At 47.2% G+C, this 70674-nt stretch overlaps 1 protein-coding gene across 1 annotated transcript; it reads right to left on the bottom strand.

The window, feature by feature from the left end:
* Window positions 1–42643: 42643 nt before the first annotated feature.
* ADAM28 (ADAM metallopeptidase domain 28) lies at window positions 42644–58001 on the bottom strand. The gene is made up of 24 exons (XM_026043257.1): window positions 57852–58001; window positions 56340–56443; window positions 55641–55717; window positions 54184–54262; window positions 52545–52621; window positions 51455–51647; window positions 50996–51058; window positions 50600–50671; window positions 50036–50205; window positions 49210–49294; window positions 48031–48161; window positions 47760–47937; window positions 47278–47367; window positions 46726–46921; window positions 46061–46163; window positions 45631–45787; window positions 45340–45420; window positions 44677–44755; window positions 44274–44361; window positions 43810–43903; window positions 43672–43737; window positions 43392–43469; window positions 42855–42917; window positions 42644–42754 (listed from the first exon to the last, which is right to left on the bottom strand). The coding sequence occupies exons 1-24, from the start codon at window positions 57901–57903 to the stop codon at window positions 42722–42724; spliced, it is 2409 nt and encodes an 802-aa protein (XP_025899042.1). The 5' UTR covers window positions 57904–58001; the 3' UTR covers window positions 42644–42721.
* Window positions 58002–70674: the final 12673 nt, after the last annotated feature.

The following is a 70674-nucleotide window of genomic DNA, read 5'->3' as shown; positions in this document are numbered from 1 at the left end:
TGTTTGTACAGATTGTTCTTGGACAAGCYTTATGATGTGGAAGTCAGTATTGTGCTATACCTCTGGTAGAAGAGCTCTCAGTACTGGAAAAAGCACTGAAATCTAACTGGTTTTGGTGCCTGTATGTGAAGCCAAGCTCTTAAAGCTGACTGGGYCCCTGACAAGCAGATTCTTTTATTTTAAAAAAAGGGGATTGCAGACACTAGTTTACCAAGGCCTTATTTGAAAGCTCTAGACCTTTTAATGACTAATGCTTTATTTCAGATTCTTTGTAAAATACTTAAGAGCCATCACCCAACTAAAGCAAAAATCAAGATGAGATGATGTTTTAGGGGAGCTTCAAATGAACGTACTTCTGTATCTCATTCTCTACTGAGTTTAGCTGCCAAAGAAACAAGCACGTAGACATCTGCACATCTGCCAGGCACAAAGCAAGGGTGAGCTTTCTGCTCACTCCTCTTAGAGCCAGCCCATCCAAAGAGAAATCCTGCATGTCCCGCCTCAGTACGTATTGCCTTGAATGCTCTAATCAAACCCAACAACCTGATAGCCCAAGTACCTGGCAAGTGTGTAATAAATACAGACGTGCAGAGCTAGAAACCCCTTTTTAGTGCATCTGACAAGTTGGCCTTTGACAAACTGTATTGTCCTTGGGGTGTGGAGTGATGTAAGTCATTGGAGTTGTCCTTGAATAATGCTGAAGCAGCCACCGTGCCCTAGTCGCTCACTGAGTATAAAAGCTTCTTGGCTTCTGAGTTGTACCCCTTGGAATACTTCAGTCTAGAGCTCCATTAAAAATGATTGGGCTGAGAGCTCAAGAAAATTACAGCAAAACAAATGAGGTAGCAAGTATAGGGTGAAGGATTCCTCAGTGAAGGAAAAACTGTGCTGAGGTATTCCTTAAAAAAAAATCAATATTAATTCCTATTTTGATTTGCCATCATTTGAGAGGTTTATCTGACCSTTTAAAGACTCCCTTGTGGGCCTGGGTGCTGTATTTCCATTTCCAATAGAGACCTGATTAGTTGGTTGAAGTTAAGGGGACCCAGTAGTTTTTAGAAGACCCCTAAGGAATCAACAAAAAGTTTAATTTGCTTCTCTCTRGGAAAAGGTAGCTGTGCAAGATGCTAAGGGGACCTGATTCTTCAGATGGATGTTCTGCACTCYTCAGAAATTGGGCTTTGAGGGGAGTCTAAGAATTTGTAGATGGATGGGTGAGGCATATCTTGCAGAATGGAAGTACTATGCTAGCACAGCCCCCCAAAAGAACTTGGTAGCTTATTCACTTCGGCAGTTATGAGACAGGTTATTTGAAGTCTGTGGTCTTTGCTACTGTCTCTGTTGTGGTGCAGCCCAGAGGGAGTCTGAAGATCACAGTCCTCATTGCAAAACTTGCTCATAGCTAATGTGAACTAGGAACATTCAGGAGACAAAAGGAATGGATGCAGCAGAACTGCACTTCCCCTTGCACAGAGGAAGGGAGATTATTAAAAATGATTATTCTTTGTCTTGCATAACTACAATATGAATGTTCAGGCTGAAGAAGCATAAAGAAATTCGTTTCATGGACTCTATACAAATTATGAGTTTTCTAACTAATGGCCTTTGACAGAGGGAAGGGATAATAAAAATGCAAGAGTATTTTCAAGCAACAAAATGAGTTTTTAAAAATGATAAATGCTGTCACACTGAAACTATCCATTTGTTTTGCAAAGAAAGCAGTTTGTGATTGAGCAGGAAGGGAACTGGGGAGGTCACTGGAACAAACTTCAAAGGGATAATGGGAGAAAATGTAGGGAAGCGAAGTTGCACAGGCTCTGTTAGGGTARGGAGAATAATCTCCGTTTAGAAATAGGCTCTCTGGAGCCTAGTGCTGTGTGGGCAGTGGGAAGGYTTTATGTGGAGCTGGTAGGAGGGGAGGACATGCAGATCCTGCAGCCTCTGCACCCTTTGGGGGTCTCTGCTCGGGTGGTTAGAAAGGGGGCTCTTTCCCTGGAGGGACAACCTGGCTAAAGGTGCCAGTGTCCAAAGTAAACAGTGCTGTCCCAGCTTAAASACAGATAAAACCCCTCAAATTGTGGGTGGGGGTGGGAGGGTTCAGCTGCCCCTTCACCTGCTCAGCTAYGAGCAAACCCATGGATGACTCCTGCCTGCAGTGGTGGCTGCCACCACGATCACCCCGGTTCAGAGGGGAGTGACCGAGTTTGACAACTGTTTTCTTGTGGATGCTGACTCGGAGCCTGGAGTTCTGCTTGAAGAGCTGCTGCTGAAGCGACACGCTGCCTGGACCACCCTTAACCCGAGCCTCTTTGCAGGGAGCACAGCAGCACCATGAGTGTTTAAGGGGTAGCTCAGACCCGATGCACTTCCTTGCACAGGATGTCATTTACAGGAAAGAAAAAGAAACCTTCTGAACCACAAGATAGAGGGGGAAAAAAAAAAAGGACTTACTAAATATAACTGTGGTTGTGAAAGCAGCAGAACTTGATTTGCAGGAGTGTTTGGCAGGCGTGAGACCTATTCCAAGTGCGTGCAGGGGATGTGAGGGATGTTACTCATGAGCRGGCAGGGATCCGGGCACCCACTGCCTGGACACAGCGGCTCCCGGAGCTGGAAGGCTCCGTGGGCCCCGTGCCCGAGCTTGGCTGCCCTACGGAGCGGCATCTGCAGAGATAACAAGCCTGTTGAGATGCACACGGCAGGATGGGGACATGCGAGAGAACTAATAAATCTTCTGAAAAACAATTTAACTCCTGGCATCCTGCCCTCGTTCCTGTAAACCCCCATGAAGTGTCTGTTTTCTAGCAGTCTTCCAAGTCCCGCTTCCACATGGGCAAGTGCCAGATTTCTTTGATGTGCCCTGCTTGCTGATGGCTGAATCTTTGGCAGAACTGAAGAAGCCCACTAGTGAGGAAGCGACTTCTATGTATTCTTTGAGATGGTTGAGATTCCCGGACACTGGGATTTTAGGCCCCAAAGTAAATGTTTGGGGTACAGCAATTCTAAGAGTAAGCGACAGTGGACTTGGGCATCGGCTCTGCTGGAAACTTGCTTTGTGTTTGAGCAGCGTAGGTGCAAATCCATAGCAGTGTCCCCAAGTGGGGCCTGTTCTCTGGCATTTGTGCTGTCCATAGAGTTTTGCATCTCTGGGCCTGAACCCTTCTTTCCCTAGGAATTAGGGAGATTCGTGGCAATTYGGACACTAAGGAGCTCTGCATCTCCAGGCACTAGTCTCTGTGCTGCCTTTAGCAAGTGGGGCTTGTGGTCTCCTGCTTCTCCCACCCTTCACACCTGCAGCTTCCTTGGAGCAGCTTTTCCTGCTATTTCCAGGCTCTCTTCACAGCACTTCAGAGCTGGGAGGACTGAGTTTATGGCCAGGTAGCACCTATGGATGAAGGAGGTGTCTGGATTGCTCCTCTAAAGGCCATGACACTGAATATGCTCATGTAGGAAGACTTGGAAGACTGGTGTAATTGGGAGGTAAGCGTTTCATGTCAGAGAAACAGTCTTTGGGTAAAAGTGAGTTTTAAAGAAGAGTTTTATGGGACTGTCTTACGTAATGCAATGTATTGCAGCAGCATGACTCTACAGCTGTTGGTTCTCTGCTGGTTACAACATTTTATTACTCCGTGGATGCCAGGATTAGGGGACAGGATTTATTGATTGCCATTACAGCAGGCTGATGTTCAGAGTGGAAAATGGTTTCCAAGGAAACTCATTTTGCTGATGTGGGGTTTTTGCCTTAAATCTGATCTCAGTCTGGGCTATTCATGCCGGGCTTGAACTCTGCAAGAGACCTTCATAGCGAGTTGGCTGTGTCAAGGAATTCACATAAATAACACTTAAACTTTTCTTTATGAGAGTAGATAAAGGAATTTGGCATGAAGTATTGCCCAGGCTGCTGGCAAAGGCGCCATAAAGGTTGAMGTTGCAATTTTTTAAAATTTTCAAAATGAGCTTGAGTTGGAACAYGGCTGAAGTTCAGAAGCAGGTTCCTGGTGCATGGAAATAATGCTGAAGAGTAGCACCTGAGTCCTGAAATTTCTAAGGAGTCAGGAATGCTGAGATCATTATTAATAATCTTCCCAGTCTGGCTTTGCACTTCAAGTCTGTGGATGCTCTGGGGTAATAGTTAAAAGGAAGTCCCTTCTAAGATTCTCAGTTTAGTTAGCAGCAGATTGTGGTGCTACGGATGCAATGCARAGTTAACTGCTGGAGATGGGTCTGGATTCAGAATTTAACAGCACAATTAGAAAACCTAGTTTTTTATTTGAGACAAAATATTTCCTCAAATCTGAGACTTTGCAGAACTACTATAATTTYGTATTTTATTCCTTGGCCAAGGGAACAATCATACTGAAAGTGTACGTGCACTATTAGAACACTAGCTATGGGGATAATATGAATGTGAAGCATTTCAGCATCCTTAGAATCCATTAACTACACCCAAAATTAAATCCAGAATTTTCATGGGCATTGCTTGTCTTTGAAAGTAATAGATTTGTGAATATTTGGATCCTTTGGGGGTTGCAAAGCTGGAGTGGAAATAATGCAGCGAAGCCCTTAAAATTAAATTTTCAAGCTCTACTCAGACCTAGATGTTAAGAGAGCAAAGTGCATTTAAAAAGACATTACTGGGAGCCAAAGCAGTGTGAATAAACTTGCTGGGCTCTGGTTAGTGACAGTGCGAGGGGGAGCTGGGGCGGTGGTGACGCTTGGGACGAGGAGCTGGAGGAAGTTGTCTCCATCCCACAAGCAGCACAGGAGAAATGAAATCTGGTTTTGCACTCATCGAGTGGCTTCGCTCTGGCTAGGAGGCAACGTGATCCAGAGACTATATGAAAAAGCTGGTGTGAATCCTGCTACCTGTGACCTTGCTCCTGTCGATACCAGCAGCTTTGGTCTCCAATTTCAGCCACAGCAGGGTCAGACTCCTGGACCTTGGAGGAGACTGTAGTCTTGTGTGGTGTGTCTTTATTTCCCTGTGCATGCCACAGGACTACAGAAAACCGTTATGCCCTGAAGCCTATGATTAGATGTTAAATAAAATTATAAATAATTATATAGGACAGTTGTCTAATTAAATGATTGCACATTTTCTAAAGACAGACTATTTAATACAAAGAAGGCTGGATCTGAATATAAAAACCAAGATTTGAGCCCTGTATCAGCTAGAGGCACTTGCATGCATGTACTCTCTAAAGCCAGTCCGTGTTATTTTAAGGAGTTCTGGCCACGTGGGCCYGGGAAGGGAGGTGAAGCGGGAACATATGTGTATCCACCCCAGAGACAGCCCTCCTGCTCCGCGCTCCGGCGGGGCTCCTGCCAMGGCGAGCCGCAGCTCGCGCTGTCTGCAATGCAACCCCAGTGAAGTGCAGCCCTTTGCTGGCGCTCTTCTTGCTGCCCGTGCAGAGCTGCAGCCTCTCCAGSCCCCTACAAAAATGCTGGTTCATCTGTAACTCTTGGGTTGCTCTGCTTAGCCCACCGGTGCTCTCCTGTGCTGCAATAGCTGCCTTCTAGAAAACCTCAAAAGCAGGTATCTTGGCACAAAAGGGCCTTCCCTGCTGAGCTTGTTGCAAAACTAGCATTGCTATGAGAAGAGACTCTATCTGTAGAAGTATTTTTGAGATGGAGCACCCAGTGAAGCGGGGGAAACTGCAGGTCAGTGCAATGACAAGTCCTTTGAGCTGCTCCTTAGTGTTCTAATAATCCTAGGTGAAGAAATCAAGGTTGAGAAGCCTTTTTTTAAGCTGCCTAGAAGTTCCAAATTAAAAACCTAGTAAGATTTGCCAGAAAAGGCTAGATATGTTGCCACAAGTCATTTTCAGATTGATGCTGGCAGCAAAGTATCATTTAGCCATGATTTGATGAAATGGAGCACATCTGAACAAGACGCGAAGCAGCTTTAATGCGAACTGGAAGAGGACGGTGTCTTCACGCACGGCTTCTGACGCCCTCTTCCACCAGCAGCAGTTCATGTTGGGACAAGATGTCCATTTTTGGCACTGTAGCTCATCACTGCTCGGAGTGCCTAACTGTTCATGACTAAACTGCTCCTCTGCTTGGTCCCTAAGTGGGAGCAGGGGAGGTGAAGTGAGGGGCCAGACTGTGCATGGGGTTATGCAAGCCCTGGCTGGTCTCAGAGCGCCAAAACGCTCCAGCCAGGAGCTGCACAACCSTCCTGGCTTGAGCTCTTAGCGTGACGGCTGCTCTGTGCTTGGTTTTGACGTGATGAACGTCTACAGGATGAGGGTATCGTTGAAGCCTCTGAAACCTTGTCCCAGGATGTATGGAAGTTGGGGCAAAYGTGTCACTACCTGTGTCACAGGCTTAGGCTTCTGAGGAAATATCTGCATCCTGATATGTATCATCACAGAGTGGAGTTTTCTGGTCTAAAAATGTCTTGTTCTTGTTCTGCTCAGGTCCTTTCCCACCTTGAACAGAAAGAGGTGATTAGAGAGGCAGTAAGGGCCAACAGGGCTGTCTGAGGAGGGACGGGTGACTTTTGGCAGCCCTGGGCTCTCTGCTTTGTTCTACTTTGCCTGATTTTAGTTTTTCTGCAGGGATTCCTCTAAGCTTGATCCCTTAAATTGTGGGAAAAGTTTAAATTGTGACAGTAGATGGCACTATATTAATCCTTCTCACAACACGCTCCCAGCTGCAGAAGTGTCTTTTGGATGTTAGTTGGAGGTGCAATAGGCAGTGAGGGCCTGTCCAGGGCTCTGCAGCCTCTTCTCCTCCCCTGCACGGCACGAGCTCGGGCTGTGACTTCGGCCAAGTGCCAGCAACAGCTAAGGATCAATATCCTCATACTAAAAATGCTCCRTCCTAATCTTGGAGTGCACTCAGTGCTCAGCCTGCTTGGCCGGCCAGGTCCCGCAGCACCGCTATAGGCGCGGGCTCCTCCAGGAGGCAGAACCAGGGCAGGATGGTGTCCCCAGCATCCACACAGGGAAGTTTCCAGAAGATTCCTGCTCTGCCTTTTTTCTTTTTTCATTTTCCCCMGGAATAAATAAAACCTGTCAGGCTGCAGACATGTTTTTGTTTTGTACCTATAAAATACAACCGATCTCCACTCTGTGCCATAGTCACTGCCCTTTCAGCCTGTTATTAACGGTTTCTCGCTTGTTTTTTGGTAGCAGTCCCAGGAATGAGTTTGCACTTTGTACGGGCTCTGTACGAGCCCTTCAGTGTGTGTTTTATATCTGTGCCTCTATCTGCAGAGGTTTTCTTGCTCTCAGCTGCATTTTGAGGGTGTGCAACAAACTTCATGGTGGAGCTAGGGGGGCTCATGAATTCAATTGCTTTGGTGCCTATTTGACATTAATAAAGTTCTCTAAGCAACACTAAATGCCACTGTATTGGCCTTAACCACTGGAAAAAAAGGAAAGCTGATTAAAGATGGGATGGTTGATTAGAGCGTGAATCTTGTTTAGCATCTTTTTGGATCTTTCCTTAGGGCTTTTCAGTATGTCTCTACCTTTAGCTTTCATTTGTATGCATAACAAAAGGAGCTCTTCAGGAAATCCTTAAAGTGTTGTTCGTTACAACAGCTTGCAGGTTGTCACTTTGTGAAAATGCTGCAAAACGAAGAAATCCCTTGTTCTAGCTAAATACTGGAGATGTCAGAAGCCCAYGTTCATGTTAGTGTTCTACCTTCCTGTTGCCAAGATGCTTTTAATACTGCAGTTCATTAAAACGCCTGTGGTTAGAGATTTCTTAAGGATTGAAATAGTAATTTGTAGATGTTTCCGACTGGAGGCAAATGGACAGCAGTGAGACATCTCACAGTGGGAAGTGAGGGAGTATCCTGGGTTTCTGCCACACGTTTGGGGACTTATTTGCACATTCTCAGSGGGTAGTTGGGAAAATTCCCCTGGGAGATTGAATAGCAGAAGAAAGTAGAAATCGAGCCAGAGGCTGCTCTGCAAGGTGATAATCTATAGTCATCTGGCCTGAAGAACAGAATTTAGCTAATGGGAACAGAAGCCTTGCTCATGAAYGAGTGACCTTCAAGGAAGGAAGAAYGAAAGYGRTGTTAGGTCCAGAGCATTTCATTAACATTGTTCAAAGCTGGTTTTTCCCTAACATTACCAGGAGGGTTGTTTAACAGTTATTAGACTGACTAGGAGCCTTTCATCCAGAGGTTATTAGAGGATTAAAATTTCCATTGATTTGTAGTTGAATTTAAGACTGACTTCAGTGACAACSCCTGGAATGTGGTGGAGATTCAGGTGGAGTTGTGTGCTCCAGTTAATGGACCCTTCTGGGTAGTTAGCAAGCCTCAGTCCTCACTGTGAAGATGAAAAGGCTGTATATGTAAAGCTTATAACTGGATAGCAAATCCAAGAGGATTTGAAGTGATATTTATTTTTCACCTGTGTGAAGAAAGATATGTTTCATATTCTATTGTGTTTTAATCTCTGATCTCATGCTGTTGTTTGGAGTCTCCTGTCTCCACTTATTGAATTTCTCTTCCTGAAGTGGCTAGAAAGAGCGTAGTCTTGAACTTCTCTGATTTATTTTTTCTGCTTTCATCTCTTCTGGGTCTGTCAAGACAATCTTAGACTCCTTTCCATCCAGTTATCTCCAGTGATTGAAATATAAACCTGACATGGTAAGGCATGTTAAATGCTGATGGTTGAGCCTGAGGGAGATGAGGAAGGGATGGGATGGTTCAAAAACAGATGTGGTCAAGAGTCCCCTGTGTTAATGAGTAGCTGAGAGTCTTCAGGAGCTTGAAGTTCTATACACACTAAAATGTACCATGGGGGTCTGTCTCTCAAATGACTTAGATAATGTACGTAGCCTTAAACCCAACGCGAAAAACAATAGCTGCCCTGAATGCGATAAGATTACATGAATAGCTCCCAAATAGAGATAGCCAAGCTAAATCGATGCAGACTTTCCAAGTCCTCATTCCCAGTTCACATTCCATTTTCTCCCTTCCCTTCAGAGAAGCATTTTCCAATAAAGTGACCAAATATGATGTTTATGTTCTGTAGTAGGTGGTCTTTGCTGCAGTTCCAACATGTTCTCTTGTGTGTATATGCATACATGCTTATGTATGGAAGATGATTGCTCAGTACTGCATTTAATTACAAAATATACGGTATCATTTCAATGGTAAATGAGTCATTTTCTTGAACACAAAATTGCTCAAGTTGGTATGAATTTGCGTGAAGATGTGTACATCATTATCCCTCTTCCTGCTCTGCCCTGTGTGTAAACTGTATAGTCTGTTCCATCTCCACTGAATCCATGCTAAGTATTTATTTTGATTTTTAATTAGCTTGTAACTCAGCCTCTTACAATTTCAGTAAAATATTGCAGCTCCATAATCACATGACTCTCCCTTAATTTCTCCAGTTGCATTGAAATTCTGTCTTTCAACGTGTTATGTTTATCAAGTTTAGGTATCAAATCTGTATCAGATCTGCACAAATGTCATTGTTGAAAAACATCTGTGAAAAGAGGTATCAAAATGAATCTAAGGTAGACTTCTGACTTTATTTCATGTGTTTTCCTGTTCTGCATTTAGATGGTTTCTTGACAGACGGTAGTTGCTTGTTTATTCTTTAAAGCACTTGTTTCACTGGCACTTCTGCTCAAATTACTGAATTGATGAGCCACAATAGCCATCGTTCCAAGGTATCTAAAAGTGCTGTGTGGACCCATTAGCGCTCACCTTGGGTAAAGTGAGTAGCCAGATAGGAATTAACTTATCGATCCACGTGGCGCTTCAGCCGGCCGGATACCCTTGCTCTGCATGTGGGCACCAGCAGCTGCTTCAGCACAAAGGGCTCTGGAGCAGCCATGCAAGGACTAACCAGACTTTTAGGTACCTTTTTGGTTCTGTGAAACATCTAAGTGTTCATCTGTTTTGCTTTTTTTGCTGCTGTCTGGTTTTAGTCCGGCTGACAGTGCTCYTAGCCCAGGGTTTGCTTCGTGCACRCGCTCGCTGCTTTATACTCTTTTTAAAGATATTTGTGCCTATTGCTGCACTGAGATAATGTCAAGAGGTGATACGTGAGTGTYGAGTGTAGTAAATCTGCAATTTAATATACCAGCTCAGGGCTGTTCTTGGCTGGCTCCTGCTCTGCTCCCACTTTTTGCRTTAAGATAATACAAGCTCAGCATTGCATATCAAAACCAGAAGATGGAGGAAGGCTTAACTCTGATAAGCTGAGTCAGCTGAAAATAAATATGTGCCTTTACAGCTCCATGTGGAAACTCCACCATCCTGCTACTCCAATCTGTCGCATCAGCTTTATCCAGTGTGAAAGGAGTGCAGGTTTTTGCCAGGAATCTGGAAGCAGAATACATAGAATCAGACCTGGAAGACAGGTATTTRAAGATTTTTAAAAAGAGCAAAATTCAGGAGCATTGGTATGATTTCATCAGTGCTAAATAACTGGTCTTGCCTGGAAGCACCAGGACTTGGCATTTTGCCTAGCTAAACCTCACACATTCTAAAACTGACAAAACAATACCTATTAACTACCCCAAATGAGTTTATTTTTCTGAAAACAAATTGGACTCTTCTAAATCCTGTAAAAACTGTCATGTGTAGGCTGGGAGTTAATTGGTGCAGGATACTCTTCCATGCTTAGCAATAAAAATGAAAACCTGATCTGACTGATCTAATACTGTGCTGCTGACCAAAACCTGGCTGAACAAAGTGCCTCAGGAGGATGGAATAGTTTCTTTGACTTAAGTCCCACTTAGTGGTCTTAYATGAGAGTCCTCTGACATTGCAGAAAAGCTCTCTTCATGAGGATGGGTATTCCCTCAGCTAATTAAGAAGTCAGATGTGAGAGAGCGGATTGGATGTAAGGCCACTTGACCTGTTACTGCTCCTCCAACATCTGTTAATTCAGCGGGRATGAGCAGTGCCTGGTTTCTGATGCCAAGGCGTGTGTAAATGTGGATCCCTATTGCCAGGCTGTGCCCAGGGTGCCAGCTGTGACAGCACCACTGCTCCCGGGGTGCAAAAGGGCAATAGGAGGCTGAAGGGAACTCCATAAACTTCTAGACAGCAATTTCACTGTCTTGGGAAGCCTGTTCCCTCGGGAAGGCCATAAATACGTTTTTCTAAATGGACTGATAAGAGCCAACTTGTCTAGCTGGGAGGAAAAAGGGGCAATATCTTAGAGATGAGCTGGTTTTACCACTGCCAGACTCGTCTGTCCCAAACGGGGATGTGATCCAAGATTGGGTTTCWCTGAGGCTGCTCATTTGCTTAAGGCTAACCTTGTGTTTAAAATCTTTACTATTTCAGGGCAAGTAGCTCTGTCTTATCCTCCTGCTGCGAGCCGTAAAGGACAACAGGCTGCCAAAGAGCACGTGTGTGACCCAGCGGACGCTAAATCAGATCCTAGCTTGATTTTTGCCAGCCCAAGGCAAGATTGTTGGCCACGACGGGTGGCTGTGCAGGTGCAGCCGCCCATACGCTGCGGCAGGGAGGGTTGAATTTGCTGCAATCGAGGCGAGCGCAGCTGGCTGCCCGGCCCCTGTAAATCAATAAGCAGGTTTTGCACCGCTGACCCTTGTGCGGGGCTGGCGAGCAGGGCGAAAGGCCAAGGGTTCCTGCTGCTGCTGTCAAACCAGCTGCCACTTTCGCAGGGAAATTCGGTTTTGCAGAGAGACAGCTAATTGGAAATAGATCTGGCCCCCAGTTGTGTGTTTAGGCGCCAGTAACATCTGACCTGTGAGCTGCGGGGAAGGGATTTTTTGTTATAAATCTTGGGAATCACTAGGACTGATTTTTACATGCTCTTGAATAAACTGTTCATTCATCTTCCTGTCTTGGGTGATCTAGGGCTGCTGCAGAGCGAAATCCATTAATGTTTGTCCTGTTCTTCGTGCAGCCCTTTGGAAAGCAAAGCCTAGCTGCGGATAGATCAGATGCTTTTAAATGCTGAATATGTACAGTGACAGGGTCTGCGTCTGAATGTTCTACTTATTTTGGTGCAGAAAAGACAAGGATTTTATTTATATGACTCATTCTCCAAGCGGTAATAGCYGCACAAGGAAGTTATCCAATTTTGAGAGCTGGCTGAACCAAACAAGCCTGTGCTTAACGCTGTCCCACTGCAAGCAAAAGGACGCTGGTTAAGCAGCTCAGGGGGTTCTTTACAATACACTGAGCTCAAACAGTGGGAGAGCACCTTAAATAATGTGAGAAGCTTCTAATAGCTGTAGCTGTACCCTGGCACTGAGGGGCCTTTTCACACCGGAGTCATTTCCAAGTGCCTGCAGAATTGCTTGGCCGAATCGGGATCTGAGCTGAACAAATGAAAGCTATTTTCCAATAATGATTAATCTTTTAGTGTCTGCACACTGCAACTTCTCCACTTCAGGACCTTAATTTTCTTTAGCAAGAAAGGTTTCCTGACTCAGAGGAAATTATCCCTGAAGGAAATGTCCATGGATATAGCAGGAAAATTGTCCCTGTTCGAGTCAATATAATAGCGACCCTTATGGTACATTCTTGGTCCTTTCTGGCCCTGGTACTGTAAATTAGGAGGAGGAATTAAGATCTCCAGCACTGTCAGCTATCTCAAGCAAGGTGAAGCAGCTCTTCAGCATGGGCTGACATTGGCTTAGGATAGACTGGAGTTTTTACTTTATTTCTTCTGCAGTGGCCAGTATGATCCGACACCATTGTGCTTGGAAACAGCCCCCCTGGTTATTCCATTCCCTGCACTTCATACTGTAAAATGAAAGCTAAAATGTAGGATAGTSCTTATGCCCCTTCTTCCCCTTGTTTCTCTAAGAGCAGGATCTTTGCATTCATTGCCACGGGTCAGCCAGATAATTAGATTCTGCCCTTCCTAATATGATGCTGAAAGGGAGTAGAGTAATATGTGCTGCCTGCCTTTGGATCAAAAGGAGAATGTTCTGCTCTTGTGTAGGAAAGTGGAGCTTTACCCTGTGCCTGGCATTCAAGTGCAGGGAAGCTGCTTTTCTTTTTTTATTTTTTCCCCTTTTTTTAAGAAAAGGAAGGAAAGAAAAGAACCAAACAAAACAGATCAAACTGGGACTCGGTTTCTGGGAAGGCTGCTGTTTTTTTAATACACTGCTGAGGTCAGAGCTCTGGCTGGCAGAAACGAGTGCAGTTTTGCCACGTTGGAGAACAGCACCAGCTTACACCTGCTAAAAATGAATCTTTGGCTCATGTTTAATGAAACTCAGGGAAGTGAAAGCAATGCAAAAAGACTAGAGGTGATTGCTCAGGGAACACAGGTGATATTTTTTTAAGCTTTGCATGCCTGGGCAAATACTTCAAAAACTGGTGTCTGAAGTCTTAACAGATTTAATTAATGCACTTGTTAATTGCATTTGGAAAGTATTTTTGGAGACATGTGGAGCACAGAAGGAGGATGGAAGCTTTTAAAAATGCATGAGGAGCCAAAGCTGCAGAAGCAGAATTGCTTATTAAGAGGAAAAGCAGAGTCACTCTATCCCTATGCTATTCTGAAGTAATGCATGTTGCTGTGTCCTTAAGAGGTGATTTGTTATATGATCTATAAATTGCTCTATTCCAACACAGTTGAAAGACAGGTTATTTGTGCATGAATTGTGCATTGCCTTTGCTAAACGTGTTTAACTAAATCTTGCTTTGGGATGCTAATGGTTTCATAGGACATCCTGCAGGAGGTTTGTTCTGCAGCACCTTTTAAATGAACTGGGTGACTACTAACACTCTCCCACAATAGTAATTAGAACCTGCAGTGTCCTAATGAATGTGGAGATTTGCTGACTTCTGAATAATAGAGTTCACGCAGTTTAATGTCACAGGCAATGTCCCTAAAGAAACATTTGGTCACAAGGGTCAGGATGGGATGGGGTTCTTGAAGTTCAGAAGATATGGGCTGGAACACAGTGGACAGATCACCAGCCAGGTTTATGTTCCAATTTCACCCTTACATGCGTGACTGAAAAGCAATGATAGGGCATTTTGCTCCCCCCAGAGCTCTAATGTATAGCTGCTGGAATAAATTGCCTTTCCAAAAGACATGTCATCATTAATACACAGCAAAGCTCCATTAGTAATTACTAGAGCCTCTCTTTTCCTGCCAAGGTCTGTTTCACTTAGTGTTCACAGCCGCACAACGCTGCGCTAAGTGTGGTGTAATTTTATTGTTCAGCAAAGTGAATGAAGCCGGACCYGCTGCCGTGGGCTGCCCATTCCGAGCACGGAGCGAGCTCTCCGGCTCTAAGGTTGTGGTGGCTCGAGGTGCCTGCAAGGTGACCCGGATGGTTTGGAACGGGAGTGTTTGGAAGCAAATCTTTCTTCTTGATTTYGAAATAGAACAACAGAAAAGTAATTTTGCTCCTCAAGAGAGGTTCTTCACTCCTTCATAAGGTTCTTCACTCAAGACCAGAAGGCAGTTCTAAACTGCTTACAAACAAAACCCGGATTATTATTTACGTTTCATGTTTAGTGCTTGTTTGAGATCAGAGGAGTATACGGGGTAAAGCTGGGAACTCGTGTGTGTCCTGCATCCTGGAATAACAACTCATGTCAAGACTGAGCTACTGCATTAAGGAAATGGTGCTCTTTGGCGGCATCCAAAGTCATTTGTTTTGTGTATCACTGAAGGGTCTGGCTGCCCTCTGTGAATAAGGATGAAGGATGCATGCAGCTACCCTGATTAACAGTCCTTTCTAATTGAAAGCTCTTCTGCTTGTTCTGCTCCACAAGGACTGTTGCCTTTAGTCTCAGCGATGGGAGATCATCACAAACCCAGTATCATCTAAAATAAACCTGTCAATGAAGAAAGCTTCCTGCATTAGCATCAGCCTAGCCTGGGGACAGTCATTTCTGGATCTTTAAAAGGTTTGCTTTTGTGTCTCTGCACATGATACAATTATACCCTCATTAACTCTACAAGGGATGTCTTATCTAGGTCAAGAAGTCAGAGATGATTTATAGCTGAGCTAGCTCCTAGGGCTTTTCCTTGGGATCTTGCCTTTCTGATCAAAAGATTTGTAGGCTTCCACTGGAAAAGTAATCTTTTGGGATGTCTGATTAAAGCGTGTGACTTTCTATAGCCGAAAGGGTAGCACATCTGGCTGCCTTTTGATTTCTCACCCTTAGGGCCCCAATACTCATTCATGGCAGAGCTCAGCACACCCTGTCCTACTGCAGTGAGATGCTGCTCGTCCTGTCTTTATCTCTTCTACCTCCTTCTGTGCTGACAGGCACTGCAGGGGACACAGCAAAGGTACCTGCCAAGTGCACGGGCAGGGAGAAACTCTCAGCCCTGCTGAGTTTATCTTCTGCAACTCAGGCAGGGAGGACACTGGGTTGGGTTCAAAAATAAACCTGACTAAACAGTTTTATGGTAATGCTGCCTCCTTGCTCACTCAGGGTTATCTATGGACTTCTTTGGATTCTATGGATTCAACTCAGGGTGGATTTAGTAAGGTTTGAGTGGAAAGAAAAAGGAGTTGATTAAATGCCCTCTCCTTTCCCATTGTTTCCCTTCACGATGAACTGGATCTGTGCCTGTCCTGGCAGAGATGGCAGCTCCTGTCACTTRACCATAGAGATCTGATCAGGAGCTTCTCCTCTGAGCTGCAGCTTTACAAGTGCGGTACACAGCCCTTTTAATTAAACACCCATCCTTGTAATCAAATGCTTGGCTTTGGAGATGTCACCTTGTGTAACTTGATTAGACTTTACTCTGCTAGAAGATGGAATCAATTTTTCTTCTACTTCTTTGCTAAGAGGTTTTTTATTAATAACGCAAATGGAAATTTAACTTGGAAGGTCTCGTCCTCATATAGATTTGGTTCCTCTTGCCAAGTCTATGCTCTTGACTCTAGCTGACTTGGTGATAACTTTGGCTTGTCCAGACCTTGATTTTCACTATATCTTTCCATTGTGCCAGTTCCTCACAGCTGGAATGCAGATTTTCCCTAAGCTGATGATCCTTAGTTAATGTCAAATATCCCAGGCAATTTAAGGCAACGACACTGCATGTGTAAATGCATACATCCTAATTCAGTTTGTCCTTTAAGGTGTGCATAACCTAAAAGCTCATATTGCTGATGTCAAGCTGAGAGATCATGAAAACACACTGAATAAACAGAGTTTGACACTTAAGCAAGTAGGTTTTCCTTGGGTAAAGGGAAGCCTGTCTGGATTAAGTGGCTCTCTGGCATATTGCGTGACTGCCTCTTTCTAGGCAGACTTTCTGACTTATTTATGCAGTAAAACATTTATGTTTTACAGCAGTAGGGAATGTTTGCATAGGTGAAGCAAAATCACTCAGATAACACTGCTTTGGGCTTCTGTCCCCAGTCGACAGCAAATCTGTGTGCAGATGCTCAGCACAGGCACTTGAGAACCCTCTGCATTTGGTGCTGGCCCCGTGCTGTGGATGTATAATTGATATGGCCTTGTATCCTTGCTGCAAGTTCCTAACGGACGCACATACATTAATGCATTATTTTCCCAGGCCTCGGGGGCTTACGGTTTACGTGCTCATGCGGGTTATGTGGGGTAAAGCAGTGTGGAAATCTGTAATGTCAGCTCTCGAGCACTAACTTCTGCAGGTGTGCTCGTGGCTTGCTTTCTGCCACCACACTGTGCTCGCCGATAGGAAAGACAAACCCAGAGGGCTGGCTAAGCGTATATGGGACCACTGAAAAGACAAGCTAGCTGATGCTCATCCAGCTAATTCTGGCCCCTCTAGTGGAGTCGGGCCACCTYTGAGAAATCTCCTTGCTACTAGTGCAGCGGTAGTTGGAAATATTTAATGGAGTTTACTAATTCAATCAGCAAAAGAGAGTGTGCCCCAGTGGAGGAAGAAAATGCACTCCCCCCTGGATTGGAGTGCAGTGATACATAATTATCTCATTCTAGTTGTGCCCTCTGTGCCCACAGGTACTCAATCATTCTCACTTAGTTTTGGCACCATAAGGATCTGTCACATAATAACTCGTTTTATTCAAGTCCATTTCCTTCTGATAGAGCAACTGTCAGCTGGCTGTTCTTGGATGTTCTTGTGGATGATTTGATCATTTAAAAAACTGTTTAAATAAGTATTTCTGTATTGATTACGTTAGCATGGAGTTGCATATGCTGCCATAAATTAGCTGATTTATTTTGTGTGTGCTTACTACTGCTTTAGAGATCTGAGAGCCCATTGTTTAATTATCACTGATAACCATGTTATTTCTAAATGAAGATATTTCTCAAATGCAGTTGTATATTTACATTGGTAAAAGCTATAATTCTAGTGAAAGATGGGCATAGATTTAAAATTGGAGAATCCCACAAGAAAGCGCTCTCGCGCTCACGTGAATGCAGTCAGAAAGCAGTATCTGACAGTAATCCCCATACATTCAAGAAACAGCTTCTGCTGCTCCCATCTATTTTGAGAAGAAATAATTGTTGCTCTTTATTGTAGTTGGATGTGGGGGTTTGCAGTGCTTTGAATGTTAATTCTATGTCAACCTCTGTGTGCATATTCAAAGCCTGACATGGTTTTGTGTGTACAGAGCACATGGGTATGCTAGGTATGAGTTATAGCTGTTTGGTTAAGGTTTTTAAATCTTTTTATAAGATCTGAGAGCTTGTTAAAGCAAGTGCAATCAATCAAATCTCCTGGTAAAATGTTGACAGGCAGCTACACTGAGGGATTAAAATGATAGATTCTTGGAGTGCTCTGAAACAGAATGATGCTAGGTTTTCTGTTAAAAAGCATTGCTGTGAGGGTTCATGTTAGATGGCAAATGCAACATCATGTGTAGTAGCATCTCACAGCAAGCTGATGGCTTTTAGGTCAAATGGTGTTTTAAAGAAAAAAAATGTCAATCTGGTTTTAGCTTGTATTTGAAACTTATAATCTAGTGTCTATTTTTTCCAAATACTATGCAAGATTAAATTCTGATGAACTTAGCCTACCAAAGACAAACAATGTAGATGATAAGCTACGTAACAACATTGTATAACAAAGCAACATGGTTCTGTATAGAAACCTGTTTTATTAAAAAGGCAAATGGTCAAGGAAATACATTAACCTTTGTAATCAGCTAGGCTTTGTGTGGCTTAGGCAGTGCGGGATCATGTCTGAATTGTACTATGTAAGGTAGAGTCTAAATAATGGGAGGATAAGTCCAAATGCAACTTTGCATTCTGTTCAGCGCTCTGGGCTTGTCCAGGATATAAATCATTAGCCTAGATTTTTTTTTCCCTGAGTAATCTAAATGCCAAGATTTGAATGAATCTCAGTGGGGTTTGAGTACTTAAATCTCTATCTTTTCCCTCATCTGCTTCATTTTCCTTCAGTATTCCGAGTACAATAAYGCTTTATCACTTTGTCGTCTTTGCATATTAGACCCGACCTCAGTATCTGTCTCTCCCCCTGTCTAACAAGGGGGTGTTTTTCATCCTGTAAAAGGGGATTTCCCTCTCTGGCTAAGGATTTTTTAGCTAGAGGTTTGATGGTCTGATATGTGCTGAACAGCTCTTGGTAGCTTCCCTTAGATGTGACACTCGCTTTACAAAGAACGTTATTATCCGCCTTTTTGGGCGGGCTACGGCCGAAAAGGCATGCGGTGGTTTCAGCCCCCAAACCCCAACTGCAGCTCTCCAGATAAGTGTTAAATAAAGTGGTGGTTATTCCCTAAAGTAYAGTGCACCTGTGGACATCACTAGCCCGTGACCCAAGGTGTTCCCAGCCTTCAATTTGGGCCCTTCGGTGCGATTTGGTCAGTGCGGGGGGGCAGGAGGGTGTTCCGGGGTCTCGGTTTGTGGCACCGTCGGCTTTGGGGGTATTGTGAGTGGGAAACATCAGTCCATGTGGGGTCTGYTGTGGTGTGGGGGGGTGATGGGTTCTGACCTCAAAACTGAGAGAGAAAAGGAAAAAGCCGGAGCTGCGTGAGGGCTCCGAGGGGCGGCCATGTTGCTGCCCCTGTTGGTGGCTGCAGCAGGAGCTGCTGGTGATGGCCGAGGGGTTGTGGGGACAGAAATGGGGACAGAAGCGTTGCCGCACAAGGGCAGCGGGCCAGGGCACTGGGGACGGCAGCAGCTCTGGGCGCTGGGGGCAGCAGCCCTGGCGGGTTTGGCTCCTCAAACCTTTCCCCTCCATTTGGACCACGGTCTGCAACAAGAAATCTGTTTTCCCTCARTTCGTAGCACAGTCTGCTGGATCTCCTAAGTTCAGCCCGCAGGAGCCTGTTTTGAGGGACCACCACGGCTACCAGGGTAGCAGGTAACTGCAGGAGGGCATGGGGAGGATCTCTGTTTATCGCTTTTATTCATTGTCCCCTTTTAAGTGTCTTTCCCCCTCCTGCAAGATGGCTTACGGTCTCTTAGTCTGTCCTTGCCTTGATCTGTATTTGGTTGCTGACTAATGCAGTACAAGCCAGAGCTCTTCGTTATGAACCSTTTTATTTAAGTGGTTTGCCTCAGATTGCTATTTATTAGCCCGTTTCTATTCTGGTTGCAGGTTGCTGTCTGCTCTCCGGGCATATGGTAAAAAGCTTTGGCTTTAAGCTGGCACTGCTCTTCCATAGGCTGAAATAGCCCTTCTGGCCATACGGGAATGATTTATCCCGGGTCATATTCTACTTGTGCAGGCGATTTATTGCATATGTTGAGGTAATAAAGATAATTTTGCACATAACTTCATTAAGGCATTTCCTTCCTGACAAGAGGCAAGAAGACAGCAATGCTTAGAATGATGCTCCAGAGCCATGCACAGCACAAGGAAAGGAGCAGAGTTTGGGTTGCTGAGTCAGTGCAAGCTTGAAACGGGGCGAAATTCTCTTTTCTGCCTTCTTGCATGTCAGTGACATCTGTCTTGCTGTTGTTTGAAAAGGATATCTCTCTCCTAAGGGGATGAGGTGGATCAAAAATGTGTTAAAAAGGAGGTGCAATGAGCTCCTTGAGCAGAGCCCGAGGGAACCACTGCCTCTACCGCTGCAGGGTGAGGGATCTGCCCTGCAGAGGYGTTTGCAATGAGTCCTATAAATCACTTCTTTCCTGGAGACGCTTTGGGGATGTCTGTGAAATCTGTATGAAAATTAAGGCAAGTGCTCTCGGTGCCGTTTTCCCCATGGAGGGTTGAATGTGGTTTATTCCCAGCCATGAAGTATCACTCGGAGCAGGGCGCTAAGAGGCAGTGTTATTTGCGAGTCTGCAGTGTTTCATTTTGCACTTATTGTTTAGTTCCTAGTGATTATATTATTATTACAGCCTGCCCAACCTTGACTAGCAGTGCTGAGCAAGTATGTGCTGCAGCCAGCGCTTACCCASGAAAATAGTTTCCCTGCCCTAAAGAGGAGCGTACACTGCACCACTTGCAGCAGAGTCAGAGACTTACAAAATCCTTCGTTAACGCAGGAGATTGCAGTGTGGTTCTTCCCCATAATTAGCTGAGTAGCTAAGTGCCTGAAATAGCTGTTGAGTGAAGAAGGTAGCAGAAAGCAGCAACTCATGGGAAAAGGCTGAGGGAGAAACAACCCCCCAACAACCCATTTCCAAGCTGAAATGGGTAGAAAAGCGCCTGTGGTTCGTTGTGGGATCCAGTTCTGCAGAGCCCTGCCAAGGCTTCACTGAGGTTATAGCATCTGTAATTTATAGCCTTGACGCTATATGAATTGCATATGCCTGCCTCCGAAGGCAGGCAAAGGGTTAAAATTCCTGCCAGGATGAAGCACAATGTAAAACTTCACATAACTGGAATATTTTCTAGTCAGGCACCTTGCTCTGTTTTGCCTCCCCTACTTGCTTGCTGTGCACCTGCAGGGAGCCGTGTCCCCCCTTTTGCTCAAGAAGCTCAGGCCTTGTCTAACCCACAGCAGGTCAATTCCAAAGGGATGGGAAGTGCAGTTGCAGCTGCAGTTCATGCTCAGAATGGGGCTGCAGGGATGAGCAATGGATTTTCACGGACGCACATGGCAAGCGGAGGCTGCAGCACGGCGGGTCGCTGCATCCTGCTGCTCCGAGAAGGAGGGGCTCCTCCCYGCAAGGACAAACCCTCCACCCTGCAGGAGCTGCTGCCTTTGAGCATCTCCTCTATAAGACACCTTGCAGTTTTCTTGTAGCTAATGCAATTGCTGCCTAAAAGGTGTTTGCGTGGGTGATGTTGGCGCTGCAGCCTGGTCGAATAGGGAGGCGGTGCTGGCGGGGACCGGTTCCCCCGTAGCCGGTCTCCTTGCCCGAGCAGCGAGCCCTGCTGCGCCCTTGCAGCCGAGGAGGGATCCTCTGCACCAGGAGTGGCTCTGTGTGTGTTAAGGTGAAGTTCTAACTGCCCGGAGCAATTTTCTTGCTGATCAGTTTGTCTAGCCTGCTGCTGTTTCTCATGTTATTTTTAAATCTTCCCAATGTACAGTGGGGGAAGGCTGCTTTAATTACTGCAGATAAAATAAATCAGGGAAATCTCATTGCAAATGCAGGGAGACGAGACAGCTCTAACTACAGCTCCCTGAGTCATCCTGCCAATAAGGCTATTAATTTTAGTCTGAGGGAACAGACTGCATATTCAGAGGCACAGCTAAAAGATATTAGAGGCTTGCAGGTCTATGGGATGCTTGTTCCCATACCCATGGATAAGGCATCCAGGAGGTGATGTCATGCGCCCGGGGACGAGCGCTGCCAAGAYGCAGAGCCGCTGCCGTGGAAAGACTCCCGGGTGGAAGCTAAAGCCATTTGCCTCTGTGGTGAGACGGGAGTCTGCCACGTGCATGTCTTTAGCATACCTATTGATAAGAGGTGCTTGTTTTTTTAGAAATGTGCTAATGCTCCTTGGATGCTGTGGCACTCTGGCTAATTTGAGTGCAAGGTGAATGGCAGGAGCTCTGGCTTTGGAAGGAACACAGTGTGATGCCCAACCCTAACACCCCAATGTTACCTTTTGCATTACGTTTTTCTTTCCCTTTCCCCCGAGGCCTTTGCAAAGGCTCCCCTGGTGTCAGGAGTGGCTCTAAAGCTGGCAGTGTGTCCTGTGCATGGAGGGGCTCCTCTTGGGGCTCCTGCTGCGTTTGCTTTGCCTGGGGTTCAGACTGACAGGTCTGTGAGCTGCAGTCAGAGGCTCAGTGGCTTTCACAGCATCAACTAGCTGGAGAGATCACACAGCTTCTGAAATGAGATCAGAATTTTTGTGCAGAGGAAACTGAGGACCRGAACCAGCAGCCTGAGGTGGGAAGCRCAGAGACAGGAGGCAGTTTTGGTGSTSTGAGGATTTACCAGTTGCTTTAGCAGAAGTGAATCCTGCAGGTCTGAGAGCCCTCGGCTCCCCGTGGAAGCCGAAAGTCCCGACAGCCTCTGCCTGGGCTCCGCTGCGGACTGGGGCTGTCCACCATCTCCTGCTAAATGCACCTCTGTTGCCCCTCACTTACACCCATTACTGGGTATCTCCTTGCCTGTGTGTTTTCCCCAGCTGGTAAATTCCCAGTCAAGGTGGCAGGTCTATTTTCCCCTTTTCCTCTTTCCCCTCTCCTGTGGCTTCCAGGAAGTTTCYTCCTGTCTGTTCCTACCATATGTTTTCAATGGCAATTTGTACACTGGATTAGAACATGGGACATTTAGACTGGGACAATGCATGGTAATTAAAAAAAAAATCTGTTGCTAAAGCAAGATTTAGCTGCATCTAAAAAAATGCAGTCTTACTGTTTTTCTCAGTCTGTTCACTTTCCACATTTGAAATCRGTGATCAGCGATATTAAAAGAAAGATGAAGCAGCTTTTAATTACCATTATTTAACTGTGAAAGAATGAAAAGTCACAGCATAATGCTCTGGATACTCAGACGTTATAAATAACCCAGTTCAGTGCTAGATGTAGAGAGTAATTGCTTCAAGTGGATTAACTGCAAGCATCATTATGGCTCTGCTGCTTGAAACGCCCAGTCTGAGAAGGTAACAGGCAGGAGAAGCCGCCTGGTTTCTCCTGGCTGCTCCAGCAACTGCATGGGGTGGCAAAAAGCCCCATCACAGAAGCTGAACTGAATGTCAGTCCTGCTTGCTGGAGCTTGTAAGGATGCTCTGTTGCCATAAGGGGCTGTTTTAATTGAATAATGCTGGTGGCATTTCTTCTTTTCTTCCCTGATCTGATGTTCATGTAGCTTGGTTTCTTGGCGTGCTGTTTTCAGAAACAACATGCATTGTGCTTTTGTGTGCAATAAAACTGCTGGTAGAGTTTCCTTGGAACACAAAGGCACCAGGGTGTCAGCCTATTAGTTGTCATAATTAGCCCTGCATATTTGTTAAYACTGCACAGTCCTGCCAAGAAACTCTCATGGGCCCTGGCCGGGTCCTGGGTGTCAGCGACATGTCCTGTGCTGCAGCAAAGCCCAGCTCGGTGCCCACTGCCCATGTTGTCCGTGTTCCGCATAGGCATGAGTCCCTGCTTTGTTTGGTTTGTCTTATTTGCCTCTGGTTGGCCTTAGGGCAGTACTTTTGTGTTAATTCTCCAAAGTCTCTTCTAATCGGTCTCTCTGTGCAGGCATTATAACACGGTCTCCACCTCTGTGCAATATCCTACTGAAACCTCGTAGGAATGATCATCCTTCGTGATTCCAGCCCAACTTGGCTGCAACTGGCTAATAGATTTAATGGACTAATAACTAGGCTTGACCTAGACAGCCTGGCTTTGGAGAAGTGTCTGACAAATTGTTCTGTGCAGTTTGGACCTTTAAGAAGCCAAGCAAAGAGATTTTGAGAGTAATTTTCATACAAGGAGAGGAAATGTGAATGTTTTGCCCACAAGGCATTATGTGCTGCATGAATTTCCATACTCCAGGGTACTGAAAAATGCCAGTAGCACAAGAAAAGCTCTAAGTTGATCATTCTTTTGGGATGCCTGTCATTTTAGAGAGAACATGTACCTGTGTCTTGGATGTGTTGAATCAGGGCTATGTACTAGCTCCCTTTTTGGGAAGTGCTTGCACGCATCGGGATCATGTCAGCCTCATTTTCTTAAACTCGACTAAAAATACATTGAAACCGAATGTACTGTGYGTAAGATCAGGTTCCGTTTCTTCTGGCAGTAGCATAAGGTGAAARACAGATCCCTGGGTTGCTATACGGTGTTGCCATGCTTTGCCAGGTTTGTGTTTGCTAAATGCTTACYTTTTAACCTTATGCAACAGAAATGAAAAAAGCCTTCTCTAGAACAATTTCTGCTTTATTTGCACAATACAACCCTAAGCTAGATGTCTTTCTTCCAAGGCACAGAGCAGTGAGATGTGATTATATCTTTAAATCTCTGTGTTCCATGGTAGCTTTTTTGCCCATATAGAAAACCCCACCCATATCTCTGCAGTATCTGCAGCATGAATTAGAAAGTCCATTGGGACATCTAGGTCAGCATGAGCAGCTCTGACATCAGCCTGCAGATTATGCCCACAATCAACAGCGCTGCAGTTGTTTTTCTTCCCTGCCTCCTCCTCCTCTTTGTACTAAGAGAAAATTATTCTCAAATGGCAATTCTAAGAAATGCTAAAATGCCTCCACAGTCAGTCTTGTCAAAATGCCACTCCACATCAGGAGAAACTCCCGTGCCTTGTGTGCAAAGAATATATATAATCCAATAATGTGTACTTGCTAATGCACTATTGACTGGAATTCAGGAACCTGGTGGGGGGATATAAAAGGAAGGAAGATGAAAGCTGATGATGGTGCAGAGGAGAAAAATGAAACTGTATGAGCTGATGATGAGAGCACAACTGGCGGCCAGATCCTGAGCTCCGTTTCAGTGCCGTCTAATCGTAGCTTCACTCCCCAGCTCCCCTGAATTATGCTATTTCTAGAAATGAATTTGCCCTAAATTGGTGAATCTATACCAAAATAACTCTCCTTGCTTCTGCCCCCTGCCTGCCAAGCCCACCCTGCCTGCATTTCACCTGCTCCTTTCCCTTTTCTTAGCTGTATATTAAGATATAGTTCTGAATTCTCCAATTTCCTGTACTTTTAGCAACCTCAGGGACTGTCTCTTACATCCTTGCACTATTTTTACATTACTCTAATTACACTGGGCTCAGTGGAATTATGCCCGATGTATCCTAGGGTAAAACTAAACTCAAGCTGCCTGATTTGCAGCTCAATTATATATTGCTGTAATTCAGTGGAATTAACCTGAATTCGTCACGTTGCACCTTGAGACAAAATTTATCTCTAAGGGTGGGGATCAAGCAGTAGGCACCTTCCTCAGCAATTTGATTGCATGTGAGCTGCACTGCTTCGATTCCCTTTTTCCTTATTGAGGGGAACTTGTTCACATCCAGTGTAGCCCTTCCACAAAGGAGCAGGATACAGTCATTAACACCCAAGAACTTCTGCTTTAAGTAGCTGTGACAGGCGGGACCTGGGAAAGCAAGGAAGCTGAAGCTGAGGAGTTTTTCAGGGTCATCCTGCAAATCAGTGACAATTCTGGAAAGAAAAYTCACATTTAGTGTTCAAGTTGTGCTGCCTGTTAGATTAATGTGCTTTTTTTTTTTTTGCAGCTTTTTTTATAGTCTGGATAGCTTTTTCCCCTTCTACTCMAAAATCGTTATTTTCTAGCACAGAAGGTCTGTGGGAGATAGCTCAGGATTGTACCCTGCCATCCATGGATCTCATTGAATATCTGTAATCTCACAGCAAAAGGCAGTTTTTGTAGTGACCTCAGAGGTGCCTGGTGCTTGGCCTCTGGCAACACASGTCTGGGTGTTCCTGGTGACCTTAAACACCCGGGTGGATTGAGAAATCCCCTCCAGGGTGTCAGAATATGGGCACTAGGAACCAAGCAAAGCTCGGGCAGAGGTCATGTATGAACCTGCATCACCTCCTGCCAGTCTGAAGTGGGTGGGATTCACCTTTTTCCAGTGTACAAGCTATTTAATGAGAGATTTCTTAGCTTTTCCTGCTGCTTGCTGCAGAAAAGCCGATTCAGCCCTAACAGAGATGCTCTGTTGATGGTAGGATAAATAATATATCAAAACCAGCAGGAATGGCTGTACCTTGACCAAGGACCAGTGCTGGACAGTGCTTTTCCACTGTGTGAATGGTGACGAGCTYGGACTCGTGTCCAGAGGGACCTGCGTTCCCTGCAGAGCCCCATTAATCTCCTGYGGGCATCACGGTCTGTCTTTGAGGACCTGCGGACTTTATCCTCCACTAGCAATGACGTTGAGTACTTCCTTTTATTATTCCTCTAAATTGAACACCTTCCAATGCTCGAATGCAGTAAAAATCTCATTTAGAGAGAGAAAATTGGGACACAACTCTAAGTTCCAAAATACATTATAACAGAAAGCTGGGTGGAAGATCAAGGTAAAAATAAATAAGTATCACTCTAAAAGTCATTGCCTTTTCGCCCTAAGAGGAAGAAACTTTTTCTGTGCAAGTTTCTCTGTAATAAATGCAGTTTGAAAACTTTAACTTTTTTCTACTGGAAATTTTAGCATGACATTAGCAATGGCAGCTGGAGCTCATTTGGTGAGTTATGCTGTTTTTCTTCAAAGCTCTTTTTTTCTGATGGTGGGTGGGGGGAATAAAATCCTTGAATGGCATYGCCTGTAAAGAAAGACTTCCGTTATCATCCTTCTCCTGCAATGCACTGGGCTACATACCASTAATACAGGGAATTACCTGTGCCTTGATGCAGCTCCCATGTGCTGAGATCAAAGGGAAATACGTCTTAGGGACATCAAGTTCTTCAGCAAAACTTCCAGATTTCTACCCTTACATGCAAGGCTTTCTAGTTTGATAGCCCAAAGGAGCTCACAGGAGATGGAGAATGCAGCTTTTGAGGAAAAAGCAGCTATTTCAGATCCGGATTTGTGGACTTGTCTGGATGCTCCGGGGATGTCACCAGTTGCAATTGTGCAATTGAGGTTATTTTGTCCACTCTCTTCCCTCTGTGCTTCAGAGGTGCTGGTTTGTTGGACCCGGAGTGGCCTGTAGGTTTTTATCAGTTTGAGGCAGGCTGAAGTATGAGGCCTAGGAGCAGCTCCCTGGAGGGTTAAGCTGAGCAAACACTAAGCTTTGCCCATGTGCAGTCTAAGAGCAGGTTGCCCTAAAGCCCGTTTGCTTAACGGCACTTTTCCTATCCCTGCCTGTGTGCAGCRTAAGCCTTGATTCAACAAAGACGCACACAAATATCTCAATTGAAGTGGGCAAGTTCAGGGAGGTCTGAGGCTGCAGAATTCCCCTCTAAGCCTGCAACCTGTGATCCCAGCTTAAATTGGACCTGCTGTGAGCATGGCCCAGCTCACTCTGTGGCTCCTGTTTAACAGGGGCAATTAGAATCAAGTGCCTGGACTCACCTGGTACTCCAAGCTGTGCTGGGAAGCAGTTGGATTTGCAGGCCTGTTAATTCATTTTCCATTTCATATTATGAAACTTCATTAGTTGAAGCACCTTCCTCTTAAGAACACAAAGCATTTTTCAGTGTCAGAGGCTATTGGGCTGAATATCCCCAAAGAAGATACTGTGCAGATGCACCATTAAGGACCTGATTAGGTTATTAAAAACTGATGAGTAATTTTCTCCCAATTAGCTCACTGCAGCTGCAATTATACCCTCTACCAAGGCATGTTGGTGTAGCCAGATGCAGGACTGTTCCTGTYGGGCCCTTCCAAGCCCAGGAGCTCAGGGGTTTGTATAGTTGATCTCGCTTTTAAGCTTCTCTGTAAATTAGAACTAGACCTAGAGCGGAGCGAGCCAGCGGAGAGGAAGAAAAACCAGCCTGACTGTGCGACCGGTTTCCAGTCTGAAGGTTTAAGCATCGTCCTTTAAGAATTAGTCAATAGGAACAGAGACACTTTTGCATTAAAAATGAACCTGAAGTCCACAAGATTGGGCTTTTCTTTGGCTCAGAAGCCACTGCTAGTGACGGTGCTATTTAAAAAGGAAAATGYGCAGCAAAGCGGGTGCCATCGCTGGGCCCTTCCTGCTGTGTCCCACCCCATTCCCAGTCGGCTCCATGGATCCTCTGCAGCAGAAAGAGAAGTTACCCTAAATTACAGCAACCAGCTGGGGCCGCTGCTGCTTTTGTGGCTCAAAGGAAGAGCCCTTTCTTGCTGCTTGCCCTTGCGGCCAGCAGAACTGTGAGCAGGTGATTTATTTGCATTTTTAGAGGTGAGAATAACTTGAAAGCTGAGTTTCCCTGTGGGCTGTGTTCCTCAGCAAGCAGCCCTGCTAATTCTAGGAGCATAATGCTGCTATTTCAGCTGCTTTGGTCGTTGTACTGGGGCAATGCAATGCGAGCAGTGTTCAGCGCTGGATCATTGCAGTGACACCGAGGTGAACGGGGCAGTTGACGTCGAAGGACTTGGGGCCATCCTGGTGCTTTTGTCTTGATAGCTACCAAGAATTAACTTGACAGAATTCACTAGAATTCTAGAATTAACTAGAGTTAACTTGAGGCTCTTCAAATGCAAGAACAGAAGGAAAATTAGGACTTTGGAAAAGTAATATCTGTGAGGAAAAGGGAGTGCAAATGGTTATAGGTGTGATACAGCTATGTTAAATGTCTGCTAGGATCCATGCATTTTAGTCGGAATAATCGTAATGCTACATTTGTTCTGGAGTTGTGGGGCTGATCTCCCTTGAGCAGGGCTTGGCAGGRGCCGTGGTGCTTGTGTCCAAGCTTCCCTGGCAATTAACTGAATAGCTGAGCTTGTATTTTCTTTTTCTTCTGGCTGATTTTCATAGCTTTTTAAATCAAGACAAGTCTAGCTGCTCTTACATTAATTGGCTTTACAGGCGTGACTCAGGAGTTGTATCCGTGCGGTAGAGTGGAGAGCCAAGCCTGTGAAATGAAATCTCCAGTAGTAAATCAAAGTGTCTGAGTGTCGGGCACTTCCTGCACCTGCAGGTCTGCCTGGAGGCTTCATTGCACACTGGCGTTCAGCCTCTTGCTACCATGTCTGTGAWCTTATTAAATAAAAGAATAACCAAAAGCCACTTGCATAGCAGTCCTGCCTGGGACTGCGTGTTCTTTGCAAACAAATATTGCCCCGTTAACAAAATGGATGATAACATCTTAAAACTTCAGCCTGCGTTTGCCTTTGAATCAGTTTTAGTCCCTTTTTCCTCCTTCTCCCTTCTTGCGGTGAGCTTGGAAAACCTCCAGGAAGCTTAATTGCCTTCCTGCGAATCTGTTGAATTCCTCTGTGTCCGAGGAGCATCTCTGCAGCTCTGCGTTAGTGCACGAAACGAACTTATATTTCTCCAATGACTGTGCCAGCCCAGTGYAAGTGCTGAGCACGGGTGACCTGCTGCTGCCTCGGTGGGTTTGCAAAGCTGCTTCAGAGCTTGACCCCTTGGATAGGGCTGTGCTGGGGAGGAGAAGATGCTAAAAAAGCCCTTGACGTGGCCTGGGGACCCTAGTGACTTCAGATGAAACAGCTATGTGTAAGTGGCCATAGGCATCATCAAACCCCATGCAGGGGGGAGAGTTTTCCCCTGAAGTCTGGGAAGATAAAAGGATTGAGCACAGGGGAGACCTCTGCTCAGGAYGGGGAGATACGATAAATACTGTGCTGCCGTGTGCGTGGGGTAATTATTAATCGCGTGATTAGGTGTTTGATGTTCTTCATAGCCAAGTTAGCAACGTGTTCAACATTAATTTTGTTTGTATTCCTTTATGCAACATTCATGCCCCATAAAATGCATATTAAATACCAGGGTTGCCTAATAACCGTGTTTCCACCAGGGCACAATCCGAAGGCTCCCTTGGGCTAAAAAAAGATGAGAAGTAGTCATGATTAAACTTCCTCTGCCAGCGTAGGTGGGGAAACCGAGCCAGTTGCTATTTAAGAAGGGTCTGGAAACAAAGGTAAATGGCAAAGGAGCCTTTATTTACATTCAGGAGCTTTATTTACATTCAGTGACATGGATTTGAACCAGCATCTAAGTTGATGGAGTAATTGAGTTTCCTTTTATTTCTRCTAGGGAGGGAAGTGCTGTTATGTGCTGAGTGACGAAAAACCTGATTCAAGAGGGCGTTTTTTTTCAGTTCTGTGGTGCCTTCTGTTGCTTTTGGAAGCAGGAGTGATTTCTCTTTGGTCACTTTAGGATGTATTTTTTCTATATGTGCATGCTGAATTCTGGCAGCTGCTAAGTGGGGAACAAATAGATCCAATGTCTAAGTGAGTCCTTGACAAAACAAGGTGGGCTGGCTCCTCAGAGGAGCTGAGGAACAGGCAGAGCTTCGAGCAATGTTGGTTCATGTTGTTACTGCAATTTTATGGGCCACTGAAAAGCAAAATGTCTTTCTCATACGTTGCTTCTCAGTATAGCAAATCAATACATAACTAATAGTGGGCTCTTTAAATGCATCCCTAATGGAGTGTTGTCCTGTTATAAAACGTCTGCAAATTGAAAACCTAACRGGACTAAAAGGAAGGAGAGATCCTACATGCATGCGAGTTCACCAGAGCTACTGGAAAATACTAAATGTAATTCAGGATTGTTGTTCAATGTAAATATTGGTAATGAAATCCAAGCGCTAGTAAGAAACTGAGCCCTGGAAAGGAGCATTTGAATGCAGTGCTTTATAATGGCAACGGACAGACTAGAGGCTGGGAGCTGGTGCMTGTTGAAGTGGGAAGAGCTGGTGCAAATGGGGATGGCCACAGAGATGTTAAGATGTAAGGAAAATAAATGACTTGCAGTTTGAATGCTGAAGTGAGATTATTCTGCAGTTTTAGCTGGAAATATCATTTGCCTTCATTTCCTACTRTAATTTCATTTTTCAGCTTTGCTATTGAGTAACCTCTTTATTCCCACCCAGCTTTCTCTTTCTGTGTTTGACAATTTCTTCATACTATCAACTGTTTACTCTGTAAATACACTAAGCCTTTATTTGTAATGTGGCATTTTATAAATAGCCCTGATGTGTTTACCCTGTGTTAAAATTAGCTGCAGAAATAGAACATTAATCAGTTGCTCTCTCTTCGTGGCATTTGTTGCACCGATTTTGATGACATGAGTCACGGGGCCATAACCCACTGAGTTGAGATGCTTCCTGAGGTATTGAATTTATCTTCTCGTTTTCAAACTCATGGCATTTTTAGTTAAGAAAGGACTGTTTAAGTTGTCTGCATCTTCCAAATGTGTTACTCGGCTCTGCAGAGGAAGCAGATACTTCAGTACTCAGATACTTCTGCTCTTTATACTTTGTAAAAAACCCTCTCACGTAGCAATCCAGCTGCCTGCACTGCACATGGACTTGCTGCTGTCCTCTTGAGCGGCCCCTCCGAAGCCCCTGGAACCTGCTCCAAGCCTYTCCGCTCTGCCCGGTGCTGGAGCGGGGATGTGCTTGGAGCAGGCACCAGGCAGAGTGAAATCCTCCTGTATTTCTACGATGGGACTTGCACGTTGATGCTTAGTAGTCAGGTTTAACTCTGCACTAAATCTGGAGAGAAATTGCAAGTGCAAATCCAATTCACAGAGGGCTGATGCACGTGATTTGGGTGGTTGAACTCTATCCAGCTCAGTTCTGCACAGCTTTAACAAATTGCCAGATTGCTTGCAAGTGAAAGAACTTCTGTTGAATAATTTAATATAGTTGACAGCATTGCAATATGCAACTGTTCTGCTCTTGCAACCGAGGCTTCTCTTGCTACGGTGCCAATGCTTATTATTCAGTTACTCTCGTGCATAAGGCTGGACCTTCTGTCCAGCAGATCCCTTCAACCTTCAGGAGCTTGTCAAGAGTATCTGAAAGTAGGACAGGGCTGTGCTGTCCTGCTCATGTGCTGCAGCGTTGGGGTTAGGTTTCCTGCCACTCAATCCTGGCTCAATTTATAAACATCTTTGGGCCAAGCGTCGCTGTCGTGCAGGGGGTGGAAGTTGCTGCTGGATTTCCATCCCTTTGCTTGGTTAGGAGACTGGTGGCCCTGTGTCTGGGAGAGAAAAGAGCTGTCACTGGGGTTGCATGTGGCTTTGATCTCCCTAGCTTGTCTCATGGGCTGAGATGTCCCATAACTTCCGATAGTGTTTTAGCTCCACTAATGAAATTTATTCCTTTGGCTCCTGTTGATTGGGAGATGCTTGCATTGGAAATAGCAAAGGTTTTGCTAACAGTTGCTTGATGTGGCTCATATAGAAAAATGAACACAGCTGCCCTTCAGGTGACATTGCCTAACCTTAYGCATGTGTGCAATATAAGAGATTGATAACATTAAATTTATAGCAATAATATATTTAAGGCAGATTAATACAGTAAGCAGATTAAAAAAAGCCATTGTACCAGCAGCTGTTGCCTACATAATATAACGTAAAATCACCTGCTTTTCCTAAGGATCTTGGAGAAAATTGGASTGGTCAACCAAGTAACTGGCAAAAATACAACCACTTATTTGAATTGTCCCTCAGCCCATTGACTGAAGGGAAACTGGAGACTGGGAAGCCCGGACTGCCCTTCGAGAGGTGCCTCGTGGTTCTGCCCACGCTGTCTTTCCAAGCAGCCTCCTGCCAGGCCCTTGGTTCTTCCTGAGCTCCACGCTCATCTCTCCAGCGCTGCTCCGTGACAGGTCTGTTTCATTGTAAATCGGGGAGATTTGAAGGATTTGGATTAAACTGCTTCTTAACTAGGGCTTTCTGCTGCTGATAAGATCCGTCACGGCTCGTTCTTGTCAGATGCGGAGAGGAAACCAAAGCGTGGGCTTGACCCCACTGCGAAGCCTTAGCTTGCCTGGCAGCAAATGCAAGGCTGAAAACCAAACTGCCCACGGGCAGCTGCTAGCCCAGATGTCCCAGCAGGAGAAAAACAATTAGGATGCTGGTACCTGGATGTTGTCAGATGCCGCGGTGCGCGCAGGCTGCCCGAGCAGATGCTGCCAGCGGGGCCCGCACTGCGCTCCTGCACGAGCCTTGCTGGCTTTGCATGGCCAGCAGCCTGGGCTTGTGACCGCCAGGGCGGGTGTCGTGTTTGCCCCTTCTCCAGGGCTGTCACGGGCTTTTCCTGGAGCCTCCGAGCCCTTCTGTGCAGCAGCCCTCGCTGCTCACCTCTGYGCACRCCGCCCGTGCGAGCGATGGCAAACYGGGCCYAAGCCACCAGCTCCCATCACTGCCCCTGGGTTAGGGCAGGGGYTGCGGTTCAGGGTCAGAATCACTAATTTTCACTGCTTGGAAAATTAGCGGTGTAAATCTCATGTGTGCCTGAAAGATGAAGTAGGTTTAAAATGGGAATTAAGGGAAAATACTATGCTAGGACTCAGCGGGATAGGATTTGATGGTGCTGATGGTCGTTTTGGAACTGCTGCTTTTACAGCAATAGGGATCACACCGAGTGCTGTCTAGTACCTGTCTGGCCCTTGTGCAGATGTGTGATTTGTAGGTAAAGAGCTTTAAAAGGTAATGTTGATTTTTGTCCTGTGTACCTCACTGCTGTCAGGCTTTCTAGGGTGTGTAGTATAGCTGGATTCATGATCTTTAAAATATTTATTTTTCCAGGGTTACTAGGCTTGTAATTAATCTTAGATTAAAACAAATTGTTTCTAAATCGCATTAAGAATATCCTTGATGAAATGAACACCCAGAGTAGGCTTGGTGGAGCTGCAAGCAGCAATGTAGTGTGTTAGAGCAAGGCTTCAGCTGCAATGCAGAAGGGAAGAGGAGAAGAAAAAAAGGAAAATTCAAAGGAAAATCCATGATTTATATGTTATTTGGAGCTAATTTGCACTGAGCTGTGCATCTCCTTATGCTGCAGGCTGCATGATTGCTTAAGCAGAGAAGCAAGTGGGGTTTTAGTCTTGGCCAACTTGAAGGGATCAGAGCAGAATTGCTCCAATTCAGAGGATCTTTTAGTAAATCTATTAGGAAATGATTCCGTTTGTCAGGTGGGTGTCTCGCTGTTTTGATTAACGTGCAAAACAAGGCACATGCTATGGAAAAACAAAGCAGCACTGCAGGCTTATCTAATGCCACATCTATCACTCTGCACTGTGRAATAAAGAACCATAAATTCTCTAAATGAAGTAATCGGAGTGCAGCTCCATTTAACCCTCCCATTATTTGTAACCTTGACATGCAGTTTTTTGTGCTGCTGTTCTTCCCTCTTTCTGTTAGGGTTTCTTAATTGTGTGTCTTGGCAGCAGGACACTTGAGCTGTCTCAGGRTAATCTGCAATTCCCTTTGGGAATGTTTCCACAAAGGTTTCTGCAGAATCAGCCTTTCTGAAAATAACAAAGCAGATCCCGAGGTTAACAAAGAGGTGCTTGCTTTGAGGTCACATTTTTTATTTTTTCTACATATAGACAATGAAGGACAATGAAATCCTGTCTCTCCCTAGGTACCTCGATAAGAAAATCATCTTCAGTGASGTTAAAGGGCTGCTTGGTTATTTGGAGCCTACTCGTTGTTTCTTGGGTTATAATACTTGTGTCATCCTGAAAGCTCATCAGAGATTTCCATCCTGAGTCCTGTATTATATCACAGCAGGAAATGCTTCTGTCACTTCATCCTATTCTGTTCCAGAACATKTTTATTTCTTGTAAAGATCCCACTTAAAAGGTGAAACAGAGCTTTTAGAAGGGGAAAGGAGCACAAACCACAGACTTCAAGTAACACAAACATCTTCTATTGCCCTACATGGCAGAGCTGATTTTGGAAAGATTAATTCTTGGAAATGCAGCAGCTCTCAATAGCTTCTGGTACCTGCAGCGGATGGCCCCTCATCAATCACACTATTCTGAGATTTAATAGAGAGGAATAAGGAAGGGCTTTAAGCAGGGGACACTTTCATCTCAGCCCTGGAGCTGGCAGGAGCTTCATGGCCCTCTTGCAGCAGGTGCTTCATTAAAGCCAAACCTTCTTATTAAGATTTATGGGGCATGCATGGAGCCTGTTTGTAACAGATGTGCTCGGAGGATGGCAGCAGTTTTTCTGTCTCCTGCCTTCATCCAARTGCTGGGATAGCCCCGCTGCCTCGGCTGGAGAGGTGACGTTCCTGCTGCCTGAGCTTCCTCCTGCATCTCTTCTCTCTGCCTCGAGGTCGTCACAGATGCTCTATAGGTGACTCCTGCTTGCAAGGGTGCCTCTTAGCACGCTGCACAGCAAAAAGCTTGCATCAAAAAGGCAGCATTTTAATTCAGAAGTATAATTACCTCRTCGTATTTAACAATGCTAGGGATTACAATCATTATATTAATATCATATAAAATACAAAGTAATATCACTAATAGTTGTTCCCAAGGCTAACTGCTTAAACAAGACTTAACTGCTTGTCTGCCAGAGTGCAATCAAAAATTCCCTATGGTGGATGGCAATCTTTGCTAGTGATTTAGATGAGGYTTAGGTCTGTTCCACAGCGAGACCAATAATTCTTTTCCAGCCAAGCCAATGCCACTGATATCTTGATTGGAAATGGATGTCACAGGCARTGACCCCTTTGACAGCAGGGAGGGTTTGGGAGCTTCCCTGCTGGCCTGGGCAATGCCCATGTGCRATTCAACAATCCCTTCTAAAGAGGATTTTGGATGTGTTTACTGCTTAAGTTGCTGTCCCCACCTGCTAATGTGTTTGATATAAATTTACTGCCTGTCCTTGACAATTACATTATGCAGTCTGGGGTGCTGGACTCGTTAATAAAGTGAATATTAGAGATGGGTTTGATAAAAGACATGCCACATCTAATCATGTTTAATGAAAATAAAAGCTTTCAGTTTTGGTGTCCTGCCCATTAACTTAAGAGTAATTAGATTTATTGTCCGTCAGGCAGCTCAGTGCAAGTGCAGTCAGAAAATGGACTTCTAGCGTTACCATAAAAATAGAAAATGGRATGAATATTTTGCTAGGGGAAACAAATAGGGTATGTTAATACAGTGCAACAAGGCAACATAGCACATAGCCAGAAAGTGTGAGAGAGCAAAAGCAAGGCTGCTATGGGAAGGGGAAGCAACTTTCTTAAACTTAAGTGCTTAAGAACAAATGCTGGTGCTTAACCATCTCAAAAGCAATAGTGCTTTGGGTGAGAGGAAGCAGCTCTCTCAATTTCAGTGCTTAAGAACAAATGTTGGTGCTTGACCCTTGCAGAGGCCATGGTGCTAAGGAGAGGGGAAGCAACTCCCTTAGTTCCAGTGCTGCAGCCCAGGCAGGCGCTGCGGCTCGCAGGGCCGGAGCGCAGCTTTCCCAACCGGTGCCCGCGGCCTCGTGGCGGGTCCCCTTTGCCAGGCGAGGGGAGGCCGGGCATGCACGGAGCCCCCCGGCCTCCGCAGCAGTGCGGGACACGCCAGCAGCTCCATCCTGCGCTGCTGCGGCYGCATGGCTCCATCCAGCGCCTGGCGTGGGGAAGGCGGCTGCAGGCGGTGCAGGGCATGGCATGTGGCCCCGTGCCAGCCCCGGCTCGCGGGAGAAGCGGCGCTGCTGCCAGCTGCAGCCCGGGTTGTTCTCGCTGTGATTTCAGGGTGGTGGGAGCCGTTGTCCCGGGCAGGGCTGAGCAGCGGTGCCYGAGGCTGCAGCTCCTGAGGGCCGGCTGGAATCGAGTCCGTCTGCTAAACGTGTCGGCATCGATTTCTTTGAAAGGTGTTAGGTGAATTTGGGGGAGGGTACCCTTACCGGGATCTTATCATCATTGCTTTCCTGACAGAACAGGGTGCCTAAACTCAGCAGACCCACAATTAGCACCTTCTCTCTTTCTGAGTAGTAGTTTGCACCAAAATAGACCACAGAATATTCGAGACCTTTTAGGAAGAGGTAACTACTGACCCATGAATTTTTCAAATTGAGGTTGAAGCTTCCCTGCACACAACGGATGCTCTGCAGGCGCTGAGAAAGGGCATATTTTTATCAGTGATCCCCTGCAGCCCCCTTCCTGCTGGGTGTAATTTGGCATATATCTCTCAAAACCATCCATACTGCTTGGCATGTTTTAAATAAGTAATGAGAAGGCACTATGCTCCTGATTGCAGTGTTCCTAATGGTGGCAGTGATGAAGAAAAGGACTCTAACCCCCAGTCAGGACAGCTTTTCAGGTAAGGAAATGGCTGCAGGAATAAGGAATAGGTGTGAAATTGATAATACAATCAGTCAAGAGAAGCAGAAAACATGAGCACTGGCAGGAACTTGAGCTCTCACTTCTGACAATAGGGTCTTGGGCTTGCACTCTGGTTAAATTTGAAGAGTTTTAGGCCAGGTCACCTCAGTGAGGGCGAAGTCTGCCTGCTGGCTCCTAAAGGCTGCACAGCTGCACGGAAACATGTGGAATGAATCCCTGTTGTGCCCCTTTCCTGTGTCCTTTGTCCACCTCGTGTGGCTGGAGCCGTGTCATGGAGCGGCGCACAGGGGCACTGGCGGCTGTGCCCAGCCCTGGTGCCTCTCTTCAGCTCCMGGAGGGTTTTCTGGAGCCTCAGTCGTGCTGCAGAGCAAGGGAGAAGGGCTTTCCTGCRTTACGCAGCTTGCTATGGAGCACCTAATGAGTAAATCAGTTCCGCGTTGGAGATGGGAATAGGGCATTATCGTGAGGAGTGCCCAGCCTCCTGGCAAGCCCCGGTGCCTCCGGAGCAGTGGGTGCTCGCTCTGCCTCACCTGCTCTACCTCACAAAACAGAGCAATTCTGCCGGGCTATCTAAGGTTCCCTGTCCTCGTTTGTAGCTCTTTTCCTGCCTGCGCTCTGATACGCGTCATTAATATTTCAGGTTTATTTTCCATTCGGCTAGGTGCCTGCAGCACACAGCTGATTCTAGCATGAAAAATTCACAGCAAATTGCAGCTGTCTGCAGGACTGGTGATTGTCGACTGATCCGGGCGCACGGTGGCTGCTTCTCCCTTGCTCCTTTTGGATGCTGGGCTGTTGCAGAGCCTGCCTGGAGCTGTGCGGATCGAGCTGCTGTCCTGCTCAGGGCTTTACCCGAGGCACGGGCAGCGCGGCGCAGAGGCGGCTGCGTCGCCACTGCAAGCCCTGTTCATCTCATGGTCCAGAAGCGACTGAGAGCAGCCCTGGCTGGCTGGGCTGCTGTAACAGCCGCCTGGGGAAGGCAGGCAGATGCAGAAGGGCCCTGGCACATGGTGGGATGCATTAGGTGCTTGTTCTGGGTGCTCGGCCTGTGTGCAGCCAGGGGAGGTGAGCGAGGGCTCCTGAATTGCAAGGGAGGGTAGAGAAGCTGCTGCCCTCATTTCACACAAGCAGAGCTGAAACGGAGGGAATTTGAGCCTGGGATTCCACTTCCAGGCGGGTGAGCTTGACATGGGTGCACAGAAGATGGGCAGCGCTTCTGGAAAGCGAGGCCTTGGCTGCAGCCGCTCGGTGCCAAGAAGTCTGAGCAGCGATGTGAGGGTCGGTCCCTGAGCTCCAGCCTGGCTCCAAGCTCCGCGTAGGCAGCGGGAATTTCCTTGCCCTTCTCCCCAGGCACCCGTGGTCCTGCGCAGAGGCCTGCCTTGCAATGTAGTTGCCCATAGAAAAACCATACAGATGTTTGGGCAACATTTCTAAAGGGAGTGAATCTGATTCAGCACCCTGATGAGGAGACTCCTCTTTCCTTTTGCTTTTCTCCTCTGTTTAAATSATCTCATGGGTTTTCTACTGTTTCGAAGCCTGATCACGGAACAGGCCTGCGTAGCAGGGATTTTTGGATCAGCTAATCTATAAAACATGCTTAGCAATTCATTGCAGCATTTTGTGGGAAGTACCCAGTAATGGATTCAGGGACATGCCTCTCTGTGACAGCTGCGGAGTGTGACATGGAAAATACATTATTTTAGTGCACATAAGGACACAAAAAGAGGTTTAGTGTGTGGCAGAAGAGGTAATTTTTCTCTCCATGCATTAAATGATGCAAAAGAAACTTTTTTTCAGTATCTACAGCACAGAATAATCCACGCAAGCCCTATCCTCGCCTGTACCGAGACTCGCTGGAAGAGCCCATTGTGTTCCGAGCAGTTTTGGGGGCTGAAGGGGGAGATCTGCCCTTCATTTGTGCCCCTGCTTGGGGCTGGGGACCCTCTATGCAGGTGAATTAGGGACTTTATGTCAGAAGTCCGACCTGTGGCGCATGGCACTGCAGGAAGAGCTGCTTTTGGTCCATGGCAAACCATTTGGTTGGTAGATGCAGTGGGATCTGAGTTCCTGAGGTTGATAGCTAGGAAATCTTAAATGTTTTCATGAATTGGCACAAGTTTGCACAGCGCTGGCTTCCGCCAGCAGTCTTTTGTTCACTTGTTTAAGAATATAGTGATTTGTGCAGTGCTGGGTGGCTGTGAAAGAGCCACTGAGATGAGAAACTAGAAAAAGGCGGGGAGGGAGAAAACCCCTTAATCTGCAGCTATAAGTGACATTTCCTTCCTTTGATATAGCGSCTCAGTGCAGGGTAGGATTGTTTTGATTTCTGGTCAATAAAACCTGACACGATTAGGGCTTCCTGTGGCCGTCGGGAGCGTCGTGTTCGAAGGGTTGGGTTTAACCGATTCATTAGTTGTCTGGTGCCTCTGTGTCTGCAAACGCGGATCTGCTCCAGCCTCCCCCTGCCAGGCCCTCCATGCCCTTGCTGGTGTCACAGGATGCATAGCCCAAGGTCAGAGGATGAAATGAGTTGGGAGCAGCCTGGAGGAGGCGGTGGGAGATGCTGGAGAGCGGCAGGAGAGAGTCCTGGGCTCTGTTGTCCTCTGATGGGCACTGGGGGTGTGAAGAGCAGGAGGGCTGTGGTCTCTTGAGTGATGGAGCGGGTGAGGGGGACATGATMCCAGAATGTTCAAGGTTGGAAGGGACCTCTAGAGATCTAGTCCAACCTTCCTGCTCCAGCAGGGACACCCAGAGCATGTGGCACAGGGCGGCATCCAGGTGGGTTTGGAGACCTCCAGAGAAGGAGACTCCACAACCTGCCTGGGCAGCCTGTGMCAGGGCTCTGTCACCCTCCCAGTGAAGAAGTTCCTCCTCACCTGGAGATGGAACTGCCTGTGTTACAGCTTGCACCCATTACCCCTTGTCCTGTCCCTGGCCACCACTGAGAAGAGCTTGGCCCCTTCCCCCTACATTCTCCTTCATGAACTTATCCATGTTGATCAGATCCCCTCTCAGCCTTCTCTATCAGCGCCCCAGAAGAGACACCTCGTCTTCCCTAGACGTGAGGAAGAAGAGGGCCGCCGGGAGGCAGCTTTGCATGCSGGCTGGGGAGAAGGTGCTGGCGGCGCGCGCCAGGGCTGTAGCACACCGGCTGCAGGGACCTTTCCGCACAGGGAGAAGCTCCGGTGGGTGCAGCACGAGCCCGGGAGCCGCAGGCTCCTCGTGCTTGGAGTCCCAGACGTGTCGACAGCTTGCCCGGGCTGCTCTTGCAGTAAGGGCGCGCTGACGGTAGATGTCACGTTTGCATAACCCAACAACAGGGTCCGTCGGACACCGTGCTCAAATGCCATCCCTCCCAAACGCCATCCCTCCCTGGGAAACCACCTGTAAATCCCCAGCTCCTATGGGCACGTGCCGCTCTGCGCTTTCCCTTGGCATCTGCTTCGTGCTGGCCACTTCTTGCGAGAGACGYGGTCTCGGTGGTGCTTGTAGGGCCTCGCTGGCTGCACGCTTGGCTTACTGGAAGCGTACGGATGCAGATGGGTCGTGGGAGCTGCTGGAAACGGCCGCTCCTGCTCCGTGCTTGGGGTGCTGAGGGCCTTGGAAGCCACCTAAGAAAAAYCAAGGCACTGGGCAGCGGGTGTCAGCCAGCCTCAGCGCTGCGTGTGCTTGGAGAACTTGGAAATGCTCCCAGCCTGGGAAAGGTGGGAGAAGGTGGTTGTAGATGAGGAGCAATGTGGTGTCCCTTCTCCGAACAGAATTGATGTTCCTCTATTTAGGGTGCAGATAACATTGGCAGGGTTGTGTGCTGCTGTTGACTAATGTTCTTGACAGAAACTAGGAAATTGGGTGAGGTTGTAAATGAGTGCAGCCTGTCCCATTTTTGTGCGTTTTGTGGACAAATGATCATCTTAAACAGCCAGAGTCAGAACACTTTTAATACAGAAATCTTGGTAAGTACATTAATCACAGTTCATAAAAATAAGTTGTAATCTTTATACCATAGTCACATATGGATAGATTAAAATCCATTTCTGAATAAAAACCAAAGAAGTAGGTACTCAAAGAAAGCAATGCTCTTTTGGTAAAATCTACCCTAAAAAAACCTACCTCACTCCTCAAACTGATGGTTGTAATTTAATCACACCTATGTGGTATATGACAGTACTCGATTGGCAACTTCAAAGCAAGAAGAAGTTGGCTTTTTTTGCATGTTTTTCTGTGTTAACGAGTCCTGCAGCATGCAACTGTCCAGCACAAAACCCAGTTGTGCCGCGGCCATGCTGGTGCTGGTGGGGCAGGGTCCCACGTGGGCAAGCTGGTTTGTGCCCCCGAGCACCAGGCTCCCCTGAAAGGCCTGTCTGGCCCTGGTTGGAACCAAGTCCAGATTAAAGTTCCTCTTCCCGATGCAAACGGAGGCCTTGGGTTTTGTTGGGATGTCTCCAGGGCCTTGTGATCTTCCCCAGCAAGGCCACTTTGCCCCAGGGCTGGAAACCTGCCTTCCCGAGCCACCGCGTCATCCATCTGGAAAACTGGAAGCTTGTTCTGATGTTGATCCAGATCCAACCCCAAATCCAGCTCAAACTGGAACCTCTATAAAATCTTGAGTACTTTGGGTCCAGGGCAATTTTACTTCTCTCCTTTTCCTGGTAAAGTTTTTATTCCTTGAAAAATACTTCCGTGTACTTTGACTTAAAAATAGTGATGCCAGCCATATGAATAGCGTCGGTGCCAACGGTAACAAGAGCCTCGGTGCCAGAGCCCTCGCAGTGTTATTGATGTCACCGCCAGCAGCACCGCGAGGGCCGGTGCCAGCAGGCGCAGCGTGTCCGCAGCGCCCCGTCCCACAATAACAGCGCCCCGTGCCCAGCGCGGCCTCGTTAGCGGCCCTGCAATAACACTCCTGCTGCAGGGGCAATTAAACGAAAACACCAAGGCGTGTGTATCCTGGACGGGGAAGCTATTTCTGGAGCTGAGGGGCAAATAAAATAAATGATTAAGGGCTTTGTTGACTGTCCTTTCTGTTTTTTCAGTTTTGCTCTCCAAGGGAAGTGATGGCAGCTGAGATCCCTTCCACAGCTGGAGCTTGTGACCCCCAAGCAGCTCAATTCCTGCTGCTCCGCTTGCGAGCTCATCTCCAGGGCCGCCTCCTCGAAGCTGCAGCCTTCTTTAGCCAGCAACATGAGGATTAATGAGAGAATGGGGTCCGAAAGGATCTTYCCAGAATCCAAGTGTTCCCACTCTGTGGTCTGGTTACAGCCTCCAACCTTTTCTCYCAAGGGAAGGAATTTTCCTTTCTCCAGAGCTTGCAGCTCGCGAGTGAAGCACAAGCCTAGGTGCAGYTGTGATGGGGCTGGCAAAGACCCAGGATCGTAACACCAGGTTTGCAGGTTGTGAGCAGGGCTGCTCCTCCCGGCCTTGCCAATCCATGCGGGATCAATGGGTGCAGGGGGGATGCGCGGGTGCCCCACTGTGGCCGAGGGGCCAGGGCACGTCAGCAGCTTTCATAACTCACTCCCAGGTTACACCTCAGTGCAAGTAGCTGTTTTGCTTGGTTTCCTTTCGGGCAGCAGCTTCATGTCTCGACCAAAGAGTTCCTCACTGTCTGAAAAACAAACTTTTTTGCTCAAAGCAGCTGTCAGTCACTTGTTCTTTTTTCTAATAGAAAACAGGAAGACTATTTCAGTTGCCTTTGCCAAAAATGGAGGAATCGCAGGACAAATGAAGTGTCCCTGAAAATTTTGGAATCTTGATGAGCCCTGTTTCAGATGCTTCACACTCGGGGRTTAGCAGGAGGTTTTAAAGCCTGAATGAAAAAGAAAGAATTGGACAAATTGCTGTGCCTGGTGCACTTGGAGCAAATGCCATCCCTGCAGAATTGCTGCTCACGTTTTAACTCCAGTTACCTTTGGTGGAGGTGGAGGTTTCCCTTTGGGAACTGGCAAGGGAGCGCATTTTCTTTCTGGTGCCTATAATGAAAATAGGATTTCAATGGCTTGAYGCTTTCCTGCCTAAGCAGCTGTAGAGCCTCCCCAGAGCTCAGCTGCTGCTACTATAAACTCATATATTTACTACAGCATTTTACTAGGGGAAGAGCTAGGGCTGCATTGGGGTAATCTGTCCACACAGAGAAGGGTGCAATAGCACAAATGGACAAGGGATGTAGAGCTCCTGTCTCAGAAGAGCCCTGAGCCATGATCAGTGTGTTAATTGATCTGTATTGAGTAACCAGCCCAGGTTAAAAATACTTGGTGTGGCTGTGGGTTGCACGGCCCAAAGGCTGGCTCTGGCCCCTGCTCTAGACAGTGCAGGGTTTGAAAGTCTGCGATTTCTTTGCAGAAACTGCAAAGAAACTGCAAATGTTAATTTGCAGAAACTGCTAATGTTAATGAGTGGCTTTTCCTGATGCGTCTCTGCGAAACCCGGGGGCGGGCTGTACTTACGGAGCTTTCTTCAGCGGGAGCAGAGGCTGGTTTGCTGGATGGGACGGGAGGTGGGGGCCCTTTYGGCCTTATGGCAGGCTGTGAAAAGGCAGAATGGGAAAATACTCCCTGTGAATAGACGCTGTGAATGTGCATGTCCCTGGGAACGCGCGCGGGCTCGTGCTCTGTGTGGAAGGTGGGCTAAAACRGGCAAGAGGATGCGTTCCCTGCAGGGTGAAGGGAGGCCGGCTTTGGCCGAAGGAGGGATCCCACTGCACTAGGATCCTCCGGGAATACTCACGCTGTGGYGCGGCGGCCTGGCCTCCTGCGGCACGGGGACGGGAAGGAGGAGTTTCTTGTCGTGCACCTGCAGACACGGACATTTCTGGTTAGTGCCCTCATCTGCCAGGTTCTGGTTCTGGCCCTGGCACTGTCCCACGCTTACCGTCCGTGCGGGAGCTGCCGCTGCCGTGAGCTGCTCCTGGTTCCCAAACACTTGGTTCGTAGCTCCGGGACCCCTCCGGSCCTGGCAGCTGCGGAAATGTTAACGCACAACTTAGAGCTGCACRTCCCACCCCCGTGAAACAACCCCTGCACGTGTGAGTGCCAGCCCTGCTCCTCGAGGCCTGCTGCGTAGCCATGTCTTTGCTTGCCCCCGTGTCTTTGCGTCCCCTCTTCCTGTATTTTTCATTTACTGTAAGGTTGATTTTCGGAGTTGCTTCAAAGTTGTGAACCCTCCCCTGAGGAGAGGATTTCTAAAACCCCTTGGTGGAGATAATGGGCCCGCGGCRCCCCAGTGTTCATTCAGAGCCTCCCTTTACCCCCTCTGAAAGCCCCAGCCTGGAGCCCCCTTAGAAGTCACCAATTTCAGATGTTATTTTCTCGTCAGAGAGGGCGTTTTACCTCTTGAGCACTCGGAAGCGGAGAAGCAGCGTTGCGGCGGCGGCCGTGACGGCGAGGACGACCAGCACCCCGGCCACGATGGCGAAAGCTGGCAGCGAGAGAGAACACRGGCTGCTGATTCCTGAACGCCCAAGCACCGCTCCGCAGCGTCCCCTTCCCTACCCCAGCAGGGCCATTGACACCGCGGCGGCTGGGCTTGCGTTCATCCCCACAGGTGGGCAAACTTATGGCYTCTTGACTTACCACCAACAGAGAGGGATTTTCCCTGGCTACATCTGTCATATTTGAGGACTGTTGTTACTGCCTGAGCTGTGTTTAGACTAACTAAACCCAGGCCTTTCTCCCTGGCAGAGGCCGGTGCCGGCGGTTTCACCGGCGCTGGGGAGCCCCGTGCTGTACTCACTGGTGACGGCYGTCGAGCTGTCGCAGTTGGGCGGCGCCCAGCCTTCCTCGCACTGGCACTGCAGCTCGTGGTCACACACCTGGGGAAGCAAAGCAGGGCAGCATTCGGCGGGGGAGCAGCAGGGAAGGGGAACTCGCAGCCCCTGCGGCGGCCTCCTCATAAGCTCAATGATATTAAGTCTGGAGAGCCCCTCTCCATTCCCTTGCACTAAAATTTAGAGTTGTAAAAGCAGTGCTCGTTTTATGCATTAGCAGAGAAACAGGCCTGTCCTTTATCTTGTGCCTTTTGCAGGCATTTTTGCAGTGGAAGCTACAGTGTAAGGCCCCCAGCAACATGCACACTCTGTAGGGTTCCTTAATGCTCAAATAAGATGAGCATGATTATGTTCAAGAAGAGAAGGACTCCTGGGAGAGATTGGTGGAGATCTGTGGCTCAGTGGCAGAGCCAGAGAATGTCCTGCAATTCCCCTAGTAAAAATATTGATAACTTGTCAGTAAGGTCTATGTTCATAAAAATATGAGAAGCCTCTGCTTTTTTTTTTTTTTTTTTGCAAATTCCTATCCTAAAGAGTTCTTAAAAAATACTGTTATCAGTAGGGTCTGCAGCTGACTTGCGTCAGCTGACTTCTTTCAAGATGGGTAACGTGAGAAACTCATATCTTACAGCGTGTCCGGTGCACTTTGCGGAGCAGTTGGTGGATCTGAAGGCATCCTCGATGTAGACACACTCGCCGTTGCTGCACACCTGGAACGTACAGGGTGCATGTCAGCCAGACATGCGGCTTTCAGAACACGCAGAGCTTTCTCACTACGGCGTGAAGCCAGGAAGAGGGCAAGGAGCCATAGAAACAGGTATGCAAGTCGCTCAAACCCACGTTAAAAATTTGGTGTCATTTCTCATTCAACCTCTGGATGTTGTCCGAAAGGCATAGGAAAAAAGCTCTCCTCCACTCACCTTTCCATCACCACACTTGGTTCCATTGAGGATCATCCCTGGATCTGGTTCTCCRAGGTGTGGAAAGCTGGCTCTGCATGACTCAAAAGTCACCAGGCTCCCGTACAGAGGCATTTTSCTCCCCCCAGCACAGAACAACTTCCCACACATGATATCTCTGCAAGGAGAAAAAGAGTCGCTGTAGCAATGACTTGGCACTGGAAAACATTTTGAACTGTACACACACACACACAGACACACATTGAGTCACCTTCACAAGCAACCTTGCACGGACAAATGCACACACTATTAGTTTCCTCAGGGTAGTTTGCTTTGCTCCCTTCTCTGAGTAATACTCTTGGGCAATTAGATTTGACTTCAAAATTGTCTTTACCGCGAGTCAAACTCAAGGTGAAAGACAAAGGATGCCCTCCTGTAACATGGCACTTACTTTTTCTTACATGGGGAGTGACTACCTTTTTCTTTTCTGCAGTATCCATAATATACCCCTTTCTCGTTCATCCGGTAACAGGAAGCTGCACCTTCGGTAGCCTCTGGTGGAGAGGAAAGAGAGATGCAGTGATAGCAAAAGGTAAGGAGAGAAGCAGGGGGCAGGTTAGATTTTGAAGTGTTTCTGTTGCATAAAGCAACACCTGTCGTGTGGGTGTCCTCATTTTCTCCAGAATCTGTGCTTTTGCAAACAAATGCATATTTTAACAGGGATATATGGAATAAGCAGTCATAGTCGCACTAGTAGCAAGTTTGGAAGTTAATTTGAAGTGTGAATATCTCCTTTATCTATCACAGGAAGAACTCCACTTTCACCTAACACCATTCTAAAGCTGTCACCATTGTGCAAAAGAGGAATTAACTTGCCACTTCCTTTTCCTCTAGAAACACATTGTGTGCTGTGGCCCTCGGCTCATGCCGTTCTAATCACGTATAGTGCAAACACAAAAATAGTCATTAAGCATATGCTAGAAAGTAGACCTTAGTTATGCACCCCTGCTGTTCCTGGTATCAGAGCGATCCTTGACGATTAACACTAGGCCCAGTCTACCCTTATCTCTCCCTTTGACCTAGGCTCTAGTTTTTCCGAAGCCAGCTTGTACTCACGCGGCCCGAAAGCAGCTTTGCACTGGCCTTCCCGGGTGGGACAGTTTCCCATGTAGCAGTAGCCTTTGCCGGCGTCGCAGGGGTGCCCGTTCACACGGAAGCGGTCCGCGGGGCACTTCTCGGAGGCGCCCGTGCACATCTCGGCCAGGTCGCAGTCGTGCCTAACCGCCCGGCAAACAGCTCCGGGCTTTTTGTACTGCCAAAAGGGATGGAAGGGAAGCGTGTGAGCTCCTCCTGCCTTCAAATCACACTGACRGAGATGAAATGGGGGGCCAGACTCCGCAAATTGCATTAATGGCCRTGCCCTGATCTAACGTCGAGTCGGTTGTGTCTCTTTACAGGGTTGTTCACAGCTTTGCCTGATCTTAGGGTCTGTTTGTTTGTTTGTTTTCTCTCTCCAGGAGAAAATAGGGGGAAAACTCATTTCTGCTGGCYAAGCGAGCAGACAGGGACAGCCCGGGCCGTGCAGCGCCCGTGTCGGAGCGGTGAGGACCCGAGCTCCATCTCCAGGTGCTGCTCCCGGAGGCGGCATCCCGCGTTGCCGGCTCTCACCTGGCAGTTCTCGCAGCACTCGCCGTGCGCGCACTGGGCCCCCGTGCTGAGCGTGCAGGTCTCGGCGTCGCAGCAGGCGTTGGTGCATTCCTGCGGCAGAGCGCGGAGCCGTCACAGCCCTGCCGCCCGCCTTGGGGGCCCCTCTCAATGAGTCGGCCCACACGGGGAGGCAGGGCCGGGCTGGAGCTGCCCCTGGCGTCCCCAGGTACCTTCACCTCGAACCGTGCTGGTGGTTCTCGGCAGCTCACGAAGAGCACGAGGTGTGGAGGGCCCATGTGAGGGGAGCAGGGRATTTTCTCCCTTCTGCTGCACTTCTGCGTAGGGGCTACCAGGATGACCATGCTGCAGAGCAGCTATTTGGGCACCACAAGAACATTTACGTGCAAAATGACTACCCTGGGCACTAGGAAAAGCCAGCTCTTGCGCAGCCTGAGTTTTGCCTCTAGCACGTGTTTTATTCCAAGTTTCCCGTGGATAGATACCTCAGGAGTCCCACAGTCGCATTCTTCCCCTTTTTCCACRAAGCTGTTTCCGCAGATCGGAGGGGCTACGATGTTGCTTGTGTCTGGGATGTTAGTTAAGCACTTYGGCATGTCGTTCAATATGTATTTCTCAAAATCTTGGAGGCTGCATGAGCTGAACTTCTCGGGGATTAAAGAGCTATATGGAAAAAGCAGGAGGATTTATATTAGAATAGCCCTTCCTTAATGGCCCTTGGCCTTGGAGCTCTCGCCCTTCTCTGCAAACACCTACCTGACAGTGTCGGTCATGATGCAGACTTTGGCACTGCACGTGCAGGCCTTGGTGTCGTGGTTCATGCCCAGGTTGTGGCCCATCTCGTGGGCCATGGTGGCTCCAACCGCTATTTCATTTCTGTTGTGGTCCTGTGGGCAGGAGAACAGCCTGTTATTTCCACGAGTGTTTTAGAGCATCAGTGAAACCACATGGTTAAGAAATGGGGCAATTTTACTTCAATTAAAATTATCTGTGCTGCTACACAAGGCATCGATCTGTTGGTCAGGCCAAGCTCTCGTGTGCATCTATTTCACAGTTTAATCTGGATATTGTTTAATAGTTTAAGGATGGGATCATCCCCCGACCAGCATAAGTAAATTGGCAGGGAGAAACAACTGAGCATTAAGGGCAAGTGAATAACTAAAACTCCCAATCCTCTCTTTGGCTGGCTGGGTGCTTGGGGTGACCTGGTGGATGTGATATTGTTATCTCTTGTCACACCCAGGTAACCTTTGCCTGTGACGCTGTGTGTGCACCAGGAAGGAATGGCAGAAGCTGCGCTCCATCTTCACCCTGAGCTTGGTTTTTGTGCCGCCTGGTAGCGGCAGGGAAAGGAAGGGGCTTGTTCCTTAGAGAGTGAGCTCGGCTCTATGAGCAATAGTCAGTATGGAGCATCCTGAGCGTCCACGGCCTCTGCCGCACGCTTTGGCATCCCTGTTCAGCCTAAGCTTGTGAGCAGAATAGCTTAGTTGTTGGCAATCCACAGCTAAATTGGTGGTTCGTGTTGTGGTGGAGGCCATCGGTCGCTTAAACCCACTGGGGAGGACAGCATTCCTGCCTTCCACCTGTGGGCACGGAGAAGCCTCCTCGGAAACAGGAAGCCTAAGTGGGAGGCACAGGATTCCCTATTTCTTTCCCGTGACTACACAGGACCCCGCTGCTTCAAATATGGTCAATTTAAAAACATGTCAATTTGCTGTTGATATTTAAACAGAGCAAATATCAGCCTTCATACTTCTACATTTCATTTAAAATAAAATCTCTAGCATTGAACTTCCACAGCCTAAATAGGTGATGATGTGAGCCAGATAGAGAACTGTAAATATCCCACTCTTCATAGCTTTCCTAAACATTCTTTGTTGGTTGAGTAAAAGACAAGGAAAAGCTGTTAAAAAATAGAATAAGAACAAATCAGACCTGAATAATACCTGCAGAATATACATCACTGCATATGGATTTTAGAAAGGCTAGTCCAACTGTAGTGCCCTCAAAGTCAAACCCTCTGCAAGGAAGAAAAAAGGCAGAATGAAATGCAGCAGTTGCTATTGGGAAGCACATCGGAAGTCCCTGTGAGCTTTAGCAAAGCTGAAGGCTTTAAGTAGAGGATTGTTTTCCTCTCTGGTTTGCAGTCCCTGGCTTAATGTTGTATTTAAGGATATACTTAAGATCTCTGCAGATCACAAAACAATTAAATGCACATTTCATTTTAAATGCGTACTTGAATTCCATTGCAGGTAATAAGACTGAAGCACCTGTTTCAGTGTAAACTCCTTGATGAAGTGTTTTAAACATAGTAAAGTGCCTGGATGAATCAGGGCCATTGCACTTGAGCCAGCATAGTGAACTGAGCGCTGGTTTAGTTTGGCAATCTGCATTTCACAGACATTAAAGTTCATGCCATGGCTCTTYTAATGCTAAGACTAAAGCACTGCAGTCTTTAGGGCACTCAACTRTTTTGTGACCATGGTGGGGACAGGGAGACTGCGTTTGAACCAGGGTCTACATTGCAGGGGCTGAGATGCTGGCACTGAGTCCTTGTATTGTGTCCTAGTGGGGAATCCCTGCTGCATGAAGCAAAGCAAGACACCAAAACTGCACTGCATCCTTTCATCCTGTCATTTGTACAGCTTGCTACTGGGAAACTCAAAATCCAGTTAATTACAGCCAGCATCTCGATGGGCTTTTGAGTCCTCATAGCTGTAGCATGCTTGGAAATGCAAGTGGGAAGCGGGAGCATACGCACGTGACCAGCTGAGCGTTGTCATTTCTCTTCCTTTGCAGTAAATCGGAGCGACGCCACTTTGAGAAGCTGTCCAGAGTGGAACCCGCCGCGTGGCTCAGGCGGCATTTATCGTTATCCGTCCAGATTTCTAGGCCAATTAATGCCACGTGGATATTTATGGCCTTATAAACCTGCAGGATCGAAACAGCCTTGCTGTTGTAAGGCAGAGTATTGTAAAGTCTTCAGAAACACACGCTTACCCTGGTCATCATTCCATGTTCGTCCCTCGCAATGTGCTCTGCTCCAAGCCCCGGTTAAGCTTTTTCTCGCTTCCCATTTGCAAAAGAAAGAAATCAGACCAGCCAAAACATGGTAGCTTCTTCTCACCGAGTTGAAGCCAGCTATAAAAATGGCTTTAAAACTTTGAAGTGTTTTTGAAGAAATTCCACATTTTCCCAACAGGTAGATTTGTTTCTTAGATGGCAATTAAGCTGACCTTCTTTCCTACATTTATTAATGCACGAAGCTTGCAAGGGAAGAAGGAACGCTTCTGTTTGCATTCCACCTAGCAATGTTTGCTCTTACCGTGTTGATGTAGTTGACTATTCCAAATATCCTTTGTCTTACAGCTTTAACATCTTCGTTATACTTCTTAAACTGAAAAAGTAAATAGGAAATTTCCCCTCAGTTATGAAACAACTAGTACATGGGCTGTGTTTTAATCCCCAAAGACTTTTTTCTTCCCCAGAAAAGGAAACATAACATTGTTAGATGCGATGGGCGACTTGCTGTCTGTTCTGGATTTGTGTCATCTCCAGGTGGGATTTTCAAAATCACTTAATTTTGAGAGATCATAGCTCTAATCAAAGTCTGTGAGAAAGTGAACTTCGCACTATAGCTGTAATAGGAGCCCAGGGACATGAGGATTTGGAARGGTCACCTGTAAAGGATCGAAAGAGAAATACCTGTTTAAATACTCACCATAGTGTTGTCTGCAACTATGTAAACTTCCAGATATTTTTTGGCTTTCAGATATGCTTTCATCTAAAAGAAAAGATGTATTTTAAATATCTTTCAGGACCTGTTTCAGGCTCAAGCCTTTCAATTATAAAACCATGTATTAATCACCAGGCTATTTCTTTAACTAAGCTATTTAGAATGAGACTGTCTTGTTTTAAAAATGATCTGTGGCAGGTTATTTACTAAAAAGAATTTAAATATTTTCAAAAGCGCATGGGCACCTGGTAGTATGTGCAGGAGAGCTTTACTCAGGCGGAGGCTCTGTTAAGGTCAGGCACATTTTAATCTGGTTATTTCAGACCTAAGTTTGCTCCACTGTTCACCCTGCTTCTCTTTTGCAGGTGCCCCCGGACAAAGTGGGACTTGTGCCAGGCGCACAGCTCTCCTGTGGCTTCAGCTCTGTGTCTAAACTGCACTCACCTCTGGGTCGCTGCTTGATTTGAAGATCTCGCTGGCGTCGTTTGCCTCCGGTTCCCAGGTACTGTTGATGACTCCGCAGGTTTTTATGGACTTGTCTTCAAGTTTCTCGTATTTATAGACTGCGTGTTCTTCTCTATCCGAGGTTCCCAAGGGCTCAATAAGGTATTTCTGACCRTGGGTCTCAAAATATCCACTGTGGAAATTTCTTTAAGTTAGACTGGGATCTCTTGAACCCCAGAGGTTAGGCCAGAGTCAGGATAGCAGCGTTTTATCTAGCAGTATTTAGCACACGTGCAAGTGTCATTGAGGCACTGTTGCAGTGCCAGTTGGTTTTGCTGCGTTCAGGCAGAGCCTCCAATAACTTAAGCRTAGAAATCAAGGCTGCTGAGGCAATTGGAAGCTCTGCTTGATCAGGTGCAGTCTCTGAGCAGGAGACTGCCAGGCCAGAATAAAAAAAATAGGGTTAGGCATGAAATAAATTTAAATTTAGGATTTTTGTGTTTGGCAGAGATGATTGAAAAGTGAATTTCAATTCAGTGGGGAATCAAAGATATGATTTCATCCTTAATTGAGKTGAAAAGCTGAAATACTAAAAGCAAATGCAAGTTTTGATAACTGCTGTAGCTGCTGAAACTGAAATATACTGAAAGTGCAGTGAAAGCACTGAAAATAAGGGAACCTTCTGCTTGAAGTGTCAGTGCAGCTTCCTAGGAGCATCATCCCTAAACATCCMCTGAGAGCAACTCCAAGCACTAGGCTTATGTCACCTGCTTTGCTGTGATAAATGTATCATTCCTATACATTTACTTGTATAGATGTCCTTTGGCTTTTGATTTATACGCGCTGGGACTGAAATAGAAAGGAAACTTCTCCTTCCTTTCCCTTCCCTTCCTAAAATAGTTTCCTTGTAATCATGAATAAAAGATAATACCCATTTACACATACTTACTGTCCCCCGAGGCAGCTCAGCCTTTGATGCCATATTGTTTCACAGCATTAGATGTAGCTTAAGATGTAAATTGGAAAATTTAACCTCAGAATAGGTGCAGTCTGCTACCGTTGTCCTTAGAGAACCAAACCTCCGTCTTACCTTAAACCTTTGCACGCGTTGATACTTGCTATTGAGTCAGCATCGTTTTGAATATAACCTTGGTAGTAACAGTGATCCTATTGAGAAAGAAAAAACGCGTTGTCAGACTGGGTTAGGTATTAGCAACTGCAATGACCCGGCCCAAGGCCTTTAAAAACTTGGCTTTTATGCATCCCAGATCGGTTTGCCTTCCCTTTCTCCACTTTAACAGCATCATCCTCTTATTCTGTATTTTAAGCACATGTATGGTGATCTCAGACTTAACCGTCTGCAAAATGTGCAAATTTGCAGACGGTTAAGAATGTGCAAAATTAAGCGTGTATGGATGTGCTCTGCTGAACTAAGATCCACGCTGAATTATTTTATTGTGGCAAAATTTCAAGGAAACACCCTTTAACCGTAACCCAACAATTAAATGCATTYACTTTGATGAGATTAAAATATATACATTATATTAAAAGGCAGACTTAGAGGATAAACTTCCATGACGCATTTGTGATTTAGGAATCTAGGTTCTAATGGGCATTTCTGCACTCAAAAAGAGCTCCAAGTCACTAAGGTATTATGGAAAATTTTACCCTTAGCGTTTTCCTTAGATTTCTTAATAGAGGCCTGTAAAATGGCATTCAAAGCTGCACCCAATGTGCCTTTTCTTTCCACGGGGATTTTTGGTTTCCTTTTACCATTTATTTTATCTTCCATGACTGTGCCAGCTTTCTCCCAGTAAAGAGGCCATCACAAAGTGAAAATAACTGGAGATAAAAAGTAGTAAGCTATTCTCCATCTCTTAAGGGTGCAGGAGAAACAACTAAGGAGATCTTAATGAAGTATTTGCAGAATAGGAATTCCTCATTCAGCAAGCTGCCTAGCCAGGTCTGCCTGAGATTGTCTTTAAGCAGGTATAGCTGCTATTTACTTTTCCCAGGATCCTTCCAGGGAGGGCAATTGGAGCAAAATTGGGGCAATCAGAGTTTGTTGTACAAAAAGCAACGCGGAGTTCTTCACACGTGCCCATTCCACCAGGATCCCCCTGTTCCTGCTAATCACTCTGTGGCAAAGCTTGCTGGGTTTTGTATTCCAAATTGCAGGTAGCGAAGCACGTGGCGCGACCGGGGCCAGAGCGCTGCAAGCGAGGCCTTTGTTGGAGAGCAGCAGGATAGGAGCCACGGGCACGCAGCTAATWATAAAATAGCTTAGCTGCTGATTTCCTTTCTGTGTGCACGTGGGTCACTGAGTTGTCATGGTTCAGAGCAGCCACCTGGGCAACCTGCGCCGGTGCCGGGAGCGTGGGAGGGAGGGAGCCCATGGGGCAGCACCAGTTGATCTGAATCCATGGGCTGCAGGTGGGACTGCAGGGCTGGGGACAGGTCCAGCTCGGGGCACGTGTTATCGGCTGTGAGATGAGACCTTTTATTCCTTGCAAATAAGACATGCATCTGATTCCTAGCCCGTGTGAATTGGTGCAGCTCCCCCAGCATCAAGAACCATTCTGCCTTGTCCCTTAATGCTTAGCATCTGCACTTAAGAATTTTTCTTTTCTGTCCCAGGTCACGCTGCTGTTTCACGGCCACATCCAGACCTCCTGCAAAACCCAAGTGTTTGGGTCCCTCTCCAAAGGAGAGGAGACTTTGCTTATTACCTTGATCTGGGGACTGGTTGTTATTTGTTGACCGTCATCCGAGTAAACTGTTTCAGTGTAGTCTCTAGCTAATAGATGCCTGCAAAGAATAAAGTACAGTTATTATTCAAAACACTTAAATTGGAGTAATCTAGAAACAAGGCAATTATGTAGCTCAGAAAGTGGCCAGGGAATTTAGGTTATTAGTATCGAAAGACTAGGGAAGCAAGACTGCTGGGTCGATAATTGTGCCCGTTCATAATAGTTAGGCAAAAAAAGGACATCTCTAAAATGAGAACAAAATTAAACTCTGTGTATTTTATTGCTAGGATCTCCTGGTAGCCTTGACAGGGAATATCTGTTTGCACAGGCAGTGCAAGAGGACAAGAGCTCRGCGGGTCTGCGCACTCGGCAGCTCTGCTCACACCAGCCTGTGCCTTTGCATCACTCTGAAGCTGATTTTTCTTTTCTCTCTCTTCAGATCTCTGTCCTTGCGCAGCGCTGTGCATCAGGACCTGAGAGCAGAGGGGCCCATCTCCTGCGGGACGCGGTGCCTTTGGCTTTCTCGTTGAAGCCAGCACCAAAGTAAGTCACCATTTGTTTCTGTTTGGACAACTCCAAACTCCCACAATCCCCTTTCCTTTTAAAGAGTGACATCCAGCAAAAAAAAAATCATTCAAATATTTGGGTTAGATTTAAGCTGGGCCAAACATTTAATTATAGTATATGTTTAACATGAACTGATTATAGCATCGCTGTATTTACCCAGCCTTTAGAAACACACCTATTAAAACAGACTTCTTTGATACCATTTCAAATATTTTGGTGAAGGCAGCAAGCAGCAAATCACACCTGTGCTTTATTTAATGTTTGCTCTGCAGGGGAATGGCCTTCTCTGTATGCTGTGCTGTGGAACAACGCCCACTGCTCTCTGTGCCCTCTCCATGGCCAGAATATCTTACATTGTAAAAAGCCCAACAGCTGTAGTGCTAAGTTAGGGAGTGTTAGAAGCCTTGCTATTGAAGATAATTGCATTTCTGTTGTTGTTTTCCGTTTTTGGAGGAGTTACAAAGCCAACACAGCCCCTGTTTCATGGATGTTTTTCTTCTCTGAAGATTCTACTAAGAGAACGACCAAATATGACCCACAAACAATACGTGGATGTTGAAAGCTTGTAAAATAGTATGCAAACATTAAGCATCCAGTGGCTTTAGGCAGTTAGGAAATACATGGGAGAACAGAGTTCCCAGGGCTGGCTGATCATTCCTTCCCAACAGTGTCATATGGCTGAGTATTATGTCAAGCTAGTGCAAGCAGTGACACGATGCTTCCCGTCCCATCCCGCCCTGTCCTCCCCTGCCCGGGCAGTTGGAGGTTACATTTACACAGCTCTCTTAGGAGCCCAAGTCCTGCCTTTTTGTACCCGAAGAGCCACTTGCAGCGAGGGAAGAGAGTTCACAAAATGCAACTGAACTTACTTATTTTTTTGCAGGTGAAGTATGACTTCCTCTCCGCTGGCTTTGATTCCATACACCATTGTGTCGTCGTATTTTGTCTGTAAACAAATTTAAGTGTTAGAATATGGGCTGCGAGAGCTCCTGGCCCTGCTAGGAGCTGGCTGTTGCGGAGCTGCCAGCCACTTTCTTTCCCTCCTCTTCCCACCAAGCAGTTTGGCACTTCTAGAAAAAGCAGGAGCTCACTTTGTTGCACAGCTGTTGCAGAGAGGAATAACTGAGCCTTGCAAATGCATTCCTGCAATCATAAACACGCCCGGCATATGCGGGAAAGTGCCCAAGTGGGCACTTAACTTCAAAAAGTTTAATAGTTCTACCTTGAAGTATGTAAAAGCTTGCTTAGTTTCAAGTGGTTGGTTTAACTTGCTTCAAATTAAAATATCCATAGATTACTATTCATGGATTAAAATATCCAGACTTTACTCAAAATCTGAGGAGTATCAAAAAATACATCCATGCAGAGGTAGAAGCACAGAAGATCCTCTGATCACCTGTGGGTGCTTCCCTGCCTTTCCAGCACCTGTTTTGACCAGGCCTGGAGTTGATGCATCTTCTGTTTGGCTCCAAAGCCCTTTCCCTTGACAGCCAAAACTGTTCAGGCTCTGCAGAAACTTATCCATCTCCCTCCACACTCCCGAAGACAAGAATTATCTCTCTTAATACCTTTGCATTGTTTCTTCCTGCATCTCTTTTATGTATTGTGTGCAATTTCTGTGGATAAACTACTTCGTATTGCTCAACTCCAGGTAATTTCTTGTTGGTGTTCCCTACAGAGAAACAAATGTACATTTATGCAAATACAATATTAACTTCTTAAAATAGCATATTTTGCATATTTGCATTTAAGAATTAAGTCCCGTGTGTTAATTGATCTATTGCACCCCTCCTTTCTCCTGTATTCCCTGCACTGTCTCTAGGAAGTGCTCATCTGGTGTGCCAGGCAGTCACCTCCAATGTGCACCCAAGGTGACACACCTGGCTCCTTCCAGCTGTCACAATCCGCTATGCAATTCCCATAGGATTTCCTTTGCCAGCAGTTGCGGTTTCCTGAACCAACATGCAAAGCCAGCCCGTGTGGTTCTGGACAAAGTTTTGTTTCTCAGCACGTCTTGCAGAGGCGTCAGTCCTTGCTGTTGAAGATRGGGACAGCAGCTGGTAGTATTTGGGAAAACGAGGTCCTACAAGTGCTGTTTAGAAGGCAGATTGTAGCCCTGATACTKCAAATTTAGGTTGGATTTGAACCAAGACTCAGCACTAAACTTGACCTTTTCCTGCAGTGCGATACAAGCAGCGTTTCGAGGAAAACAGGTTAGTTTTGTTCTGGAGCTAATCCTTCCTTGGAGGCAGCTTTTCAATCAACTCCATATACTACCTTCACCTTGCTCTAGGCATTATCTGGAGTCAGCTTTTAGAAGGAACCAATAATCATCTCATTTTCCAAGCAACCTAAACCAGGAAAAAATACCATTATAGTGAGGATTTCATTGATGAGGAGGTTTTGTTTACATATACCACCGTAAGCAACAGGAATGTGTATGTACCCAGGCATTCCGTGCAGCTAGTGAAATCGCAGAAATGCCCCTTCAATTACAACCCGCGTGTGTAACTGTGCATACAAAACCCGTGCATGCCTCTGCGTTCCACCTTCTGCAAAGATCTCTTCCCTATTGATACCAAGTGAAAGAAGGAATGCACGTGGAAAGAAAACGTGCCCTTCACTAAGGGTAGGTCATAGGAACCTCTCTGCTCACAACCTGAGAAAATACGGTGCTAACTAGTTTAGGTAGTGTAATTAGCAGAATTCAACTGTAAGTCTGTCCTTAAATTGCCAAAGCGTCGCTGCAGTCAGTTGTCCCAATTGGATGAGTTTTCTGCTCGCTTGCAGAGGAAGCACTGTCTTAACTGGCTCGCAAAACCAGCTTGTGCTCAATCTTTAGCCAATCTGTAGCCGCTTTTCATGCAGGTAAACATTTCTCCAACTAGAGAACTGAAAATAATTGCTTTGAATGGCAAAAGAAAAGAAAAGAAACTCCTTAACGTCCGCAAGTCTCCAGTTACTTTTATTTGCTGTTCTCCGGTGTTATCTGCAGGTTAATAATTACAAATTCATAAAAGCTCTAGAAAGCAAGCTCCCAAGAGCCATTAGAGAAGAGGAGAAGAAAAGGCAAGGCTTACCTGGCCGCAGAAAGCACAGCCAGACGACCGAAACGAGCAGCGTGTTGGGCATCGCCGCGGCGCCCGTGTGCGCGGCTGGGCTGCGCCCGAGCTCTGCTCTGCTGTGCAGCCAAGGGGAGCGAGTGAGTTGTTCAGCTTTATTCTGCTTCCCAGATGAGGAAGTGTTTACTGAAGGTGTTGCACAATTTTCAAATCACAAAGTGTTACAGCAAGCGGAAGTTCCTGCCGGTGAGCTAATGTCACTCCAATGGTGATATATTGATTATTCCTTTGGGGTAAGCTCTCCGGAGCTGCTCAGCGGAGAAGAATCAGGAGGTCGGCGTTGTCCTAGCGCTGCCGGTGCCGCGGCTGGCCGCGGGCGTGTGCCGCCCTTCCCGTGGTGCCGCCGTCGCCGCGGGACGTGCCGAGTAGGAGGCTGGTGCTGGAGGCCGGCAGGCGCCGCGAGGCCGGGAGCCTTCCCCGAGGCCGGGCACCCACGGCGGCGGCCTCGGCTCCCGCCGCCGAGCAGGGCGCTTGGAAAGGTGCGAGCACCGCCGAGCCCGTGAATCACCCCTCGGTATTGATGCCCTTTCTGCTCCCTCCGTCTGTATTAGTAATGTTTGCCTAGGCTCATGTGACAGACATCTAGCRAAAAGGGGATGTGGACGAGTGAGTAATCAAATATGAGTTAAGCAGAAGTCTACGTGTCTAGATGGAAGCTCGTGGCGTTACCTCCCTGGTGGCAGCGAGCRCCCTGTCCTTGCGGGGCTGCTCGAGAGGCCCCGCTGTCCTCATGCCCCGTGCAGCTGGCACGGGGAGCCCGGGGCTGCGCTGGGTCGCACCGGCCGCTCTGTGTGCGGGCTGTGAGCATCGTTCATACTGGCTCTACACATTGCACAGCAGCATCCAACGTAGCACAGCAGCATCCAGCATTGCACAGCAGCATCCGACGTTGCACAGCAGTATCCAGCGTTGCACAGCAGCATCCAAGCCGTCTCCATCCGTGGGTGCTGTGCGAGGGCCTGCGCTCTGCTCGCCCTGCTGCCCGCTTCTTTCCTTGGCCTTGGAGCCCTGGGGTTGATTTCCCCTGGTGCTTTGGAGGCCTTGGGAGGAGCAGGGCATTTTTAGAGGGTGTGTGGAGGTGTCAGGCTCGTTCACAGCGTGAGCGAAGCCCAAACGCGCRCCCTGGCCTCCGAGCGGGCGCTGGGATGTGCTAGCACGAGCACTGGGTTCTTCCAGCCTAGCACTGCTGTGGTTGGGCTCCCGAAGCGCTTTGCGGGTCCTCGGAGCCCAAGTTCATGGCAGGAAAAGGGTCCGAGAGAGGAAAAGGGCCCCTGTTTGCCCCAGGGCTTGTGCAAAGCTTCAGGCCTGCTCTGCGGATGGGCTGGAGCCCAGCACTTCTGGTGACCTGCAGCAGCATTGCTAGAATCCAGGTCAGCGTTCCTCCTGTTTTCCTTTGCCTTGCTGCTGGATAGGAAGCCTGGATCCCAGCAGCGCTGGGCTCCTCCTRAGGGCATCCTTGGAGACTGTGCTGGGACCTCCCTGCCCGCAGCAGGCACGGGGTCCTTGCAGGACAGGGCTCTCCTCGGGGCACAGCGCACTCTTGCACCTCTTCCTTGCCCTGCACAAAGAAATAAGGAACTTGGAAAAACCGTTTTTAAAAATGAGCGGCTGCTGTCCCAGCATTTATCTCGGCTCCTTCTCTTTGTCACCTGCTTGAAAGCCCTGAGCTGAGGCTGGTGATCTCCTAAGCTCGTGGTCTTAAGCTGTGCTTTTGAGCAGCGTGGAAATAACAGTGATGTTTATGGATGGGCACCATGTCCTGGCAAAATACCGGTATTAGGAAGGGAGCGTGATGCGGTGAAGGCCTTTGGTGGAGTCAAAAGGGATTTGGATGTGACCTCTGCTTGTGAATTGAGAAGCACTAGATGGTTATGCCCTTGCTTCAGTGACTCCTTGATGGGCTAATTGTAGCTGCTGCTTCCATAGGTGGTGTGAGACGTATCCATCAGGAGAGATCTGCTCGGCCGACCGGAGAGCTGCCTCCGACCTCGTGAAGCCTCTTAGCAACTTGGCAATGGCTACGTGAGTGACTTCCATTCCTGCCTGCATAGAGTTGAATATGTCTGTTCCGCCAGGTATCCCCATCACAGGAATAATGGTATTCCTGTGTGCTTTCTTTATAAGAGCAAAGGGAAAAGGTGACTTTTTTTTTTTTTTTTGCATAGATACTGCTGAAAAATTGACTCTAAATCTCTTTATGCTTCCACCTTTGTTCACTGAGGGTAACATGAATAGGTACATGAAGGACTGGTATTTGTTGAGCCACAGCAGCGAGGAAGACCCATATAATTAGTGCAGACAGAGATAAGCAGGTGTGGTATGTTCTGTTCCTCCATGTATCTCCAGTTGTTCCCTTCTGCCCTTCCCTTATCCAAGCCTGGGAAAGTTTCAACAAATAGTTGAGCAGTCCTGCCTGAAGGGAAGAGAAGAGTGTCCACGTCCTGCTCCTCCTGGGAGCCCTTTCAGGGARAGGATGCAGCGTTTCACTGGCTCCCACCAGACCCACTGTGAGTCTATTGCTTCAGCTCAAACCATGACCTCCCTTCCACCTTCCTCCAGTTTCTTCTCCCTGAGCCTCAGCCCAGACTGGCTTGCGGGTTCTTTTTCTCTGACGTACAAACAAGCCCATGTGGCTTTTGCCTCTGGGATCCAGCCCCGCTCTGCTGTTTGCTTCCTCTCTGTTCTCAGCTACATTCCAGTCTCCCCACAAGCTGTCTGCTGCTTGCCAGCTCAGGCCTTTCTCCTCCATTTTCAGAGCAGATCCAAAAGCCRTTGAAGTCAACAGAAGACCTTCTATTGCTTTCCAGGGCCCTTGGACTGGATTTAAGTTCCACTTTTAAAACCAGCTCTTTATACATAAAGCTCTTTCTTAGACTGGCCTCTCTTGTCTCAGACGTTCCCAAAGTGAATTATCCTTCTTTTCCTTAGCTACCAGGTCTTTTTTCAATTGGGGGATATAATCATCTGGAAATTGCATCTCTGGTTTATCACTGCCCATCCCTCAGCTTCTGTGCAGCWCCTAAAGATGCCTAAGGTGAATTAATTTCACCAAAACAGTAACTGAAATTACATCAGGGAGTGCCAGCCACTCAATGGCTCGAAGTAGAACACAGAATCTTGTCATTTTATTTACTTTGAAGATCATAGACATATATGGTATGTGACAAGCGTTATTTCCATGTTCCTTCCTTCTTTCTTTCCTTCCCTTTTCTTAAAAATGAAAGACCAAAAGAAAAGTTACTTCATCGTCTTTGCATATCTCTTCTGCTTGTTTGCAGCACTTTGATGATTCTCCTTCCCCAGCATGGTTGAATACAGGTTGCCAATAGTTAACTCAAGCTCCAGGAACTTTGGCTGCAGTCTTCAAGAACTGCTACCATTTCATAATTTCTTTAAGTGACTTAAAATGATTGTAACTCAAGTTAACGCTGCTCAGAACATTCTATATTACGTCCAGCCCTGTTTCTGCTGGTGTTGCATGTGGTCCTGCCGTGTGTGCGAGCCTGGTGGTGGGACAAGGCTGCTGGTCGCTGTGAGAGCACGCGTGGGTGCATGGCCAGGGCYGGGTGTGCTCCTTGGATCCTGATGAACCAAGCTCCATCTCAGCTTGTTCCCTTCCTCCTCCACCACTGTGGTGCCCAGGGAAGGCCCTGCACCTGCCAGCCCTGCAGGTCCTGTCACAATTAAGCCTTTCAGCAAAACTCATGGGGAATTTGGAGAGAGCTGGCAAGAGCTTGAGCTTTTTTCTGGCAAACAAGAAGGGGAAGCAGAACTATTTTACCTGGACGACCTGTCACAATGTCTCCAGCTTGATGGGCTCCAATTGCTTCCCACACACATAGAGTACATAGTGAACATTTTATTGAGCCATCTCACCTCTGCGCTAGAGGCAAGAACTTGAACAAAGAAGCAACTGTCCAGCCTGAGCTACCTCTGCGGCAGGAGATTTTTCCTGGCACAGGAGGTGGCTGCAGCTCCTGACAAAGAGCTCCCAGTGTGTTCATGGCTCCCCACCAGCCACGCTGGGCTTTGTAGCAGCTCAGCAAAGGTGCCTTCCCCTGCACCAAGCCGGGCAGGTCCCTCGGTGTCCACTGCAGCATGCTCTGTCCAGCACAGCGGCATTTCTTGCCCCCCATTACCATTGCCATGTGCTGCAGGCTATGTGTGACAAAGCCTGTAGGAGCCTTGGGATAAAGGCGTGTTCCCAAAGGCTGCTTTTCCAGGAAGCTGAGAAGGAGATGGGCTGCAAGTTTATGCTGTGTTTTACTTGCAGTAATTACTCATGTGTTTGTGATGTGAGACCATTGAGAAGGGAGGCTGGTGAGGAACAGCTGCCACGCAGCAGATTGCATGTCATCTTCCACTGTCTTTTTCATGGAAATACTTATGTGAGAAATATATCCCAAAGTGGTGTTTGCATTTTGCTTTCTGTGTGTGCAGCTTCCTCCTTTTGYTTCCAGCTATTTGTGAGTCACAAGCAGAGCGAACCGCAAGTTCATTTGTGCTTTGCCCTTAGCTATCTCTGGAGCTTTTGGAAATGCTGTCTGCTGCAAAAATGACCTCTTCCCCACACGGGTCATGAGACAATTCCCTTCACCCCTCTCAACTGCAGCCTTTTATGATCACCTGTGGCCTTTCTAATCTTCWGTCTGTCTGGGAAGCAACAGGAGGGCTGTGAGTGACCTCAACACTTCTTGCAAGATGAGAGAGCCTCTGGGCAGGTGTAAATGGAGCAGGTGGTCAGTGAAGACCACCTCCTACTGCCCTCTTGTATGCTCTGTTAAAATAAGACGATTCTGGTTATTTGGCTTTTATGGCAGGAAATTGCTGTCCAGATAAGTCATTTATAAAGAAAGATGTAATAACTTGATGGTCACGAAGGGTATCTTTTCAGAATGCACATTTGCAGAATTTTTTACATTGCAGGACAGAGTGCTGAGGCAGCAGGTTTTGCAAGGATTTCTTTCTGAAAAAGCTGGCCAGAAAGTGCACTAAAAATAGACTGGATTCTCAACAGGCCGAAGAGAGTGTGCCCCGTCGTAGTAACCTCAGGTAACCTTCTTTTCATCAAACAATTTGTTTGCCTTTCTTCCATGCAAGCATTCGGTTGAAGTGTGTAATCAAGTGGCTGCTCTAGACCTACTCAGCGTAGCTGGGAAGCTTTAGAGTAATAATAGCACCTTTCCTAGCACATGCCAGAGCATCCGTGGGCATTTTGGCTGCGAGGGTTGTTACACTTGAACGTGCTGTTTCTTTGCTTCTTGCATTGTCCTCCATTAAATTGGCCTTGAAAGCACTTACTTGGTATTGCGGACAATAGGCAACCCCTAGTTGGTGTAATAACATAGAACAACAGCTTTAATTGCACTGTTTCCTCCGAGATGGATATCTGTTCTGCTGTTGCACTTATTCAGATTGTCTTATTTTGCTTATCTAAACTGTTCTGCATACCTCAGCTGCTCGAGCGATGCTTGAGCTCTTCCTAAGGTAGGCACACATTAAGGGTGTATTAAAAATGCTGTAATGCATTGGGACTCCCAGCCTCTTTACATCTCCAGTGGCATAAGGGCCTGTGAGGGGTATTACTTGCAGCCCTGGTGTTGAAGGGTTGACTCTTCCTCTCAGAAGGATATTTGCCCTGAGATGATTCCACTGGAGCCACAGCAAACAAAGGTGACTAGACAAAGGGAAAGCAAAAGCCATTGCTCCTCAGCTTATATGAAGTGCCAGCAGCAAGGGCAGTGCCAGAAGTCCTCTATAACGTATGAAGACACGGCTCACTTCTGAGAAGAGATGATCGTTCCTAACAACAAGATAAGAAGTATAAATGTCCATGTTCAGGGCCTCATCCTGGTAGAGAAGAGGCACCAACAATCCTCCTGACTTTCATGAGTTCTTCAAGAATCTCAGCATGTTTATTGGCTTTCCTAAACCCTTGATCCCTGGAGTCACRTGAGTGTCTTGGCTTGTGAAGGAGGCTGTTCTTGTTGAGATTATTATTTTAAATTAAAAAATGTAATTTTCTAGGCCTCAGGAATCAGAAGATGTTTGAAAACACAAACCTGGGCAAAGTGGGAAAGCAAACCAAAGGACTTTCAAATACATGCTTTTATTTTAATTTCATGTTTTCCTGCTTTTTTTTTCAAGTTTGATGATTCTGAATGCTTGGAGTTGACAGCCCTGATCTGASCCGTTCCCTGCTCCAAATAGCCTGTGAGCCATAAGAAGACAAAAGGTGAATGAAAACACGTATTTAATGCTGTTTTGTCCCAATCTACTCTAGTGCAGCCGAGGATCTGCAGTGCGCTCATGATGCTGTGTGGCTTCTAGGCAGATCCTAATAACTTGTGGTAAAAACACTGATAGTGAGAAATATTGAAACTAGCCCTTGAGAGGGAGGGGATGAATGAGCAGAGCTTCGGTGATCTCACCACCCAGGCACTTCTCATCAGCGGAGTTCAAGCACCCAGTGGACAATTCAGTAAGAAATGGTCCCTGACCACGAGCTGCCCTGCTCGGGTGGGGAGGAACCCGCGTTTTTGGGTCGGTTTGCTGTTCTGCTGGCGGGGAGCTCGTGTCGCGTGCTGCTCTCTCCTGCACAGCCCGCAGAGGAGCTAAGGGAGGCGAAGCCCGGGTGGCTGTTTACCTGCCCCCTGCACTATTGTCTTTGATCAGATAAGCCCGGGAAACGTTCCAGCTCCAACCCGAGCAGAGTGAGATCACGGGCGCGGGACAAGCCCCAGAGCTCCCGTTTCTTCTGTCCCAGGTACGTGCCTGCCCGTGAAGCCAGTGACGGGCCCAACACCCATTCCCGCAGGGAGATGCCTTCCATCCACACAGCGCTCCGAGGCGGGCGTCTGCTGGACCGGAGCAGCCCGTACCGAGACCCGGAATGGCCCTGGCTCCGACCGGCAGGTTGTGGCGCCAACACGGAGCACGCGTGAGGGGCAGGAGCCCAACGTGGGGTGAAGCTCTTGGTGCAYAAGGCCCAGCAGCTCGGCGAGCTCCTGTCTTCACCTCCTGCAGCAGCAGCAGGTCGTTGTCCAAACCTGTCCATCCTCGGCCTGCAGACAGACTGATGCAAAAGTACCRACTTGCCTTTATTTTCCCTTCCTTCGCTGGAACACATCCAGCGTTTAATTGGTGTCATTCAGCCAAAACTTATTTACCACCCTTTCCTGGTTTCCRTGCGACTTTTGGCCTCTTAGAGTATTTTAATTGGAAGCAAAGGCTGCTTTAAAATCGCATTTGTATGAGAGAAGTTTTTAGCCATCCTGTTTAAAGACTACGGYTGCTGAGTGCCAACCCAAATGTATGCAGGTACATTAAATAGAAAAGGTCCTTTCAAATTATTACCTGAAAAAGGTAAAATTCCAAAAATTAAATAATGTAAAATAAACTTCCAAATGCACCTAGTGACAACACTTAATTGAAAGTTAGTCCTTTTTGCAGAATACCATATATGTTCTCTTTTATTAGCTGAGCATTTTTGAGCTGTTAATCCACACTTTCCTGTTATTACTCCTGTTTTAATCCTCAGAAAACAATGAAAACTGTTTTTCAAGAACAGGTTTGGTGGAATTATTCATGAGAAGAGGGCAAGCAGCAGTAATGTGCACACCAGGTAAGCGCAGCCCACTAGCACTATTGAGATATTTCATTGTCACGGTGGGAATAGCAGCAGGGCTAATGCGGACAGAGTTACCCTTGAGTGGCCCTTGCTGTCGTGGTCTTTCCTTATAACAGCTYTCAGCTTTGATCAACTTCTTAGACTCTTGCTTAACGTGCATGAGGCTCCAGCAGCTGATGGTGTCAGCAAAGGTTCCCCAGTCCCCACAGGGTGTTAGCAGGGACTCAGGTTGGCAAAYGGCACGGCAGAGAAATGAGGATATTCACTAATGCTGTGGAAAGGTAGGTGTGAAAGTGTTGCTGTGAAAGAGGAGGAAAACGCAAGGAATTGCCCTTTCCCCACCCAAACTCCGTGGAATTGAGGGGGTTACTTGAAAATTGTCCTGCTGCAGGGGAGCAAAGGGAGATTCATGCCCTGCGTGTCCCGGTTCCGGGCACCGCATCCCTGTGTGTCCTACATGGCCTGTGCCCTGTCACTGGCACCCGTATGGGCCATGCTTCCATGGGAACAAGATCCTTGGGAAATTACTCCTGTGGAGTTAATTGGAACGTGTGGCCCCTCGCCCGGATCTTCATCTTTTGAGCACGTGTGTACGTAGGTATGAGAGAGAGTGGACGTGCAGGGGAAAAGGAGAAGGAGATTACAAAATCTTTAGGTAAATATCCCATGTAATCACTGCTTTTGTGTGTGGCAATTTCTCTAGTGGGTTTAGTTAAACATTTCCAAGTTTCTTTCTTAAAATAAGTCTGGTAAGATATTTTTGAGCTCTGATCTGCTGCCTAGAAAAAATGATGGGTTTTTTTTTCTCTCTTTTTTGTTTTCAATCGTAAAAGTTTGGGCAGGGCATAGTAACCTTGGAGCCTTGCTGAGATGCCAATCTGGAGCCAAATTTAATTTCATAAAACTTTGGGGAAACATTTTTTATAAAGTTGTTGTTTTCTCCTGAGTCCCCTAGCCTTAGGCAGTGCGGTGCAAAAAAAAAAAAAAAGGGCCAGAATGCTCCAAGAAAAGCTGATTTCTGCAATATTTCCAAGTTGTTTAGTGCCATGAAGTAGTAAAAGAAAATTCATTAGAAAAAATCCTTACAGGATTTCTGGAATAAYAAGAAGGATCCTGCGGGGTCATTCTGTCCTTCTAGCCCTATTTTGAGAAGATCCTTGGGATTTCAGGTACCCAACTTCCAGCTTCTTTCTTTGAGAACCAGATGTGTAGTTACCACTGGCTTCTTGACGCTCCGTGGTTGTTTTTTGGAGGACTTGGGAGGAGCAGGGCTCTGCTGCACAAGCTCCCTACCGTGCTGGGGGCTCTCGGGCTGCCACCAGCACCTCATGGGCCATTGCTGCCCGTGGGAGAGGCTCTGAGCTGAATTAAGAGCTGCCTTTTTCACTTTGTCGTTATTCCTCCTCTGACCATGCAAGAACATTAAAAAAAAAAAAAAAAAAAAAAAAAAAGGATGGGCTAATCATCTACTTTTAATCTCACATAATATGCTTTTTGTGTGTCTGCCTAATTTTATATAATCCCTTATTCTGGCAGCTTCCTTTGTCCCGAGGAGCTGCCTTCTCAGAAGAACAGCCTCTATAATGCACCGTATCAAACGCAGTGCTCTGTGTCTCCAACTAATAGCTGGAAAATTTAAATGAAGCCTTCTCCATGAAATGTATTGAATAATCTGCTCCTGGTGACGTTTGGACAATAAATATCTGGCAGTCTGTCCCCCGCTTAGACAAATCAAAGCAGAAACATCCCATAGTGAGATCCTCTGCTCCTTGTCCTTGTTACCTTGCTTTGGGATAGAAAATCCTAAAACAGGGCAACATCAGCTCCTACGCAGAAAAAGGAGCCCTGCTCTTTGAGATTCATTTTTGGCCGGAATGCTTTTCTTGAACGTTTCCTTYCCGCTCCTTGCTCCCACACCACCCACGTGTACATGGACCCAATTCACTCCCTCATTCCTTCGCACAGAGCTCTGCCGCTCCTGCAGACCGAGCCTCTTTGCGCCCCTCTGTTTGGAGGAGGAAATAAAGTGTCTGCAAATTGCAATAATCTCTTCCTTGAGCTCCACGTCGCTAACAGCCACTGCGCCCGTGGGCTATAGGAAACCCAATGTAAATAGGTGACCTTTGGGCACCTATGGAGACACAGTGGCTTGCAGGTGTTCGGGGATGATGTTGTCTGCATGGATTCTGGTGCAAAAGGAATAACTATGGGCTTTCTTTTCCTTTCCTTCAGGATCGCCTGTGTAATCCCTCGCCCTGTGATAATTTGCCGTGAGTGCTCTGAGCTTGCCACCGCTGGCACCAGGGTTTTTAGCCGGGAGCGGGGAGCCAAGGACCGAACTTGTCGCTTTACCTGTGAGACTGGACCCCAGCCTGTATTTCTCTGTATTTCCACACTTTTAAAGGCAAGCTTGCTTTTGCTGTAACACCGAAACACTCGTGCTGAGCATCTAGAACTGGCCGCTTAGTAATCTTGTGCGTGTGATTAATGGCGCAAGCCCGGCCAAGCGCTTTGATGAGCAGTGTGTTATTAGATCTCTGCTGTGATGTTGCAGACAGGAGAGCAAAGCGCCTCGCCTGCGGCTGCCCAGCTCCTTGCCCGCCTGGGAACGGCCCCAGGGCTTTTGATCTTGAGGGTGCGCCCGCCTGGCGCTGCACGAGCTGCGAGGCCTGAGCCCTGCGCACACAGAGCCGGGACTAGGCGGGAGCAGCAGCTCCGCTTATTCCCCTGGGCTTGATGTCCTCTCCGTACTTGAGGTAGCAGCAGGGTCTGTGCCCCCTGTCCACGGCCAGCACTGGGTAAGCTCAACTTTTAGCCCGAATTGCCCCTGGGAATGCGGTGCCTAAATCCCAGTGAAACGCAGACCTGAGCTTAGTGGTGGTGGCTCTGTTTCTTCCGAGACCACCTCATTCCTCCTCCYGAAGCAATGGTAGCGTTTTAGGTTTTACATCCCTGCAAAACTTCTGGAAATGCTGTCCTGAGAAGCTACGGCCRTGTGGGAATGCCAGTGGCACTCGAGCACCTGGGGAAGAGGAGCACTTCTGTAAAACGGGAATTTACCCTCATTTATTTTGAGGCTTTTCAAAGACTCAGGACTGCAGCTCTCCTTTCTTAGGTGGTTTTGTTCAGTGTGTGCTATTGCAGAGGAAAAGAGAGGGGGAGGAAGATGCAGAAGTGAAAAAAGACTGAACAAAGTCACTTCCCTGCTCTCCTTATCTCTAAACATYTTTAAAAAGTACTTAAGATAAGAATTTATTACTAAGCAGTCTGCCGGTCTCTACTTTGCCAGGTTTCACATTACTGACTAATGCAGTTCAGTTGTTACAAGCCAGTGACTTTACATTTGCGTCACCGAAGCAGTCACCCAAATAAGTGTGTAGGAATCAATGTTAAAAAAAAAAAAAAAAGTCAGTGGAAGACTTTATGGAYGGGGAAGGCGGGTTTTATTTTCCTTTTTCCAGCTGCCTCAACCCGAAGTCACAGGTGTAGGCGTGAGAACGTGGGAAGCAGCACTGCACGCTGGYGAGCAGCGTGTGCTCGGCCACGGATCCTCCGCGCTGCCTCCTGCCCGGGGCAGCGAGCTGGSTTTGAATAGCTCTTTTATGTGCTTTTGAAGTCGAGTGTTGTGGCACGAAGGCCCTGGTTGCTTCCCGTCCTTGCAGCTTGGGCAAGTGCCGCTGCTCTGCCAGGTTTGGGTGTCGCTGGGTGCCTGCGGGGAGGTGGGGTGCAGTCAGTTCCCTGTGCAGGTCCCTTCTGCAGGAGCCTCTGGCCTCGGCGGCTGCAGTCTCGTTGCTCCCTTGTGCCCTGGCTCRTCCCTTCCTTTAACCCTCGCTCTGTTGTTTCTCTGGTGCTTTCACCAAAGCACCTTTCCACTCGGCCGGACCCGTCGTACCGTATTGCTCACTAACCTGGGCGAATGCTGCTCGCTGCGAGGCTGGAAAAATAAAGCAGAGCACCAGGAAATGCATTTTGGCTTCTAAAAATAGAAAGKGCAGGAGAGAGGAAGGATGTGGGAGGAGAAGGAAGATGTGAGACACTCAGCTTTTCCTAGGACTTCTGAGAATTATCTGAAAAAGTCAGGCCAAGCAAAAGATAATAGCACCTTTTACATCTCCATTTACCCAGAGATGAGTCACTCTGGAAGTGATATTTGTGCCCTCAGGTTTCGAGACAAGCGAATCAATTTTGCTTAAAAGGAAAAAAGGCCACTGAGCCCCAGCATCCCGGTCCCTTCCACTCTACTTTCTGGGAGAACTTGGGCAGCTGCATTTTGGAGCTGAAGCCAGTTCAGTTCCTGATGTGCTTTGGGGTTTCACGCCGCTGAGGGAGATCTAAAGCGCTCCCAAAGGTCCCTTCTCCTAAAGGTATTTCAACAGAGACAGAGCGCCATGGATTAATGTGCTACAGGCAGAAAATACCAGGAATTGCAAAAGAGCTGACCTGAAGTAGTGTTGTGGAGGGTGGTTTTTACCTGAGGGTGTCCTAAGCCTAGCAGAGTGCTCTGACAAACTGTAAGAAGGGTTTGTCTCATCGGGGATATTCGTATTTCATTTAATTCATTGCACTTTGAATTACCTGGTGACCAGAGCTGCACAGAAAGCTGTTGGGTCTGTATAATCCGTATAATTTAAAAAAACCAAAACCTTTATCTATCCAGACTGCGTTTGTAAGTTAACATCCTTTAAAAATTCCCGCTCCCTGCCCAGGTTGCCTCGCAGCCACTGAAACTTGCAGGCTCTTGGGCTGTGCAGACTGCTTTGRCCTCCGTGCTGTCCCCGGGCCCTGGCCAAAGCAGTCGGCAGCTTCTCTTTCTCTGCCCCTCGCAGGTGTCTGCGCTTCCCCTGCGGAAGGAGGCTGCGAKGGGAGGCCGGCCGGGGCCGGGAGGCTCTGCTGATGCTCTGGAGGTGCGAGGTTCTCTTGTCCCCGTGGTGGCTTTGCCCCTTYGCAGGGCGCGAGGCGGCTCCCTGGGGTCATTCCGCGGCTCGCGTGCTGGCGGGGTGCTCCGGACGCRCCTGCACCCCGGATCGCAGAGGGAGGGCGACGCTGCCGGGCTCCCCGGAGGCGGGTGGGCCCTGGGCCCGTCCTGCGCTGGGTGTTGCTGCCATCCAGAGCTCGCTGCCGCGCGGTGCATTCCACCAGGATGCTCTGCTT

This window comes from Nothoprocta perdicaria, unplaced genomic scaffold (assembly GCF_003342845.1).
Source record: "Nothoprocta perdicaria isolate Ctin4 unplaced genomic scaffold, notPer1 scaffold_103, whole genome shotgun sequence".
In the NCBI taxonomy this organism is placed as follows: Eukaryota; Metazoa; Chordata; class Aves; order Tinamiformes; family Tinamidae; genus Nothoprocta; species Nothoprocta perdicaria.
The sequence above is the reverse complement of the archived record's forward strand: the minus strand, read 5'-3'. Positions and strand labels throughout refer to the sequence as shown.